This window comes from Sander lucioperca, chromosome 22 (genome assembly GCF_008315115.2).
Source record: "Sander lucioperca isolate FBNREF2018 chromosome 22, SLUC_FBN_1.2, whole genome shotgun sequence".
In the NCBI taxonomy this organism is placed as follows: Eukaryota; Metazoa; Chordata; class Actinopteri; order Perciformes; family Percidae; genus Sander; species Sander lucioperca.
This window is the reverse complement of record NC_050194.1, coordinates 27,419,098-27,480,045: the sequence shown is the minus strand read 5'-3', so window position 1 is coordinate 27,480,045 and position 60,948 is coordinate 27,419,098. Positions and strand designations below refer to the sequence as shown.

The window sequence follows — 60,948 nt, the reverse complement described above, 5'->3', positions numbered from 1 at the left end:
TTCATCTAAGCTAACTAATGTTACCTGTAAATGGTTTACCTAATTGTTGGATCACAACTGAGCATCTTCCAGGAGTCCTTGACAGAACTTACCCTACAGGACCTTCCTACTCATGAAGACTGTGGTGGAAACTTTTCTCGTTTGCAGCAGGTGTAGCTTTTTGTCAAAGACTAAACCAAGTTAGGTTTTTGTATTTTATTATAAACTTGCAAGAATATAGGAGTACACAATTTCACAAAAGGCACAGCAACCCAGTGTGGAAAAGTGTATTCAACGAATGAGAAAAAGCACACAGTTTATATGCATCTTCAGTGAGATAGAAAGACATGCCCCCTGCCTAAACATGACTCTACATTTCTTACAATCAAACATAGTAGACATTTAGGAGCCACTCAATTCTTCCCCTCTGTACCACTATCCAGGGACACATTAAGTTCCCAGACTTTGTTTATGGTTACCACTTTAAACCTTATCTGCTAACACTAAAACAGAAGGCTAAACCAAAACCTCAAGAAGAAAATAGCTTCAAGTGTCTCCAATGTTTACGATTTCAGCTGATCCACATAGGAATCTTCTAAGTTAAACACAAAATGTAGAAGAATATAATTCAAATCATGTTTAAAGGTATTTTTTGCCATTACATTCCACTCTTTTGGTTACAAACTAATCACAATAAACAAATTACTTTTATGAATAGGACTAGCACTTGACAAACTGTAGGAAACAAATCTTCACCACTGTTTCGTGTGTGTGTGTGTGTGTGTGTGTGTGTGAGAGAGAGTGAGTGTGTGTGTGTGTATAGTCCCTTTCTTGGCTGTTCTGAGCCTTTCACAATGCGTCAGATGTGTCAGATCAGGAAGGTCTCTCGCTCCCCCCCTCCTTCTCTCAGTCCGTCTGCTGGCCGTTGTCCCGTACCTCCAGATAGGCGTCATCAGTTCATCACAGAATGTTCATTGAGGCTTTGGGTAGGGCATGTGGTTTGCTGCTGGCTCTTTGGTTTGCACAGTACATCTCCAGATACTGAAAGTCACAACCAGACGGCTAGCACTGGTCCACCATCCCTTTCCCTCTGGGCCCAGAACTGTAGCCAGACTACAAACCTTTATCGTGTCTAGCTGTGCTGTGGTCTGAGGTGCTGTGGTGTTGGTTGTTGTTCTTCTGGGTTGTTTGTCACCGGTCCTGCAGCTGGTAGGGGGGGGTGAGATAGACCCGATCTCTGACACATCCGAGGCTCTGTGTGGCACAAAACAGAACTCTAAGAAGCATTATTTGTTCTTTTATCAATATTTATCACTTGGAAAAAATTCTACTTATTTTAGTGAACATCAATAATTCTAAAACAGCATTTCTTTCCCTCATTCTGGTTTAACTCTATAAAATCCATACAAATTGTGCTGAAAAGGAAACTCTGGTTTTTGGAAACTGTTCTCCTTTAGGCCTCAGTTTATCTTAAGGGTTGTGTTCTTGCAAATAGTGCAAGTCAATCAAAACAAAAAAAATTAAAACAAAAAAAAAATCTTTAGAGTAGTTTTGTGAACTACACAACACTTTATTTATTAGACACCTTATTTATTACTACTATATCCCTACTGTTCGAGGCATGAAAAAAATAATGACTCAATAAGCAGCATATATAAATAATCTGTTTAGTGGTTTAGCCATTAACACTGTCCTGTGTTACACAGCAAAACCTGTATAAAAGCAACAAAAAAATTCAATAAATAATTTCTTTAAAAGGAAAAGAAATCACCAAAATAAAATATTTTCAACACCAATATCAATTAATAATTTAGTTTTAAACAATTTGTGATATAGCAACTCATATTTCTTCTCTTATCTCTGGGTGTGTTCTTGCATTCTTTCCCTGAATCACTACCTCTTTCATCAATATGTTAAAATATTCTTTGTTTTTGTCTATTAGCTTTAAATCCTCCCTCTTAATCTTTGATTTTCCTCTAAATCTTGTCGTAACATTCTTAATTTTCCTGTACTTAATGAACCATTATCTCGAAAATAATTTTTTTTTGTCCAGTATGGCAAACACTCAATGCAGTCCAGTCCATATCTCCCCATCATCGCTCCCAACACCTTGGGCTCAAGTGACTTGGTGTTTTCGTTAGCCATACAAAAGTTGCAGTAGTTCTACTTTTTTCTACGATATAGCCGTCGCTACAAAGCTTTGTTTAATTTCTTGGATATTTCACAGACTGTCCTTTTTGACCAGTTCACAGACTTGGTCTGACTTATCTTTCTCTTTTTTTTTATTGACCAGTTCACAGCCTGGTCTTGTATGGATAATCTATTGTCACACCCGTGTTGGAGAGATAATATTCAGAAATATGTCCGTTATCTGCAAAATGCCATCAAAATAATCATAATCTAATTTATATTATTGTTTAACCAGAACCCTCAAAACAACTAAATGAAAAGAAACAAAAAGGTACCAAATTACTCAATTCCCAAATGTCAGTATTTGTCTCAATTATTTCAATCAATAGTGATAATGATTTTACAATTTCTCTTCGCTTATTTGTTTAGAAAGTTATTCAAAATATTGAATTCAAAGTCCAATTAAATTCATTTGATTTTGATCTTAACCCTGCTGCTTGAGATTGCTTCCCGTTCATATATAATAATAATAATAATAATAATAACTCATTGCTGGTGAATTAACAATTACCAACTTGAACTTCAATATCACACATAGAATAGGCCCGCCAAGGTACCCACCATTCAGTTTATAATCTATATAGATTATAAACTGAATAGTCCGCATTCATCATGTTTTCAAGCCTAATTACATGTCCTTTTAAAGCTTGGCTCCAAAACGTACATACATTGCTCTTGGGTCAAACTTGTACAGTACTCCAGATAGCGCTAGTCCATAGCCGCTGAGTGCGCCAGCCCTGGTCCCTCCGTCGGCCCCAGCATCAGACGATGAGTCACCCCGCCGACCTCCAGCACCGACAACGGAACAGGTCCAGCCGCGGAGCGCCCTGTGTGGATGTCGCACCATCCCCCCCGTCCAGCTCCCGACAGAAAACGTCCGTATCCTTGGCTGTAGTAAAGGTCAGCACTCTCCTCTGTGGGTCACTCTCAGGGTGGCTGGATCAATAAGGAAGTTGAGATGCCTTTAGCTTGTGGCTTGCGCTGTGCTCCTATAAATTCTTGGCACCGCTGAACAGTGAATGCACTGTAGTCAGGCTTAAAGCGTGGTGTTGCTTCGGAATAACGAATTGGACCTTTCTGCTGTGTTTGTCTCACCCCCTGAAGGATTGCTTGGCGGTCCATATATCTCAAACACCTGAAAATCAAAGTACGTTTCGTTGTACCCTTGCCATAGAGTCTGTGCGCTCTGTCAATCTCGACGATAGCCCTGTTTTGTAAGAAGGGGATCCACACTGGTAACTGATTTTGCAGGAACCCAACTGGGTCATCTTTTTCGCTGCCCTCTTTTAGTCCAGTGATGCGTACATTGTTGCGTCATGATCTGTCCTCCATTTCAGCTAGCTTAAACTCAAATTTCTTCTGGTCATCAACACAGGCTTTCACCGTGTTTCTCATCTGCCTGTTGTCTCCCTGCATCTTGTCCAGTCGTTGCACCAGATCCCATACCGTAGCTCCCTGTCTTGCAAGCTCTGTCCTGATGTGTTGCAGCGAGGTATCAATTTCTGCTAACGCTTCCCTCACTGCGTTGCGGACCACTGATTCAAGCCCATTTTGTTGTTTTTCTAAGACCTTGACCATCATGTTTAGGTCTGCCCTAGCATCAGTAGCCGTGTTAGCCGCTGCCACCATGTTGGTAACTCTCTGTGTCCGGGTAAACGGCAACGAGACCTGCTTTTTTGCTCCTGCTGGCATTCCACTGAGTCACTGAGTTAACAAATAAAAACTATTGACGTTTAAGAAGAAGGAATAGATCTGGTTTTTCAATGAAAATACGGAGGTGGGGACGTCTGGTTAGGTGAACATGTAAACGGCAGGGTGGTCTCGCGTTCCCACAACTTTATTTCGAAAGTTTACTTTTTCATTAACCCTAATAGTCTGAAACAACATTGTGTACTTCATTAACTTAATATAAGCTGGCACGATGTCAATCCAGGAAAAATGTTAAAAAGAGCACCGAAGGAGAAGCCTCAGCCGCATGCAACAGCACATGCGTAGCTAGCATCGCTAGCTTACTGGAAGACCACAGAGCTAGCATCTCCGCCGATTTCAAAACCACTTTTGCGGCCTTAGAGGCGAAATTGGACCGCACCCAGGCTGTGGTGACGGAGCACGGTCAACGGATTGACTCTTTGGAGTCTGGAGCTGAACTGCAGGACCAACGGATTCAGGCTCTGGAGGACAGGTGTGTGGCATTAGCCGAGAGTAACACTAGGCTAAAGGTGAACATCAGATCTCAAAAGCCGCAGCCGCAGAAACATCAGGATAATTGGACTCCTGGAATCTATTGAATGTCCGCGGCCACAACCTTTTTTGCAGACCTCCTCGTCGAATTGCTCAGCCAACAGACCCTCTCAACGCCTGAACTGGATCGAGCGCACCGGGCGCTCACTGCTAAGCTGCAATCGGGGTCGCAGCCGCGGCCGGTAATTATTCGTCACCACCGGTTCCAGATAAAGGAGATGATTGTACGGGAGGCCCGCAAGAGACGAGGTGATCTCCAATACCAAGGGTCGCCGTTACACATTTACGAAGATTACACACCGGAGGTCCTCGAGCAAAGTGCTAAGTACCGTGCGCCATGTCAACGCTATACAACCTGGGCCTCAGACCGTCTCTCCAGTGGATGACACTCCATAACTTCTGAGGGGCGAAACATTGAAGATGCTGGACCAGACACACAGTAAACTGAGTCTGTAATGCACTCGGACACTTTATGTTGTTAAGTCTGCCTTCTTTTTTCCTTTAATCATTAATGGTAATGGGTGGATGTTTTTGTTCTGCTGCTGTTTTTTCTTGCTGCGGGGTAATGTTTACAATCTCGGAGGTGGTGATTGACATATCATATTTCAGGTACCGTAGTTCAGCTACCTGCACCATACTCTGCAGAATAACTTTATTTGGATTTTTGGATTGGATTGGATTTACATACATTTTTGGACGAGTTTATTGTTGGATCCTCTACTGTGTAACAAGTTGCCAGTTAACAATAGTTGGATTTCCCTATGCTCCAGGCCCCTCTCAATTTTTCTGACTTCTTAGTCTTATAATTGTATTTGACATACAGCCACACAGCTACGGGATATTCCTGGAGCATACTCTGCCACTCGCTGATATAGCACAGTGCACACAATGGTTGGCATTTTATCTTTATCTTTTATTTTGGTTATTGGGGTTTTAAACAGAGATGTGGGTATTGAGATAAAAAGAAAAGGAGACTTGATATGGAAAGGGAAGTGCGGATGGTTAGGGTAAGTATGGAAGAGTTGATGTGGGCAGGGAGAAGAGCTTGGGTGGGGCAAGGGGTGGACCTAGATTTTTGCTGGACATTGATCTGGGTGGGAGGAATGAAACAAGGTGGGAGAGCCAGTGTTTTGCATGTTGGGAAACCTTTGTTTATATGTTTACTATTTGTGAGGACTGTTTCAATTATTTTTTTCATAGTAAAGTATGTTGTTTTTGCACAGCTAATTCATTTATTTTCTCTCTTTTTGTTGCTCACAACCTAGGATGTCTCTGATACATTGCAATTGTGTTCTGCGCCATGGCTGGCGTGACTAAAAAGGGGGCAAATGGTGGGCAGGCAGTGAAGATTATTTCACTAAACACTGGTGGGTTGAACGCTTCAGTGAAATGTACTAAGATCATGACGCATGTCAAAAACTTGAACTGAACAGGCCCTGGATCGGACAGATCTTCCACTCCAAATTTTATTTGAAAACGAGGGGTACAGCAATATTGTTAAGCTCTAGGATTGACTTTGTACCTGATACTATAATTACAGATTCGAATGGCCACTATGTTATTGTCTGTGGCACACTTTACCAAAAAACAATTATATTAGCATCTGTTTATGCCCCCAATTGGGACGATGATTCTTTCATGAAATCGTTTCTGTCTTTTATTCCAAACTTGAACTCTCACTTACTGGTGCTAGGAGGGAATATGAACTGCGTCATGGATCCAGTACTAGACAGATCTAATCCGAAACCTGTCCTGCTCTCGAAAATGGCAGCGGCGCTCTCTGCCTTCATGGCTCCTCCAGTACTACTGTCAGAAATTTAGGAGTTATTTTTGATCAGGATCTATCCTTTAACGCCCATCTAAAACAAACCTCTAGAACAGCCTTTTTTCACCTTCGTAACATTGCCAAAATTAGGAACATCCTGTCTCAAAACGATGCAGAAAAACTAGTCCATGCATTCGTTACTTCCAGGCTGGACTACTGTAATTCCTTATTATCAGGATGCTCAAATAAGTCCCTTAAGACTCTCCAGCTGATCCAGAATGCTGCAGCGCGTGTTCTGACAAGAACTAAGAAAAGAGATCACATTTCTCCTGTATTAGCTTCTCTCCATTGGCTTCCTGTAAAATCCAGGATTGAATTTAAAATCCTTCTTCTGACCTATAAAGCTCTAAATGGTCAAGCTCCTTCATATCTTGAGGACCTCTTAGTACCTTATTGTCCCACTAGAGCACTACGCTCCCAGAATGCAGAGCTACTTGTGGTTCCTAGAGTCTCTAAAAGTAGAATGGGAGGCAGAGCCTTCAGCTATCAGGCCCCTCTCCTGTGGAACCAGCTCCCAATCTGGGTTCGGGGGGCAGACACCATCGCCACATTTAAGACTAAACTGAAAACTCTCCTCTTTGATAAAGCTTATAGTTAGGGAGTGAGGAGTTGCAGTGAACGCCTAGACCGGCGGGGCAGGGTGTATAGCTGCAGACACAGCACCCCTGCTTTTCTCTGCTTCTCTTTACAGTCATCAGATTTACCTATCGTATAATCAATAATATAGTGCCTCTCCTAGTTATGCTGTTAAAATTCTAGACTGCCGAGGAAGTTCCTTCTTATGACACGCTCTTTTCTTTTGTTTCCTTTTATGCACATCCTGTCTCAGAAGTGCTTGTTACTCACCTAGCTCTGGGGAGTTTACTCCCCGGAGTCCTTATGTTTCTTCTTCGCACAGAACATCGCCTCGGATTAGGGCGACACCAAGACCTGGGTCTTCGGTGCAGCTGTGGCTATGGACCTGCTACACCCTGCTACGCTCTGCGATTCCCTGCAATGTCCGGCTACGTCCTGCTGCGTCCACCGCGTCCACCCATGCTCTGCTGTGCCACGCTACATCCTGTACCGTCATAACCCCAACCGTCAGACACCGCCCACCAAGAGTCTGGGTCTGCCGAGGTTTCTTCCTAAAAGGGAGTTTTTCCTCGCCACTGTCGCAATAGCCACTGCTAATGCTTGCTCTTGGGGGAACTATTGGAATTGTTGGGGCTTTATAGAGTGTGGTCTAGACCTACTCTATCTGTAAAGTGTCTCGAGATAACTCTTGTTATGATTTGATACTATAAATAAAATTGAATTGAATTGAATTGAATGGCTATGTTGACCCCTGGAGGCTCTCATATCCATCTGCCAGTCAATACTCTTTTTTTTCTCCCATGTGCACCGCACATACTCGCGTATAGATTACTTTATAATAGACAGGGCATTTATCCCATCAATTTCCTCCACCCAGTACTCACCGATAACGATATCGGACCACTCAACTGTTATTCTGGACCTCCATTTCGACCACAAGCCAAAGGGATTCAAATTTTGGCGCCTGGATCCTCTTTTGTTAGCTGAGGTGGACTTTTGCAAGTATTTATCAGAGACTATTAAACTTTTCCTAGACACCAATCAGAACAACGAGACTTCACCTTCCCTTCTCTGGGAAACCCTTAAGGCTTTTGTTAGAGGCAAAATTATATCATTCACATCTTATGTAAATAGAGCCTGTAAGGCTCGACGAGTAGAACTAGAAAAAGCTATCGCGGACTTGGACAACTCACTCTCTACCAACCAATTACCTGACTTACATGAAGAGAGAATGGTGCTTCACACTGAGCTCGACCACCTCTTGACAGAGGAAGCTGAACAAAACCTCCTTTGTGCGCGGGGATATATGTATGAGCATGGCCCACCAACTGAAGGCCAAGATGGCCTCAAATCAAATTACACAGATAAAAGACGAAACGGGCTCCCTTACATCTGACCCAGAAACGATTAATGGTACTTTCAGGAAGTTCTACTCCCAGTTATATAAGTCAGAATGTTCTTAAGATGAAGTTGTCTCAGTTGTCTCAGTTTTTTGAAAAATTGGCCACGCCCAAAATATCTGATAGCGATCGTGAGATGTTAAACGCTCCCTTGCAGCTTTCAGAAATTAAAGAGGCAATACAGTTAATGAACAACGGTAAATCCCCGGGACCCGATGGGTGCCCGGTTGAATTTTATAAGAAATTCTCAGACCAACTGGCCTCATTATTATTGGAAATGTTCAATCACTCGTACCGCCTGGGCTCCTTGCCGCCCACCCTCACACAGGCTGCTATTTCTTTGATCTATAAAACAGGCAAAGACCCCCTGAATTGTACATCATACCACCCGATCTCGCTCTTATCTGTAGACCTTAAAATACTCGCAAAGGCTCTGGCCTGCAGAATGGAGTCGGTCATGCCCTCAGTTATATCAGAGGACCAGATGGGATTTATAAGGGGGAGGCATTCGTTCGCTAATGTCAGAAGACTTCTCAGCATCATTCACACCCCGCATTCTCCTTCAGAACCGGAGTTTGTTATATCTCTCGACGCAGAGAAGGCTTTTGATAGGGTGGAGTGGGCCTACCTGTTCTCCTCCCTCCAACAGTTTGGTTTTGGGTCAGGTTTAATTTCTTGGATTCGGTTACTCTACTCCTCCTCCTGCACATCAGTTTGTATTAACACCCAGTGCTCTGGGTCCTTTCCTCTCTTCCACGGGACCCGACAGGGATGTCCGCTTTCTCCACTCTTATTTGCGGTCGCTATTGAGCCACTTTCATTTGCTTTGAAGGCAGAGGAAGGAATCAAGGGGATTCAGAGATGGGGCACAGACCACAAGGTCTCGTTATATGCCGACGACCTCCTTTTGTACATCCGTGACCCTCAGTCCAGCATCCCACGTGTTCTCTCGGTTCTGAAATCCTTTAGCGAGTTCTCGGGTTATAAATTAAACATCTCGAAAAGCGAGTGCTATGCTATTAACCAATTAGATGTGGAGCTACCCCCGTCTTCAGTCCCCTTTAGACTATCTAATTCAGGATTCAAATATTTAGGCATTGCAATCACAAGATCCGTCAGGACATTATGAGAGCAGAACTTTACTGCTTTAATGACAACAATTACGTCCGATTTGCAGAGGTGGAGCCGTCTACCGCTATCCCTGGCCGGAAGAGTACAGACTGTTAAGATGAATGTACTTCCTAGATACCTATATATTTTCCAATGTCTGCCTATCCTCTCTCCCAGGTCATTCTTCACTGCCATAGAAAGTATTATTTCTTCGTTTATTTGGGCTGGCAATCACGGCAGAGCCGGTAGATCACTATTGCAGAGGAGCAGATCCCTTGGGGGTCTTGGCCTGCCTAGACCTTATTGGTTATTACTGGGCTGCAAATGCTCATAAGATTATGCTTTGGTTTACCTCAGCTCGGAGCAACTGGTGTCAAATAGAGGCCAAGTCATCCTCCTCTTCTTCGCTCCAGGCCCTGATTTGCAGTAGCCTTCCTTTTTCCCCGTCGCTTTATACATCGAATCCTATAGTAACTGGCACTCTGAAAATCTGGGCACGAATTAGGCGCAACTCTGGCTGGCTCACCCTCCCTCAGACAACCCCTATTTGCGATAACCATTTATTCCTTCCTGCTCAAATTGACCCTAGATTCACGCTTTTTGCTAGGAGTGGCCTCCGATATTTCAGAGATATGTATGTTAACGGCTGTTTTGTTAGCTTTGAGCAATTGCGCAAAACTTAACTTCAGCGGCTCTAATTTTCTAAGATACTTTCAGTTACGGGATTTCGCTTGGACCCACTCCTCTCAATTCCCTCAAATCCCACCCCCAAGTGGCATAGATCTAATTATTAAGGCTGAGACTCTATCCAAGGGCCATATATCTTACTTCTATAACCTACTTTCTCCATCTTTTGATTCTGTTGTTAACAAAATTAGGACCAGCTGGGAGAACGAACTGCAGATTTCCCTGTCTGATGACTTTTGGGAAAAAGCCCTGCGAGCAGTCAATTCTTCCTCCAGCTGTGCTAGACTTAGTCTTATTCAATTTAAAGTGGTACATAGGATTCACTTTAGCAAGGCCAGGCTTGCCAAGATTTATCCGGGTCGCCACGCAATAGATGTTCTCAGACCCCTTGTGATTTGACCCATACGTTCTGGTCATGCCCCAAATTGTTCAACTTCTGGCAGCTATATTTTGACGCAGTCTCGAAGGTTTTGGCGTTGAGGATCTGTTCCTCCCCCCATATAGCGATCTTTGGCAGACCTCCGGACGGACTCAAATATATATGATATGGGATGAACCCACAAAAGGACATTTGTTTTGAAGAATTGTTAATTCTGAAAACACAAAATGGAGACTTATATTGTACTATGTTGCAAATATTGTTTGAATGCTGTATCCAATAAAATATATGGGAAAAAAAAAAAAAAAAAAATACGGAGGTGGGTGAAGAGCTTTAGTCCTGGGCAGCCATTGCGGTCGTCTCCGTTTTTCACCGTAAACGGGGTATTATTTGCAAAAAGATTTGTTCTTAAGTGTTAAAACATGTTCTTGGTTAGATTTCCCATGTCATGTGTGGTGAGGGACAAACAATTGGAGTGACTGCTTATGCATAACAGCCAATAAATAAGGTATGCTCAGGCTGAATGTGATGTTTCAAGTGTTTTTTTTTTAGGCATGGGAGAGACGCAAGGAAATCATGGGAGGAGAGAGGAACCGAGGAAATGTGTTTTAGAAGGATGAGACGTTCTTTCCTCTGAAGCGTTCATGAATTTGTCAGCTTTATGGGCGGAGTTAGCAACTCCTGCAGTTGCACGGCTTCCAGGAAGGCTACTCTCTGTACCTCCTCGATGATCCCTCCTTGATGCTCACCCTCACTCCTTGTGGCAGGAATAAGAGCTTTGAGACGGCCTTCACAGAGGAGGGACAGAACAAATTCCGGTTAAGCCGAGGACGAGGAGTGGAGGAGCTATCAAAGAGTAATGAGATGCAGCCCTAGTGTGCTGTGAATAGAGCTCCAGCAGTTGACGTCACCCAATCCCAGCATGCACCAATCAATGTCAAAACGCCGCCATTTTGGCAGGAAAGTGGAGAGCCGAGCGCAGAGTCGGAGCTGAGCCAGAGTCGTTACGAGTTAGCTACGATACTAGCTAGTTGTTCCTATTGTAATTTGCTGCCTTTTTCAATAAACGCCTTGATTCAACATGGTGGACAGCTGCTGTGCGCCGGGATGCCAGAACCATTGGGGAAAAGATAAAGGGAGAGCATTTTATAGGATTCCGAAAGATCCCGAGAGAAGAAGTAAATGGATTCCTGCCATAAAACGTGCAAGAAGCAACTGCGGTCAAGCCAGCCGACACTCAGATCTCCGTGGTCAAATCAACAACACAGCTGACATATGGGAGCAGCACTCACCCAGTCCAGCTGTGCAATTACAGTTGGCTCCTAACACAGCCCCCATCATTCCTGACAACCACCCATGGCTTCAACTGAGGATCATTCAGTCTCTGAGAATGACTTACTTGTAATAAAGATGTAATGGCATTTTTGTGATTTAAAAAAGTGCACTGATATAATGTATGTTAACCAACGTTAGTAGCTAACCGTTGGCGAATGTTACAGACTAGCTAGCTATACAAGTTATAACACTGACTGCATTAACGTTACACTTTAACTTACCCTTCCAGTGACGACAAAGCAATTTTTAGCCGGTGGACTCCAAAGCTGAATATTCATCACGAATCCAGCTGATTGCGTCCATTTATATCCCTCCAGGCTTTTGTAGGCTTTCAAAGACTCTCCAGAGTAGGACGAAGGAAAGTTGATTAGATTGTTGTAAATATCTGGATACTGAAGGTCAGAGAAGCTTTCCGTTTCACTTGTAAAGGTCGTAAAAATAACTCCGGGAGCATTATATGGATCACCAATGTTTAATCGATCAAGTTTTGCTTTATAGCTGCCTATGTCTTTTGAATTAAAGTGCACAGTGAACTCGGACGGGTTGAAATCTGTGCTGGCGCCGTTCATTTTTGCCACTACTTTCCTGTCAAAATGGCGGCGTAAACAGTCAAGTCACGTGACGCCCAGAGCTCTATAGGCAATTTGAGTGTGTAAAACTGCTTGAAGTGGCTTGTTTGCCGTGTTGGGTGTATCTATAAATTGCCTCCATATTTTGTGACAAATTATTGTGTTAGCGCTTAACTCTACACTTGTCCCTCTTTTAGTGCATTTTAACCCCATCTAATTTATTCTGTTTTATTTTTTTGAGTTTTTGATGGTTCATGTAGTGGCTATACATCCTCTTCTTGATACTGTGATACTAATAAACTATATTTTTTGTACAGCAGTATCTGGTCCCCGTTAATTCTGGGTCTTTGGTTACACAAATAAGACAGAAGTGCTAATAACTGTATGTTACTATAACTTTCACTGCTGTTGATGCACGGGGCAGCCATGTTGGATTTTGAGTTCGGGGTACTGCGAGGGTGTCTGAGTTCCGAGCTCGGAAATTCCGAGGTCAGGGGGCGTGTTTTTGACTTTGACCTTAGAAAATCCGACTTCAGAGTACAAATGGAACGCACTATATGAAAAAGCTTGCTGGGATACTGTATCAACTGTTTAGTCAGGCCTACAGCAGCGACTTGCATCATTCAGAAATAGGTTCTAGTTATTTGCTGGAGTATAGTGTTAATATCATAGTTTACAGAGAGTTGGGCTGGGGAATCAGTAGTCTTGCATTGTCAGACCTTCCTCCACAGCACTGCGGAGGAGGATCTGGCTAGTCCACATATCGTTCTGGGATGGGAGAAAAACGTGCTCTGGTTTATTGACATTTCTTTAAACCAATCACAATCGTCTTGGGCGGCCCTAAGCTCTGCACAGGGCAACGGTGCCTCTGCAAAATAGCCTCAGGAAGGAACTTGTTTTGGTGGAACATGTGTACGTTCAAAAGTTGTTTTAGTCGTGCAACAGAAAACTCAGATTGGACAGATAGTCTAGCTAGCTGTCTGGATTTACCCTGCAGAGATCTGAGGAGCAGTTAACCATAGTCCTCACAAATCCACCAGAGTTTAAAATGGCAATACAAAGGAAGCGTTAGGTAACGGACATCCGGTTGAAAAAAAGGACATATGGCGGAATTTCTGGTGGCAACGGGGCAATCACGGAAGAGAATAGGGAATAAGTGAATCAGAGCAGATTTTTCAGAGGCTGAATTGTGTTTGTTACCACAATTAATTTGACACTATGTGGCTCTAATCACACCTTATTGTCTGTGTTTTTCTTTCCATCAGCTTTATTGAAAAAAAAACATACATTTTTGACACATACTCAATATAATGATCCAGAGGGACTTTAAATCAATGAAGACAAATTACAAAATGATGGTAAATAAACTTCAGTAGTACAAAACTAAATACATTATTATTAAACAGGGGTGTCAAACTCATTTTAGTTCATGGGCCACATACAGCCTAATTTGATCTCAAGTGGGCCAGACCAGTAAACCACTCCAGAGAGATGTTGGAAAAAGCAAGTTGCTGCATTGTAGGAAAAAAACAATGTTACCAAAACAAGAAAGAGGGGATACATTATGAGAAAAAAAATCAACAGAATTAACGGAAAAAGAGGTAGAGAGAGACATACAAAACCCTTCTCACCTGCACACAGCTGACCAATCACTGTGTGAAGTGTGTTTGAATGATAGTGGATTGTCAGGTTCGGAAAGTTGTCAGTCAGTGGGTTACTGTGGCTCTGGGTCCCACATCTACTCTGTATATTTTGTGTGAAGGACATTAAGCCAGTATTAATAGATAACAAGCAAACAGCAAAGCAGGTTCATCAGTCACAGATTCCTAACTGCTTTTCTAATACCTTTTTGTCTTCATGCAAAGCCATTATATTATAAAGCCAGAAATTCCACATGAAAGGAATCTTCACTGTGCATTCAAGTCAATGGACAAAGGGACAAATGCTGTAAGATATTTCGTTCATGAGGACAATACTGTATTTAAAGATGGACAACGCGTCTCCACTTCCTCCCACTGTACAAAAGTGAAGCCAAAACATCCCGGATACCGGAGCTGCCATCTTGTAATTTTGGGGCCAGAGTCTGCGCAGTAGAGATCGGGCGGTGGAGCCGTGCTATCAAAGTCCCGCCCATACAACCGCACGACCAATCGCTGGACTAGACCAATGGTGTGGATCAGAGGCCCAATTTGGAAAATGTTGTCCCCCTTTCCATAATTCCTGATAGCGGGCCTGCTGATTGCACAAACTTTAACCAGCGTATCTGCCGTGTGTAACTGTGGCTTGACAGTGCGCAACATCACTCCAGTTAGAGACTGTAGATGGAACCGTACTACGACCAGACGTTAATGCCATAACCGCTGGTTTGAACATTAGCATGCTAATGATATCATGTATATCATATCATGTTGTAGAATAAAGTTCTTCTAATTGTTTAACATGTTTGCAAATGTATGTTTATGTTCATGCAGCCATAACAGCATGGTGCTATCACAGGAATCCATGTCCTCAAATAGAAATTATAGAAAAGCATCATAAACCACCAAACAGAATTCAGCGAGTTTCACTTTTCTCCAGATGCACATTTAGCAGGCTGCAGTAGAAAGGGTCTTGGGTCTGTGTATGAGTGATGGCTTCCTTGCCCTGTCTCTTCTCAGAGTTTTTAAGTGGAGTCAGGGTGATTAATCAGCAACATTTAGGATATGATGTCTGGAGGTTGGCAAGTATGCTGATCAACCATACGTATTCATCACCGAGCGTTACTATTGACTTGGCTTTTAATGTATAAATGCTTTAAAATTGAGAATTCAGCTGCTGAACTTTTTAAACAAAATTCCATAACATGTACTAAAACTAAATCTCACTCCAAACTACATTGAAATGTTGGCAGCCCTGAAATATAGGCTAGCACGGACAGGATTAAAGGGCATTTGTATGTTGCTGGTCCTACTATCTGCTATTTGAAACTATAGAAAAATTTAGAAGCCTAAAATAATACTGTTAACAAATTAATCATGGTAATGCTACATTAAATTGCAGTCATTGCAAACATGTGAAACTGCTATAATTGATAGGCTATCACAATGATCTATGAGGCAAAATGAGTATCGAAATGGTCTACAGGGGTGTCGGACTGAAGGGCCCAAAAAGATGCTAGAATGAATAGCTGTAGATGCGGGGAGGGGCCCATAGAGAATGCCTTTTTACAGGGCCCAGGATTTTGTGCTATGCCCCTGATGGTCTATAACCAAGGTTTTCAAAGTGGAGGCACATTTTTCAAAGCTTTGTCTGAGGGGAGGCCCACAGTATCAGACATTGAAAACCCCTGGTCTATAAGGTTGCTCAGACTAAATTAGATCTAGATCTAGAAACTAGATCTGAAAGTAAAGTTGCTTTCTGTTAGCTAATCACAAATTAGTGGTAGGTAAATACAAAGGTAATTACAAATGAGTACATTTCATACAGGCTATATTTGTAGGGTTTATTGTATTGTGTCCAGGCCTGGTATTGAATCTTCTTGCATTTAGTTAGGTTACTATTGCATTAACGTGTGAGAAAGGTGAATATAGCAGGTATTTACAAAGTCTGGCATTTCTATTGCATAATTTCTACAATGGAACAGTCAGCTACTTATACTAATATTTAGCCTATTTCTTGAGTGGTTCTAATCATGTGTAAAAGTACACTTAGCATATAGCCTACTGATTTATAGGCTAGACTGCAAGTGAATCTTAACCGTAATTCGTCAATTGTGGCTATACCTTAATCTAACATTAATATTGCTGTATCATACTTCATACCTCAAGCTAGGTCTGTTCTTGCACCAAATAAATAGGCTGAATTAGAGACAGAAAGCAGTGCAGAGGATGATGGAGGTGAAAAGAACTTTGAATGTGGTGTAGATGAAGAAGTGAAGGAAGGAGGAGGAGAAAGTGAGGCTAGACTGTAAAGTAACCTAAATATGACATATGCCACATGTGGCTGAATGTTTTTCTGTGCTACGCCCCTGCTTCTGGGAACACAAAACAACAGAATTTCTGCTTAATCCTCAATGTTTTGTTGAAGTTGCTTCATATGTGCCACACCCTGTCAGCATAGCACAAAGGTCCTTAAAGTTCCCTGAGAAAAAAAACAAAACAAGAAATATTAGCATCTGCAATTCCATAACACCTGAACAAAGTCCATCTGCTGATGAAGATCATGCAACGTGATCAAAAGACCAGAGCAGCTACAATAAGGACCTTGTGACATACTATATCCTGCCTATGGTTGAACAGACTCATGATCAATTGAATAGTCAACTCTATGGTAGTGTCTCTGTCCAAATGGATATAATGGCAGCCGTTATAATGCTCAACCAAAACATAAAGAGGCAGAGAGAATGAGGGAGGCAAGCAGAGACACATAGATTTAACGGACACCTTTAAATGGAATTACCCACTGGTTCTAATATAGCTGGTGTGACAATGTTACAATGTAGGGCGATGAAGTAACAATGTGTGAGCTTCACATACTCCATTAGTAAGTTTGTGTGCATGTGTGAATGAGACAGAGGGAGAGAAAGACAGACACATAAAGATTGAGAGAGAGATGATGTAGGCCTATTATAGGTAGGACTATATAGAGCTGAAAAATAAAGAATTTCATCGGCGATAAACGAAGGCATTTCAGCTTAGCCTACATGTAACGCCTTCAATAGGAAGTGGCATGTATCCGCCATTGCTGCTCATTGCTTCTTCTTCCACCTAGGACACAACTCACACACACACTCACACACACACTCACTCACACACACACACACACACAGGCAACGAATGACGTAGGGCTCATGCTGCAAAAACACCGTCAGGTTCTTATGGGCCGCTCGTAAAACACAATATATATTTTCGCTTCAGTGAAAGTTGCTTTATCTGTGTTTTTGCGTAAAAATGCCCTTCACGGCACTAGTTTAGTGTTTGACAGGCAATACATATTCATCCGCTTCTACATGAGTGTCAAAAGCACATTAGTACCCGGATGGACTGTCATGGCCGCCGTCGCTGTGGATCCACAGAGAGAAGAGAAGGAAGGCAAATGTTTCTGCTGGATGTTTTTTCAACCTTAACCTCCTTTTTATAATGTCGGACGTTGACGGGACGCCGCCTGAACTTCCATCGAGTTCATAGTAAGAAGTAACATATTTTTCTGTAACTTTAAATATCTTCGCGTGGGTGGGGGCTTTATTTTGATGTAAAATAACTGGTTATTGAACTCCACAGACACTAACATTATCGCGAAGTAGCTCAAATGTTTTCCGTGTTTCGAGATATAAATTGCCACAGTGAAATCAAATATCGCAGCGTACATTGTGGAGTCCTTTGTTGCTGTCTGTCTACAGCCTTTAATTCTTCCACTGATGCAGCGTTCCCTCGCGTTTCCTAAACTTACGCGACTATGGAGCAAGTGACTCGAACAAGTAAACATTAAATTAAAAAAAAAGGATGTCGAATTGTATGGTTAAGGATGAGATTAACATTTTTGCAACACGTTGTTGTCCCTGTGCTGTGTTACTGAGGCTGAGTGGAATTGCAGTTATGAGACGATGCAACTTTTTCTCTCATCTCCATGCTTCATTTATCTATCCCCTTTAGATGGTGTTGGCCTAAACTAGCCTACTTGTCTGCAGTCCAGGTGTTCACTAAAGTCCTACTCAGTTTCATTATACTATTAGTTGCATATATCCAGTTTTATTAGATATTAAAAGCTAAGTAGGCTTATCTCCTGTATAGTTATAGCTACATATAATTTCCATCATGTTTTTCAAGTAGACCTATGTTATTGATATACATTATTTAAGTCAGCCTAAGTGTTTGTGAAGACACTGTTAGCAGAAATTGCATTTTCTTAGACTGAAGTAGCTGGTGCAGATAAGTCATGAAATCATGGCAGCCATTTTTTTCCCCAACATGGCTTCCTCCCTGGGTTTACAGCTGACTGAGAGTATGAAGTTGAAGGCTAATCCCGGTTCCCTGACCTTTCATTAATACTTTATAAGTGTAATGTTGAATTGGGATGAAAATGCCTGTAATCAACATCCTGCGTGTTTCAAGAGCACACCCTGTTGCACTTTGCGTATGTGATTTGGCCTATTTGCCTCTATATCAGGTACATATGGCACACAGGAAATAATTTGCTTGTAAAAGTTACTCTGTGGGGTTATAAAACATAAAAAAAACAATGCATACTTAAATGACTGCTCCACACATAGTATATTTTTGAAATGTCCATTAACTTATCTGTTTGAACAATTGATTAATTGCTTGGTCAATACAATTTCCAAATATAGAAGAAAAAGAAAAGTGCGGAGGAAAATGCCTGTTCCAATTTCCCAAAGCCGAGGTGATGTCTTCACCCTGCTTGTTTTTTGTCTAACATTCCAAAAGCCAGAGATATTAAATGGGAACACCAGTTTTCCACATCAAAGTCAGTTTCCAGATGTTGGGAGTACTACTGTATAGATGTAAACGGGTCAAAGACGAATAAGGATTTAAAATTTGAAAATAAATGAAAGTGTCAAAAAATGCCAACTCAAGCAATTTTTATTTTTATTAGAGTGTTCTATATACATCTCAACAACAGGAATTTAATTTAGAAATGCAATTTAATTTTTTTTTTATGAATCATGTGATTTATTTCATGAAAAATGTCCTTCCTGGGTAACTGGAATGGATTTAAAAAATATTTAAATGTCTACCTTTTTAGCATATAAATGTTTAGGCATATCCATAGTTACAGCTAATCAAACGCATACTGTTCAAAAAAACTAAGTTTTTAACACAATTAATGATATATTTGGGTATTTATAATTAAATGGGCTCATTGTTTGATTTTGGTCACACAATATTCCATGCCAAAAACAGAAAAAATGATGAAAGATGTCTTAAAATGCTTTACAGTAAAGGTAATCAGGTTATTATTGTATACTCAACTGAGGAAAACATGATTGTGTAATATACCATGAAAATCTGAGTTTAAACACTTGACTGTGTCATTGTTACTCAGGATGACATCCTGTTAGCCAGGAATGACATAATGCAAAAATGCCATAAAAGATTAAAGAAATACATATTATTTTATTAATATAATCTAGCATTATCAACACAATGCTTGAAAAGTGACAAATACTAATAAAAAAACTATTTTCATTAACATGTCCAATCTGGGTAACAGAAGATCTTCGTTATCCAGGAAGGACAAAAACATGATTTTCCCACCAAAACTCTGTCAACATGGCATACTCAGCTAAAATATATCTTAGCCTTTAAAACATTAATGCCATATTTCACATGAAATAAGCATTTTTTTAAAATATCAAAACATCAAATATGTTTTATTAGCGTTGTGCATAAAGACACATGATTTTTGGACATAGTTCACCAGTGACCGAAAAAGCAAAATAAAAACTTTTTTAAGAGAGAATTACTAAACTCTCCAGATGTTTTGGGGTCCTCCAAAATCTTCTTTATGATGTAATATCATATTTCATGACTATGCAATTGCATTATGGGTAATTTATGGATTTTAAGGTCTGTTACCCAGGAAGGACATTAGGTAAATCCAAAAGTAAGGACTGAAGTATTTCTTGATTAACATTTTAGATAAGGGTAGGATTGTTACTATATTTGTAGGTATCACTGCAAACATCGACACAATTATGCCAAAGTAGATAATTAATGCTCTTATTATTTTTGACATTTTTGTCACATTTTTATACTTAGATTTTAAGCCCGGACGTTACCCAGGAGGGACAGTTTGGTACTTCTGAGCTCAATAGCTCTTTGAATTTTATTTTTTTGCAATAAATACCTATTACAGTGAGTAAAGAGGGGAGAGTTGAGTAAAATAATGTAGTTTTTTAAAATGTATATTTATCTTTTGCATTATGAATATGCTTTGGACACCATAATTGACATGCCGCGTCTTTGACCCAAACACGTTGTATAAAGCATTTAGTGTCTCCAGAGGGAGCTGTGTGAAGTCTGACACAATGTCCAGGTGATGTTACTGGAGTCACCATCGGTTGGGTTTGAAGACTACACGTTTGACCGTTTATAGCTCATCATCTCTGCTGCGGGCCAGAAGCTCCATGCTACGCTAGCTGCTACTTGCATAATGCGCCCGAATCTCTGACCGAACTGTCAGCAGTCTGTTGCATTGTGGGTAATGTAGGTGCAAGGTTTTGACAAGGAAGAAGAAATGTGTGGAATAGAAAAGACTATTACCTGTTTAAATAATGAATTGTACTGCAATTAAGTAATCAAATTTGATTGTTAGAGAAGATTGTTTTGTAGATAATAGCCTAACTTTAAATGAGTAATCAATTATCAAATTTGTTGCTGATTTAATTTTCTGTCAGTTGACTTTGCCATTAATCATTTCAGCTCCACATGTAACACTGCGTTAGCTCTGCCCTTACTATGGCCTTCACAGCACTGGGTCAGTATTCATGTAATTGTACAGCTTCTCTCACTTGTGAAAGTGATCTTGTAAAGGGTGTTTTCCTGTTTTTGCTCTAACACTACTATGGTTATAAATATGATTGGTACAAAGTAGGTTTAACTGATCTCTAGGCCTGTAACAATTATTATATAGTTGTCTAATTGTCAATTTTTTTTTTACGTATTGGTGGTTTCTTTGTTTAACCGCAATTAATTGTTAACCGTAGCCAAGGTCTTAAGGGATATGAATGTTGATGGTAACTAATGATTTTGTTTAGTTGGACTGTTGAGCTTAAGCTATGCTAGTTGTTGGCACTTGACCCTATACACGTTCATAGCAACAAAAATGACAAGGGGGGGGGTGTACAGTTATAATAGTTTTTTTTTATGCATTGTGTGTATTTTTAAGTCCTAACAAACGGTGTCCATTTCCTTCTTCAAAGCTAATTATTCCTTTCAATGAAAGTATTTTAAATCATGCATTGTTTACATCCATGTTTACTAGTTTCCTTTTTTCTTCTTTCCTGTCATTGCTGGCACATTGCTGTGTCTCTTGGCTGTTAATGCCGCCTTTACATCAGATTAAGTGCAAAACTATTGGCAGGAAGTGTATCGCATCACCCACATGCACGTGTGCGACTGTGCGTGCACAAGACAAATATAAAAAAAAGTCCCTCTCATAAAAGACTGCTCTATAACACTAGAAGTCAAAAACTCCAGTGGGTACCTTAAGTCTTGATCGCCTGAGCTGTTTCAATAGCCAATATCGCACCGAGTTTCAAAAGGACAAAAAGAGTTGTTTTCTGCCGTCGGATGTAAAAGCACTACGTTTAATGGAAATGTATAAAGGTGAAACATGTCACCAAAGTGTGTGTGTCATACAGCTATAAATTTAATACATCTTCAGAAGAATAAAACAGACATAGAACTAGAAAAAAGGACGCGAACAGACAAATTACAGACGGAACAACAAACGAGGGCGCAGCAGAGCTTACTGTCTGCTGAAACATCTGAGATTTCTTTTTGCAATTTGTGTGTGTGTGTGTGTGTGTTTGTGTGTGTGTGTGTGTGTGTGTGTGTGTACGTGTACTATGTCACTCAATAACATGGTATAAACGGCAGTTCACATGGCATGACGTTCAGCAGAGCCATTGCTTACTGGTTTCTGTTGATAGACACTTTCATATTCATAACATTGAACAGTAACATGGAACTAATATGTCAACATTGATACTTTGGTGTTAAATCACCATACAAGCTGTGTGACAAAACAAGAGTTTATTCTCATGTTTTGTTCAACGAGGTGTTCTCCACAAATATTTTCATTTAAACCACTCACACAATTAGTAGTATTTAAAGAGAAAACTGTACAGTTTATATAATATTACACTTGAAGTTGTAATATCATGCTGCTTTTGTCTTGCAGGCACCGGGGCCACACTACATGCTCCTCTTCTTCAGACACGACATGCATTAATGTTTATGGTTTGGCCTAAAGGAGTACAGGTAATAACTGCTTATTAAACTTATGTTTGCCATTTATTCTTACTTAGCAATAAAGCTATAATTTCAGTGTGGGCCTTACAATCTGAAAATAACGTTTTATAAATTGAGTAACCTGACCAAGTGGGTGTTGTTGTGGCACTACCACCCTTTCAAATTATAAGATAATATGTAATATTGCTGCATTAAAAATGTCTAAAAACGACTATACCTATGTTTTATATTTTGTTTAGTTGCAGTGTTTCCCACACATAGACTAATGTGTGGCGCCTGCTTTAGGAAGTTAACAAGTCGCAAGTTTGCGGTAAAATGCAGTTGGGTTGTCGAGGTCAAAACACTATATAGCAGCTGTGAATCAAATAAACGTATAATAAATAATGTTATGTCATTTTTACTCTTACACTGAATGTTTGCTGCTTCAATCCAGATGAGTAGCCTATTGAAAAGTATTTTCCGCGACTGGAAAAGGCCCGTGTTGAGGATGAGGACCAGCCTGAACCGGAGGTATCAGTCTGAAACAGAGTTCAACAGTCCGACCAGTGGAATTAGTTATGTTATTAATTTGTTTACAATATTTTCAGGCTTCAGCCAGTGAAAGACAGGGTGAGGGAGAGAAAGAGATAGATTTGTTAGGCATTAAAGAAAGAGTAGGAGAGTAGGACAGCATCCAGTAGTCCTCCTCAGTTTTTGATACTTGATTGTTACGAAAATAAGTACCCCCCACCCCGTGACACGGGGTGACCAGATGATACTTTCAAGAGTGATTGTAAATCATAAAATGTCAAAGAATTATATTCCGTAACAACAACAACACATCATTTTTTCTGCCACACATATTTTTTTCATTAATTACATGCCACTTTGCAGCACAGTAATACAGAAGAGACTAGGGCTGCACGATATGAGGAAAAGATCTAATTGCGATTACTTTGACTGATGTTGTGATTGCGATATGATTCACGATATTGGAGGGAATGATCGTTTTTGTATCATTATTCTCATTTTCATTGAAAATGATTAACATTGAAAGAAATTAAGATGAGTATAGTGTGATTTTTGCGAGGATCTGTACCAAACAAAGATTTTTTTCTTTAGTCTGTAGGATAGGATTTGTAGGGACATCTCTGCAGCACCACAATACTTCATTCAGAAAGATTTGACACATATTTTGCCATTAACAAATATTGCGCCCCCCTGCGATTTGGATATTGCACTAGTCCATATTGCGATTTCGATACAATTGTGATTAATTGTGCAGCCCTAGTAGAGACCTAATTTATTGATGTATTTCAATGTTGATCCAGCATACTACGATGTGCTACGTTGACCAGTGGCTCATGCTAATGCTTGGTGGCTAAACAGTACGGCAACATTATAAGGTTACAGCGGCCTTCAACGCGCTTAAAGTTATTTTTAGTATGATTGTTTTGACCACAGTTAACAGCGCTGGGCTAACCCATGATTAAATTCGCCACATAACATCAGCTGTATGGGTAGTCGACTAATCTAATGCTAAATTGGCCAGCTGGCGCACCTCAGTCCGTCTGTCTCATTCACCGCCCCTAGGAGACTTTGTCGGAATGAGAGCGGACCACAGCCCTGCGGACACAGCCATAGTTAGCCCCCAGCCAGTGCACAGCAACCCCGGACCCAGCCAGCACAAACCCAAGCGCCGTGCTAACGAGGCTATAACAGAAAGCATTATTGATCCGTCGGGGAACAGGCCATATCATACCCCAGGCGCCGCAGCAACCAGCGGAACGTGTTCTGTAGATTATCGGGAATAAGAGGGACATTGTTTATGAAAAGTGATGTTTATGTTGAATTTTTTTACCAGTAATTTCTTCAATGCTGTCATCGCCGCAAACTAAATTCCATTTTCCTCCATTGTCTTGGGGTAGAAATCTCAAGAGATGGATATCTCAAAGCCTGCATGGCTACAAATCACTAGACGTTTTTTCTTTCATTTTGGCAAAATGACCCTATAACATACGTAAAGATGGCGATTGTGGTTGTAGGATCGGGCTTGGCAATCCAATAATATCTCTTATGAACTTTAAGTGGAGTTAGATAAATTGGTTGGTTTTTTTTGGCATGATGTGTAGGATGTCTACATAGTGAAAATTACAACGTACACAAAAAGGTTGTGGAGGGGAGGCTGAATGACAGAAACACCTCTCTGTATAATACTGTACGAATACAGTTCACCAGCACCACAAACTACATCCTCCAAAATGATCATACAGTTGTCTGACCACCTTTCTAAAGCAATTTGAAGAAAAACTGAACATTATAATCTTGATGAAGGTACAATGTTGGATTAGACTTGGCTAGGTAGACCTAATAAACAGAGTTGCCAGCATGTTAGGGATAGACCGATTATCGGCCCTGGCTGATTATCGGGGTGTTTTTTTTGGCAGTTTGCAGATTATCTGTATCAGCGTTTTATTTGCCTGATAACTGATAAAGTTAATTTATTAAAAAGTGTTCTACTTTGGCTCGGCTACAGCTCTGTGTCTGTCCCTCTGCTTCAGTTTCACTCACCGTTGAGTCTGACTTAATGTCTCCCCCCCCCCCACAACACTAACTGACTATTATTTTGAAAGTTTCTAATTTATTAAATACTTGCTTAAATAATTTAAAAAGTTTATTGTTGGAGTTTGTAACATTTCAGAATCTTAATTTTGACTTCAAAGATTTTCATTTTCACTGTAAATGCATATCGGTTCCAAATATCGGTTATCAGTTTTATTAACTACTAATTAGGGATGGGTGATATGGCCTAAAATCAATTTTGCGCTATACATTGCAGCCTCTTGCGATAACGATATATATCACGATATAAAAATTATAATAGAACCATTTCAGAACAGGTTACATAGACCCTAAGGAAAGCCAAACTGCTAAATGTATTTTTTTTTTTTTTAAGAGAAAGAAACGTAGTGTGTAGTTTATTAACATTTATTGTGCAAAACTGTAATTATACAACATAATGTTGCAGATAAATAAAATTCAAGTACACTAGTTGCAGAGACTTTAAGAAAGCAAAAGCTTAAAGTATTGGGTTTCTTTCCTTTAGTGCAAACCATTCTAAAAGGCACTACACTGAGTTAGTTCAAGTCCTTGGTTCTTAAATGCCACCCAAGATGCAGAGAACAGGAAAAACTGGTTTCTTTTTAGTTAAGGAACAGACACTGTACTGAAAATACTTTCAGTATTAGGCAAAGATGCACAGATAATTTAAATAAAAACATATTTCAAACATAAAGTTTCTTACCTGCAGCCTAATGTAACAAGGGTTGGGTACCGTTTGAATTTTTACGATTCCGATGCTGAACCGGTACTTTTAAAACGATTCCGATTCCTAAACCGATTGTTGAAAAATCACATCAAAGAAGTTTGCGTAGGAACCGGATCCATAGTTTCGGTACCCAACCCTAAATGGAACGCATTTGGTTTTAAACATTTTGTTCTCTTAATGAAGTGAAAACTGGTGTCTTGTTAATAAAGGAACAGATACTGTGAATTAGGGAAATACTTTCATTATTAGGCATGCCTATTTTAAATAAAGAAAATTCTTCCAAGTGTAGTGCACAGATAATGCACTTCAAATGAAAACATAATAAAGTGCAAAATGAAAGCACAATAATTTATAACAATTTAAAGAAGATACTTCCAGTATAAGGCTCGTATACGTCAACTAAAGAAAAGGTTTCTTTACAATAGTGCCATGCCATTGACAGTAAAAAGTGCAAAACAGTGACAGAGCACACTTGTGTGTACACACACACACACACACACACACACACACACACACACACACACACACACACACACACACACACAGTGGTGTAGTCTACGTGATACGCAAGTATACGCAGTATACCCACTAAGAACGCTCCAGGATTTCCATATACCCACTTAAAAATGCTCAATGACATGTAATAAAATACTTTCCATTATAACGTTTAATATATTTTGAATTGCCATCTGTGTTTTCCTTCGCATAGGCTAAATAAAGGTATTTCCACTGTAAATGGGTGCATTAAAGTGTATGAGAATGAAGGCAATTAAGTCTTTGATGCTCAAAATTTCCCAGGGGGAGGACACCCAGACGCCCCACTTTAATATGTCCATTCTGGTCCATATATTTATATAGTACAGTATACCCGCTAAAATACATTAAACTACACCACTGCACACACGCAGACACACACATACGGCCCGTATGTTCAGCGGGGAAGTACGGCGTCTGCAAACACCGGCTGCCAAGTTTCCCATCGTCTGTTATATAGTGAATTGTCAGGCTGATGAAAGGCTCCGTGGTACGGCTCGACCACAGGTCCGTCGTAGCGGCTTAAATCCGAACCAAGTCCAAATAATGGATGTTGCACCGGTCTTTTCCACCATCTCCTCCATTTCGCTTTCAGCCATGTTCACTCAAGATGACGATGATGCGTTGCAGCCGGTTGCAGCTCGTGGCTCTAAATTTCGCGGGTAGATTGCGTCAACATGCAGTATCGCAATAGTGCAATATAATTAAAATCTCTATCGTAGGCCAATTTTGTATCGTTTCTATTGCATATCGTTTCTATCGCCCATTACTACTACTAATAATCGGTATCGGACTTGAAAAACCAGTGTCGGTCGAACCCCACAGTATATTGGTTCAAAACCATTACATTTATCAAATGCAATTATTGATATGAACATCACTCTGTTGGGAACTACAGAAACTCTGTCCACTCGCATTGTTACAGAGTTCAAAGTGGAGCTTTATCCCTCACAAACAATCTTCTGCCCATTACTGACACTGGCTACAGCAAATCCTTTAACCAACTGACAAGTTCAAATTTGGCCTGTCATTCAGTTACTCTGGCTTTCATTAACGCCGGCGTCATTTTAAATGTAGAATATGTGGCAGAGCTGTTGTACTGGATTGCATTAGATTGTATAGGTGAAGCTAATACCGTGGCCAGTCTGTACTTGTCTTCACAGTCCTGATCAGAGGGCCAATCAAACAAAGGGAAACATCTGTGTGGGTGGGCCATGGGCTAATAGGGGCTTTAGGTCAGGCCATACATTCCATTTGTCCTTGTCTCCTTGATACTCTATCTGTATCTCATACAGTTGGACATTGTTTAAGCTCTTCTTTATTTGTTTACTCTTCGCTGGTTAGCTTTGACTAGAGCTGGGCGATATGGAGAGAATCAAATATCACAATATTTTTGACCAAATACATCAATGCCGATATTCCCGCTATATTGTAGGGTTGACTTTTAGTGCTTTCACGAAAAATGTACACAATGAGATTTTAAATAATCACCCATAATGTGGATATAATGACTAAGTGGGTAAAGGCAAAAAGACAGAACAGCTAGAATTTTATTTTATATCATTTTACATTTATATATAATATATTTATATCGATGTCAATATAATATCGATATGTTGCCCAGCCCTAGCTTTGACTATATGGTGCTGTTGCGTATTACAGTGCGATATAAACAGGAACAGTTGTCAGGTCATGGACCAAATGAGCGCCATGCTGGGTTGATCTAAGTCATTCTTAGATGATCTTGTGGACACCTTTTGAAGAAGTGTGTGTGTGTTTTTGTTTTTAACGTGGTGGTTCTTCAGGGTTGTTGGTTCTTCACTCTTTTTTTTATTTCTACTTAATTTTTACGTTATATTTAATTAAACACAGACACAAACTATAATAATCTTACACTCAGCAGCAATTGAGCAAGTTTCCAGGAAAGCTTCCGGCTCGAAAGTGATCAGAAGTCTAGGTCAAAGAGACAGCAATATGCTGTCAATTTAATGTCATTAAGTTAATTTGCATGCAAACAGGAAGAAGAGACTCTAGCGTGTTCTGATTGGTGGGATTTGTTTCTCTGATTCAGCCTGCAGTGAGCAGGCAGCATACTTGCCAAGCGATGTGTGTCACCTGTGCTACACTGACAACGTTGGTATGCAGACTAGAGGGATTCCGTTTGACTAAATGTCTCTCGATATCTTTATTTTGGCTTTTTGGTGTGCTGCAGATAACAGTGTTTTCTCCAAGTGTGAGGGTCATAAGTGGGGGCAGAGTGGTTTCAACGTTTTTCATTCTTATAATACAGTATACTACCGTAGTGCCTGTTCAGCGTGCGGCCGTTCAGAGCATGTTCGCTTTCGGTCTTTAACCTGTTAACATCCACCGGGTCGCCCTGCACCGTGTTCCTGGGTATGTTTGTTTTCTTCAGGTTGCTGCCTACACAATGCAACTATCCCCACCTTTTTCTGTTTAGTTTTCACCCCGGGATAGCCCCCGACGTCCAGCAAGCACTCCTACTGTGGAGCGTCAATACACTGCGTCATCTCTCTGAGCAGCCATCTTAGAACAAGCTGTCATTGGCTATCGACACGTCAATCATGGCAATTGTAGCCAATCACATTCCCTTTCCAACGGTGTATACTGTAGCATGATAGGAACATCCAATGGGAGCCAGTCCAAATGAATGCGCAACAGAGCTAAGTCCCGCCTCCCAGAGCCAGCAGGCACATACATGTGATTTATGAGAAAAGATATGTTCAACAGTGTTTGAATGAATGTAAAAAGGTTTTGTCATTTTAAGTCTTTATTATGTTTTGTTCTAATAGCATAGAAGTGAGTAAAAGCATTTAGCAAAATTTGGTCACTTGGAGAGGTTTTGGCACACCAGTGACACCTGTAATACCAAATACTGAAAACTCCCTAGCTCCCAATAGGTTAGGACTAGAATTCTGAAACTTTATAGAGGTCTTGTTGACAAGGTGTAGAAGGTACAGTGGTGCTCATAAGTTTATGAACCCATGCTAAAGTTGACTAAAAAGAGGAATAAAAAATAATCTTTTGGAAATCAATCTTTATGCCTTAATTAAAAAAAAAATAGGAAAAATCCAACCTTTAAGGACACCGATTTTGTTTGTGAATGAATAATGTATCGTAAATAAATAAATGTTCTTCCTTAAAATACAGGGGGTTTATGTAAGTACACCCCTATGTTAAATTCCCATAGAGACAGGCAGTTTTTTATTTTTAAAGGCCAGTTCATGGATCCAATTCACCATACCTAGAGATTGGCATGGGGTACTTTCCATAAGATCATCTCTCAATGCAAATCAAACCAGCTATTAGGCTAACTGAAATACAACCATGCCAATCTCTAGGTATGGTGAAGGGTATGTGATGATGTGGGGCTATTTTAATTCCAAAGGCCAAGGGAACTTTATCAGGATGCATAGTATCCTGGATCCATGAAATAACTGGCCTTTAAAAATAAAAGTCTGCCCGCCTCTATGGGAATTTAACATAGGGGTGTACTTACTTATGCCCAATGTGTTTTAAGGAAGAACATTTATTTATTTACGATACATTATTCCTTCACAAAGAAAATTGGTGTTCTCAAAGGTTGGATTTTTCCAAAGTTTTTTTAATTAAGCATTAAGATCAATTTCCAAAAGATTATTTTTTATTCCTCTTTTTAGTCAACTTTAGCATGGGTTCATAAACATATGAGTATGTGTTGTGTTCTGCATAGTGTGGCACAAAGTATGTTTTTAGTTTTTATTAATTTTTTTTTTTTTTTTCAAAAATTACGTTTTTTTTTTAGACTGCGACCAAAATAACTATTTTGAACCATGTTTGAACTGCTGTAGTGTATGTTGTGTTTTGTATGTTGTATCACATGCTAATCAAGTACATTTACAGAAACTAGAAGAATGTAGGTTTCAAATGATGCCTCATACATGCATTTTGGCCTTGCAGTTCTTCTGTTATAAGCTTTTCCCTTTGGGAAAGGGAAATAGACGAAAATCAAGCAAAAAGAGGTGGATTTAAACAGGATAATGTTTTGTAAAGTGTTTTGAATTTCCTTGTTGCTAAAATGTGCTATAGGACTAAAATTGCCTTGCCCTACAACCTCAGCCTGTCAGTCAGTCAACAGGGCATAGTGAACACAGTGGTGCCTGCCTGTCACAGAGGAAGTCTAACGTTAACCATACCGCAAACGCTTTCGCCCTGCCTTATATACGCTGTCTGCGTGTTTAGAAAAGTGTAATGACACTTGCAACCGCTTTACCGACATTGTCGTGACTCACTGACTTTAACAAACTGTGTGTGTGTGTGTGTGTGTGTGTGTGTGTGTGTGTGTGTGTGTGTGTGTGTGTGTGTGTGTGTGTGTGTGTGTGTGTGTGTGTGTGTGTGTGTGTGTGTGTCTTGCTCTCTGTCAACATGTGCAGAGAGGACAGAGATGCTCGCGTTGATGCAGGTACCGAAATTTGCCACATTTTATTTAACATGAATCAGTCCTCGGTAGTACTGACGTTATTCGGTCTGTATCCCAAAAAGTACCCAACCATAGTTGCCCGTTCGGAGTGGGATGATTGCTTGGCCCCCAGATGTGCTGCTTGCAGCATTGCAGAGAACCGCTCATCGTATCGACTTAACACTGCACTCCCTTGATTCCTGAGCAATACACCTGCCAAGTGTAAAGTCATTTGGATGAAACAATATGCAACTCAGCGGAATACTACTTGCTGTGTTTCTACCTCAGTGGAAAACATTGTACTACTACATTTACCTGACAGAGAAATGTTACTGGTTACGTTGCAGAATCATATGATGCATTATTATTCATTAAACTATCCAGCATTATATTAGAGTTGAAAGCTCCACCTTGAACAGATGTTAAATGTAATTACATTGTGCTGAAAATGCCTCTCTTTCACTATTCACTTAAACATTTATATGCAGGGCTTGTACTGTGCAGTATTAATAGTTTACAAAAATCTTTGAGTACTTCTTCTACCACTGTCAATACCAACATTCCCGGTTAGAGAAAGGCAAGGCAAGTTTATTTATATAGCACCTTATCATACACAGAGGCAAAGTTCAAAGTTCTTTTACATGCAAAACAACAACAAAAATTAGTACACAATGAGAAAAAACGAATGACAACAACTGTTAAAGAGAATAGTCTAATTTAGTTTTGAAAATGGCTACAGTTGGGGCATGTCTTAGTTCTAAAGGTCGCTGATTCCAGCAGTGGGCAGCATAATAGCAAAAGCTGTTTCAACACACTTGGATTAAACTCTGGGCACCACTTACTGACCAACTCCTGCAGATCTGAAAGACTGACCCGGCTTGTACTTAGCAAACATATCTGCAATGTTTGGCCCGGACCATTAAAAGAGCTATCAATCTGTCAATCCTTTCCGTGTCCGGGCCGGGTGAGGTTTCCCGTGTTGAGTCAAATTAAGCCGCAGGCTCCACTCCTTAAAGACAATAAGTTTGGCCTTGACATCAGATCGGTCAGAAACCCACTTAGCGGAGGTATTAATTGCTAAATAGGTGTATTAACTGCTGTTAAAAAGGTATTTATAGCAGTCACGTTATTAGTGTTATTAGTTAGTATGGCAAACTTTTTGTAATTTGTACAGTACTAGTTGCCTTAGTTGGTTGGATTGGTTAGATTTAGTCGTGAGGAGTGAGATTGGTTAGGGTATGAATACCAGGGTAAGCCAATCAGATGCAGAGTAGGATGGGTCATGGGAAAACAAGTATCGCAACCACTTCACGTTTTGGCCCTGCTGCTGCGGTTGCTTAGTTTTATTCAGTTTATTAATATTGAATATGCATTTACAAATTGCACTAAATTGACACTTCACTTCATTGAGTACTCAGCAATACACCCACCAAGTGTGAGGTAGATCGGATCAACGCTTCTTGAAATTTGTGATTGACACTCACAGACAGACATTTCTTGCTTTATATTAAGATATACTTATTATAGGTAACTGTACAATTATTAACGACTTAATGACTTAATTTCATTTTCAGAGTTTCCGTTTTTATTTCTTGTTTCCCTCACCTGCGTCCTCTGATAACAGCTGACAGTAAATTTATGTTTTCACAGCGCTGTGCCGGCTCAAAAAAACTGAAGAAACAACAACAATGCCAAAGCAAAAGCTCTCCGTCCCCCCCCCCCCCCCCCCATCCTTTTGAAATCTTATTTTTTCTTAGGTTTTCTTTTTTCACAGTTAAGATAACTTTTAATTTTTCTTTTAAACCTATTTCTTTGAATATAGCAAAATAATTTCCTCAACAGTGTAATGGTGTTTTTATTATGCCAAAGTGTATTTGAACATATATGCAAACAAAAAGTGCATAATGCTGTAATGATTTTCAATATAAAACTTGGTTAAATGATTTTTGTGTGTTTTAGTACTTTTTGAACATTTTCAGCACATTTTACCAAAACCGCGATGATCATTTGCCACTATAATCGTTATATGAAATTTTCGATGACAATGACACGGTTTAAATGATGTACCTTTTTTTTTTTTTTTTTTTTTTTTTTTTTACAGTTTCATCCCTAGTTATTAAGTGTGTAAGGTTGTTACTCAGCTCTGCCACTGGTAGCACCTGATACATTTCTCATTGTGGGAGCACAGGCTTTGCCTTCTTCCAATACATTGAGCTACTTTTGAGATCTACAAATCTAAGCCCATGTTGCTTAAAAGTCATAAGTGAGCTGATTAATTGTTAACTCGTTATTGCCCATCATTCCGGACCTCTGTCCTTGAAAAAAAAATGAGATGTGGACTGAGTAATAAGTTTGAGAACCCCTGGTGTACAGGGTTGGTATACAGGCTTTATCCCCAGAACTGGAATGTTTAGTGGAGCTTAAGCCACTCAGGTCCTGCTGTATTCCACATCATGCACAATTTGCTTAGTTGATTATGGCCTACACAATAGTCACCTTCTACATATACAGCATTTAAAGCTGCAGTAGGTAGAAAGCAAAAAAAAACACTACAGAAGTTTAAGTGGAGTAAGACCTCTTCCCGCAGGTCTGTCTCCGCTCACTGCAGAACAGCCAATAGGAATGCTCTCTCTCTGAATGACCTGTGATTAGCCAAAGTCCCCCATCATGCTAGATTTTCTGAAGCCTGAAAACAGAACCAAGAGGAGGTGCAGAGTTTTAGTTTTCTCTCAGAACACTTTAATAACAATATGATGAAAAATTATAGTGGAATTATTGCCCAACAATGGCAAAATATACTGCCTACTAGGGATGTAACGATCATCGTGAATCGCTTAAAAATCAATATAAATGTGTAATAAAAAATGAATCGCGGTGTAATTTTGAAACGGCCTAGGGCGTAATCCACTTGTGATTTCACTTGTTTGACTTCAGGTCTTCTTAGTTTGTTTATTTGAAGATATTTTTTTCTGTTTTAGTTATTTGGTGTGGGATTTGTTTTAAAAATCAAATTATTTTTTTAACTTAATTTTTGTTAATCGAGAATAAAATACAATTTCTGTTGCAATTTTGCACACATGTTTTGCACAGTTTATATAAAAGGTCATTTGTCTGCAGCTCATTCTGTTAAAATTGTTGTGAGAAAATCGTATTGTACTTAAAATTGTGAATCGTATTGAATCGGGTGTATCGTTACATCCCTACTGCCTACCACAGCTTCAACGTATGAAATAGCACATGCTCTGTTTTTTATGAATGTTAATGTTTTTTATTTTATAAAAGTATATACAGTTATTGTGATGTTAGTAGAGAGTCTTTATTTCAAGGTGGCCCACCTCCACTCTTAAATGCTGCAGCAAAACCTCTGTGGTTTGTTTAAGTGGGCATGAAACCATGATACACCTGATCACCAATGGCCCTGTATCTATTTAGAACAGGGATTATCATGCCCATTGGACAGGTGCACTGTTGTACATAGATACTAGATTTAGTTGTTCTGCTATACAGCAATGTTAAATGCATTTAGAGTAAGTGGGATGCTTCTGAATGTGCTAATAAAAACTTTGTTTACGTCTCTTACAGATTTACAACTATGGAAGAAGACCTCACAATACCTCATGATCCTGCCAAAAACTGCAACATATCAGTAATAGGGGAAGAAAAGGTAAAAGACTTTGTGTATAAGCATTTCAGAGAAGTGACGGATGGGTCACCCTTCAATAATGCTGAAGAATCCTCCATTAAAGAACATGGGAGTTCCATCACGAAAGATAAACAAACTCACAATAAATCCCATTGTAAAATTCAGCAGGGGGCTGTTTTCTCTGGAAAGATTCTGAGTTTTGGATGCTCTGTGTGTAAAGATGATTCCACATATAGCCCCAATGATCTCTTCAAACATTTTCGAGCGGCCCATAATGGAACCCTTCCTACATACCCTTGTGACCTGTGCGGTTTTTTCACAAACGAGTTCCCTGCTCTTCAACGTCATCGGATTGAGCACAGGAATACTCTGGTTACATGTGAGCTCTGCAACAATGATGTTCAGTACTCCCTGCTTCTGCTTACCAGACACTACATCATGTGTCACAGTCTAAATGGACAGTTTAACTGTGACTGGTGTGAGTTCACAACTGTGGATGCAGGAACATTCGTCCAGCACATCCATCATCATAATGAGAGTCATTGGAAGTGCTCAAAATGCAGACATATCAGCTTGAACGAAGAAGATCACCAGAAGCATATGAAAGCTCACTCTGGAACATTCCCTTTCACTTGTCAGGTCTGTGGATATGGTGCATCAAGAGGCGAGTATCTTAAACAACACACAGCAGCTGTTCACAAAGAGGAGGTTGAGAGAAGGAATGCATGGAAGGCTATAGATGACAGCAGCTTTTCAGCAAATTCATCGGCAAGCCTCAAACTTTTGCTGAAAAAGAGTGGTGAATCACAGGAGGCTCAGAGGATATCAAAACTGAACTGTCTTTCTGGGAGTTTACCGAACCAAAATGGCAGACTAATGAAAACAGAGATATCGTTCGAGGAGACCCACCACTTTGTGGATGGGACTGTTGCAAAAAAGGAAAACAAAAATTGGAGCAAAAGCTCTCATAATACAGAGCACTCAATGCCAGTAGTGTTACAGGAATATGACAACTCTGCAAGTTCTGATGCTACAAGTCACACCAATCCTAATGGACTGACTGTTTTGATGGTTAAGAACAAAATCTCTCTTCCCCCCAACTGTACAACCAAAGTGATGGGATTCAAGATGGTTGATGGCAAAAAACATTTAGTTCTCAAAGTAATACCAACAGCAAAGCAAGATTCATCCACTCAAAACCATACATTTGTTGAAGATGTGGGATCCTCGGCACCAAATCCTGTGTTGGAAAAAAGTAAAGTCTCTCATGAGAATGGGGAATGCTCACATAGCAAGAACTTACCATCACATTGTTCTGCTCTTTCACCAAAAAGTGGATCTTGTACACAGATGACTCAAGACGATATTATGGCAGTAAAAGTGAAGCTTGAGGAGGAAGAAACCTCTGTTTGCAACCTTGATTCCACCCCACCTCGAGACAATGTTGGCGAGAAAACTAATCCTTTACTAGGTAGGTCTTCGACTTGTGCGGATACGCTATATCCCATGACAAATGAGATTGCTCATGGGGATGACCAGAGTCACCCAAGTCAAACAACCTGGTCCCAGAGAAGTAAGTTTGATAATAACTCTGTCTCTGCAACATTTAACTCTAATGCAACCTGCCATAGTGGTTCTCAAATCAGTAATACTTCAATGTGTGCTGGTAAGGTCACTGCTCAGGACACATTGCATTCCAAACAAGTCTCCAAAGACACTATTGAAAACTGTGGGGCTGCAGATGAGTTATTGATGACTGATACAGTAACTGACAAACTCATTGATGAACACAAAGGGAACTCCCCCTTTAACACTATAGAAAATGATGACCAATCTTCTCAGAGTACTCCAAAAAAAACAGATCAGGTTAAAACTGACATTGAACATAAAAACAAGCAAAATTTAAAAAAGCTTTCGACTAATCCAGCACCTCCGTCAGAGTCATCCCTATCCACTTCAGGTAGCCGCAGAGAAAGTGCCATGGGATCAGAAAACTGCACACAAAATTCACCAAACCAAGAAGTATTTACTTTTCACAATTATTCCAAGGAAACATTTGGCACCTCCCCTAACACTACCCAGAACTTTGATAATATGTCTGAACATTCAGTAGACAAAGAAAGTGTTTGTGAATCATCCCAGTTTAGCTTGACATTGGCAGAGTCTCCAGAACCATTCACGGAAAGTGGCAATGGAGAAGACTCAAATCAAGAAAAGGTGTCAGATAGTGACATTGAGGTTGATGCGTGCATCACTAGTGTTGATGATCCTGCCACTGAGGATGAGAATCCTGAGTCAGTGCTCCAAGACTTTAATATTATCAAAATTGAGGAGGAGAGCATTCCTATATCTAACAAACGGTCAGAAACAAAGATTGGTTCAACTTCTTTGGGGAGTTTTGTGGAGGAACATTCAGATGCAATCATTAACCAACAACTTAATAAGGAAAGAGTTGGATCTTCAAGTGCAAGCAATGATTCTTCAAAACAAACAAAAACAACTCTACGAATTCTTCAACTGCCAGAGGGAAAGCAGTCAGTAGTCCTGAGAACTACTGAGAATCAATTTGCCATGCCGGTTCAGCTCAAGGCCACTCCAGGTTTTAAACTGATAACCAATTCTGGAAATCCTCAGATCAATGTGTCTTATATGAAGTCAGGGTTAGAAAGATCAAGTAACCCTACTGGAGTAACCCTTACTCCAAACAGCAGGAGGATGGGTGTAGCTGCACCAAAGGCAGGAGCTGCTGAAAAAGGGACAACCCTTCTCTCTGCTGTTCAATCAGGTGTTAGCACCACCTCAAACCACTACCTTATCAACAGCCAAGGTTTTAAGGGTCCTGTACTCTTCTCAAGCACACCACATAATGCACCTACAGACAAAACGGCAAAGACACAGCCAACTTGCTATTTGGTACAGCGGTCTGTTCCATTTGTTCAAACCCCCAGTGCTCCTGGCCTCAGTCTGGCAAATACACAACTCCCACTGAACTCACGGCCAGTTCTGGCCGTGCCTGTGAGCTCTGCAGACAAACCCAGCACCCTGCAGACTGGTCGCCAGGCATTCTTGCTCCGATACATATCTCCACCCAAATCAGGCTTGAAATTGAACAACCAAGACGCAAAGACTGGGACTCAGTGTAGCCGAACCAGTGAAGGTACTGGGAACAAAGTCATTTTTAAAATTGTCACTCCTACTGGTAGCCTTCTTACAAGTGGTGCTCCCACCTCAAGTAGTCAACCTTTGTTTTTGGCCACCAGACCTCAAACCCAGTGTTTTCTGGTGTCATCAAACAAAACTAATGCAAATTCCTCCAATGGAGTAAAGCAATTGATCACCATACAAAATAATGCACAGAAAGATGTCAAGGAATCTTGCATGTCACCATCTCAGATGAATGTAAAGGTACAATCGTGTGAAGCAGAGAAACCTATCCTAGCCCCAAGGCCGATTCGGCCTCCAAGCCAAAGGAAAAGGCGCAGGAAACCATTATTTGACGAGCTTCCATCGACGGTGCATAAAGCTAGAAGACTCTCAAATAAAGTACTGACTGAGAAAGAGACTACTGTGTTATGGAAGCCTGTATCCAAAGAAGTTGAAAGAACACTAAGGCTTGCCCCATTCAGTTCTCTACAGCAGGTCAAATGCCCTCGTAGATACCAACCTGTAGTGGTGCTCAATCATCCAGATGCTGACATTCCCGAAGTGGCCAATGTCATGAAGGTAGTTAACCGGTACAAAGGTGCTGTTACTAAGGTCTCTCTGTCTCAGAAAACTATCCAAGCTCTCTCTGAGCTCGGTACTCTATGGAAGAATTCCTCGACCAAAGGTGCATCGTCTCACAGCGATGATCCAAGACCCCGGCCAGTTCAGAGTTCTGTCCGAGAGCGATTCCTCCTGAAACTGAAGTTGAGGAAAAAAAGCAAAAAAAAGTATGAGGTGGTGAAAAAACTGTCAGGTTGCAGTCAAGAGCCTGTGGTGTTTGACTGCTGGTTTTGTGGTCGGCTCTTCAACAGCCAAGAAGATTGGATTGGCCATGGCCAGCGACACCTCATGGAGGCAACTAGAGACTGGAATAAACTGTTCTGAAAGTTTTCCATCTACTTTGAAATGAAAGATATTCTGTCCCAGAGGTGGAACAAATGGTTTTAAGTTGTATATTTTTTAATGACCTTCCACTCTGTTTGTTCAAATTCTGTTCCTGTAAATACATATTCCTCAGTAAATTGTAGTTTATCTTTTCATAGGTGCATTTTCTGGTAAATGATGTACTGCAAGCATGATTTATATCATGCATGCACAGGTCAAATCGAACTGTGAAAATGGTACACTGTAATTAAGAGCTGTGGTAAGAGCACTAGCTTAAAGAAAGGGGACAATATCAGCAAAGTTGTAAGTAGAGCTGGATTAAATTACTCAGGTGATTTCATATTAATCTGGTTTGTCATTTTTGCTCATTAATTTCAAAAAAACAGAGGCCTAGTTTAAGGGACTTTTCTATATTATTTTATTATCCTGGGCCTGCACATGAGGACAGGAAACTATTTGTATAGCTTAACTCTAAAGCTTGTAGATAAATTCCTTTTTGTTTTGCGCTTTTGAAAATGTTCTGGTCCAAATTATTCCATTTTGTATGTTTTAATTGAAGGGGATATCATTTCACTCCATTTTATCTTCAGGATTAGTTTACAGTTTCCTTGTCAGGATTTTGTCAACCTGTATCATGCGCTTGTCATAACTAGAGAAGATATTTTTCACAGTAATCTCTTAAATCTGCCAAGTGTTGCAAATAGACAGATAGTTTTATAAATTACTTTTGCTGAAAAGAGAAATCCTATATCTGTTAACCATGCTCCCTGTCAGTACTTGAGAAATACAGATCAGCCCATTTTGCACCCTATGCAGTTTCCATGCAACAATATTGTCAGCAGATCAGACTGTTTACTCATGCTCATGTTGTGAATCATATGAATCCAATGTGATTTCCGAGTTTACTGTAGATCTTAAAGGTCCCATGAATTTGCTTTCAGATTGTTACCTTTTTTTGTGAATCGCAATGTTTGTTCATTGAAGAAGATTATGATGCAGGATGGTAACTTCAAGAGAAACATAATATGAAAATCTGCCAGAAACAACATAGAAATGTTAGTCAGGGCTTGAGTGTAAGATTTGACATCCACTTTGAAACCTTTACAATGCCAAAGTTGACAAATGGCTGCATTCTTTTAATCATTTATAGTTGTAGTATAACACGTCAATAATAAGTAATATCAACTAGGGCTGCAACCAACAATTAAATTCCCGATCAATGAATCTGTCAATTATCTTCTCGGAACGTCAATCGTTTGGTCTATTAAATGTCAGAATATAGTAAAAAAAAATTCTATTTTCTTAAGACCAAGGTAACATCATCGGATGTCTGACATGTTTTGTCTGACTAACACTCCCAAACCCGAAGATGTTCAGACTTTTTCTCACATAATACGAGGAAGCAGCAAAACATCTCAATTTTAGAAACTGGAACGAGGCAATGTTTGGCGTTTTTTTAAATTTAACTGTTAGTTGATTGTCAAAATTGTTGCTGATTATTTTTCTGTTGATCGACTTATCAATAAATCGACTAATCGCTTCAGCTCTAGGTCCAATATTTACTGTAAATTCTGTTAGAATAATGGCCCAAGTCTCAAACAATAATATAACAAATTTCCAATTGCTTTTGGTTGAACTTTTTTTTTTTATTGTTTACTCAACCCTTCCTGCAGATATTTTATATTAAAAGCCTTTCAGGAAAGAATGGGAGTATGCCCTTTAAGCCGCTGGAAGGCTTAGGCAATGATGTCGAACCCTGTCTTCCTACACAACAACTAATTGTAGGCACTTGGACCCTTACCACAACCCTTTGGGGAATGGAAACATTGAACCTGCTGATTAGAATAAGGACAAAGGTAATTTTTATGATGCGAGGGGTTGGCTGGATCACCCCAGAAGTAAAAAATGCGACAGCGGGAAGTTCTTAAACTTTACGCAAATAGACGAGGGGGTATATAAAAACATAAAACGGCATGTTTCGATAGTAATTTGCTTATAACAAAGTGCAGACACCCCAGATAAAAACAGACATTTTCATACCTTTTTTTTTTAAACTTCTCTTGATTCAATAAAAAGTTTCTTGTTGGTATCCAATACATTCAGAGGTTATTGGATAGTTATTGTCACATTTGTTTTTATGCTCTGTAGACCTTTTAGGTGTTGTAGGAGCTCTGAACTTAATCCATGTGTTTGCATCAGCTTTCACCTGTTATTGCATTAATGTTGTACTATATATCGGCTCACTGGCGTCATCAAGTCCAGTATGTTGTACATACATATGTTACATTGCCCCTTTTTTTAATGGCAACAGGACATGGGCTTTGCGTTCCTTCATGGGTTTTAATGATTGTATTACATGATAATCGAACTGTGGCGTTTTATTCCGTTCAATATGCAAGTGACTGAACAATGCAAGCCATGCTAATGTTTTTATACTTTCAAAATGGTTCTAAATGAAGTTCTGAGCTCAGCAGGTCCCGCGTTTAACCAGCATTTGCTAAATGTTAATTTGAATAAACCGCTCCAATCAGCAGGACATTTTGTTGTACATTCGGTGAATTTCCATGAGATCATTTCCTGTAAAACTCCTACAAATGTAGCATGAGTAGTAACTACATTCCACTCATTTTTGTGACTTACCAATGAAACCAAACGAGCATTCAGCCTTTAAGGCTCTGACACACCAACTCAACGGCCGACCGTCGGCAGAAAAGGCAGTCGGACTGATCAGTCGGCTCCCAGAGGTCAAAAGTGCCTCAGAACACACCGAAGCGACGGCGACTTGAGCTGACGTTCTGCGCGAGACGTAAAACGTCTCCATAACAGCAGGCGGCGCTAATCTGTATTGTCGCCCAAAAAATGAAAACCAGAAATGACGGAACATCTCACAGAGCACGCTGTCGTCAGTCATTGTTTTCATCAGAGAGTGTCTATAGTAGTCAAGAAGGATCGTTGTTGTCAGTACTCGCTGAACGGAAAAAAATACGATGGCTCGTAACAAGAAGATACTGGCGTTGTCAGCTCCGGTTTTCTCGTGCACTGATTCACTAGTCAAGGGCTAGCACTCCACCAATCAGATTGGTCATTGAGTCCGACTGCTCAAATGAACGCCAACGGCTCCTCCGACTGACGACGGCACGGAACACACCGAACCGACTCGAGTCACCGACCTCGCCAGACTGTCCAGCGGCCGTTAATCGGGTTGGTGTGTTGGTGGTTGGCACCTATACTTGCTTCATGAGGTGTTCTCTTCTTATAGGAAATGTTCAACATGTGGGATATATTCTTACTCCCTTTTTTTTCTAGAGAGTGAGATGAGAAGATTGACATGTCCGTGTTAAGTACAGAGCTGGAGCCTGGGTTGGGGTTAGCCTAGCTTAGCATAAAGACAGGAAGCAGAGACTGTTGTCTGTCAAAGTGTCGATCAGTGAGCTTTAGAGATGTTGGTTGCTGTGGACAAAGCCAGGCTAGCCTTTTCCCCCTGCCTCCAATCTTTATGCTAACCACATGTGATTGATATCTGTCTTCTCATCTTACTCTTGTAAAGAAAGCAAATTAGCTTATTTTACAAAATGTCGAACTTTTCCTTAATTCAAACCAGCCTAGCCAGCTGCAGAAAGCTAACTTCCTTGGTCATAATGTCCCTTTTCCAAAACAAACTTTTTTGTTTTGTTCCCTTTTAGATGTAATAACATCCCAACCCAGTAAAAAAGCTATTTCAAATCTGCTGTTCTTTACAATTCTCGAATTAACAAATGTCGAATTAACGTTTTTGTTTGTAGGGAAAATAATCACAACTTGACGTTCAACATGCAAAATGTCAAAACATCACAAGGATAACTGTTATAACTTTGTTTAAATGATTAAAGTTATCTCCTATCCTAAAATATTCATGTGGCTGGTGTTTCTCTCTTCAAAGTGGTTTGGGCTACAACAACAAAATATTGCCTACGAATGCAATACTTAGAGGTAGAATAACAGGATGTAAAGTAGCTAAAGGTTTTTAATAGTTTTACTTTTGTCATTACAATCTTTATGTTGAGATTCAGGTTTTTGATGATTGGTTTGTCATTCTTGAAACTTGAATTGAACTCATGTCTGTATTATGATATATAACAATTTTGGGTTTTGGGATTAGATTAATAAAATCGCCTACTAAGTTTGACACAATTAAGTGTTCAGTACATGTTCATTTCATTACTTTAACAATAAGATTGTATTTATGACTTTTTCCGCCTAGCTTTTTCATTGATGTTGTATCCTCCCCCCCCTCCATTCCAATTGCGATTCTTCCTTTTGATTCCGGTTCTCATCGATTTCGATTCTTTGAGGAGTGGAGTTGAAACAGGTCACATGTATATTTCACAGATAAGAGGAACATTTTATTTTGATTCAATAGTGATTTATAGTTTTACTGGGTTTTTTCCAACGTAAAATAAACACACAACACAAGCGCCTGGAAGCATGGTGGTCGCTAGGAAACCCAAACATTTGCATGTTAAATGTGGAACAATGATCAGATTCAAAACCAAATTTTCCAAACGATTCCAATAAATAAAAAATAAAAAAAGATTCCATTGGAATCGTAATTTTTGAAACAGTTCCAAGTTGGAACCGGTTCTCGATGCCCAATCCGAATACAGACAGCTTGAAATGATCCCAGCCAAATGGATGCAAACACCAAATCAATTTAAGAGCTTATTTCAGTTAGTTTCAGATGGCTTTATGTTTGTTTGTGACTGGTTTCATATATACGATGGACACGCACAGTGTGAAAGCAACCCTGTTTCCTCTGTCTTGTCTGCTTCTTCATTGCTCTCGGGCCCAAAAAAACAATTTGGTTTTATCATCACATTTTAAAAAAGGTTTTGTTGATGGGATTTCTGACTGTACAAATGAGTTCTGCACTGTGATAAAAACCACTCATTATATAGGGGATACACTACTAGATCAGTTTATTTCATATTTCAGTTGTATGAGCCTAAAATGTGAACAATACGTGAAATACATTTGAGTTTATACATAAAGAGACGTGCTACAGTTTAGCCTCCCTGCTGCACCCCTTAAGCTGTTAGTGATGATGTTTTACTCTACCACAAACTAGATTGTAGATTTCAACCCTAACATGCCTGTTCATGACCAGCAGGCTGTTGAAATATTCACCGAGTCTTTCCTCATGCAAAGTGCCTCAAACGTCCTTTGGCAGGTTGACAATGTGTACTGTATTGTTTTTGTTCAACTTAGTGTTTCACTCTCCTATAATAAATGTACATACCTTATGGAAACATTGTGTTTTTTTGTTATCAGAAATAGTGGCACACCTGTTAGCGATAACAGTTTATTAATAATAACATGCTTTATATAGCACAGCAGGGTGTTCCTGGTTGTGTTCCTGGTTCAGAATGGACCTTTCTTTGGGGGGAGGGGGGACTACACACGGCAGTAAGCATGATCTGTCCGCGTACAGTAAAGACAATGAGTCTGTTACCTTATTTGACAGAAGTCTATGCATTGACCTGTTATTTCTGACAATTTGATAAACAAAAAAGTATATTATGCTAAAACCCCAATCAATAAAAAAAAGAAGTAATATGAATATTTAAATAAATTACCGAGTGAGTCCGGTACAGCCTGCCTCTCCTGCTGATTTATTTAAATATTAAAATTTATAGGACTTCAAGTTCATGTTCTGCTTGTTTAACGGTTGGTAAATTGTTCTTAAACATATTTAGAGAGGATTTGAATTGCAATTTTTATTCACAAGAATTGAGAATCATTTTGGTGCTGGTGATTAAAACCTCTTTTGGGAGCGGGGGCGGGGGGGGGGGGAGGGGCAGGAAAAACCCTGCACAGAGGTGAAATAATGAAGTGGCCTGTCCCTCCACTGTATGTCTAAAGGTGGTGATGCTGAAAAGATCCACACGAGGGCAGCACAAGACAAAATGTTGCAGGATCTGAATTATATCCAGTATATATATATATATATATATATTCTTATATCCAGAATGATCTTTCACTTTCTACCATAACTTGTGTTTTATGTGGGCCTAAACCAGAAAAAAAAAAAAAAAAGTATTTTTGTTGGCGTACTGTAAATAATTCTGACATGAACTCTCCTTAGAGTTATGAATAAGTTGCCGCACATCATTAGTATGATTTCATTATAAGAAATCAAACATTTCACCCTCGGGTTGTCCTCGGGTCAAATTTGACCCGTTTTCAACGTTTTTTTTTTATATCAGAAATAGGGGTTTCTTTCAACCAAATTGCCCAAAAACAACATGGATGCATTGTAAAATTAATGATTACTTTCATTGAATTTTGGGTGTTTTATTCAGTTGTATAGCATTTGAAAAAAAAAGTTGAGTGGTTTCAAAACAGTATCCTGACCATAGACTGTATATATTATTAATATATACAGTCTATGATCCTGACTGAACAAACCCGCTCAACGCTGCTTTGAGTTTTGGCGATTGGCGACTGGGCTACTTCCTAGGGCCCTGCAGTCCAATGTCCAAGTGTTCTGAATCTTATACAGGCACACAGATGCCATTTACACATGCTCTGCATTTTGTTGATTTGAAAACCATTGATAATGGCAGTTTATGTCATAATTTCAATTAGAAAAAGTGTCAGTGTCCTGCACCCTTTTACAGAAACATGAATGTTGATTTAGAATTTCTCTGAAATTTGTCTGAAATATTTCAACTTTTTCCCAGAGCAAATTCCCACATGGTGTACTACTACATACTAATTCCATACAGTATGTACTCAGTGGTGGAATGTAACTAAGTACATTTACTCAAGTACTGTACTTAAGTACATATATGTTAAGGTACTTTACTTGAGTCTTATCTTTTCATGCCACTTTCTACTTCTACTCTGCTACAAAAATCTGATGTTCTATTATAAATGAAACTAGCCAACAATATAACGGCCTACAAGTCCAGCTGAAATGATTAGACCATTTAACACACAACTGGTTGGATCCTTTACACTTTCTACAATGGGAGGAGAGTTCTGCATTGAGTACTTTTTACTTTTAATACTTTAAGTACGTTTTCCTGATAAAACCTACATACTTTTACTTAACTAACATTTTCAATGCAGGACTTTTACTTATAACGGAGTATTTTTACAGTGTGGTATTCGTACTTTTACTTAAGTAAAGAATCTGATTACTTTCTTCCGCCACTGTATGTACTACACACTTATCATCAAAGTATACTGTGTAGCTGTTGGTATACAAGGAAATCAACATCAATTCATAATAACAGGAAATAATACAATATGATTTACGTTTTACATCAATCAAACTTTGACTTGGGAAAGCTACCTGCATTGTGTGCATCAACAGCACACTTGTACTTTAACATGTATTTATACTGCTGATACACCATATATGCATAGAAACTACAAAGTGTATTTAGGAAAGAAATCGCAAATACAGTACAGGGTTTCCGCGGGGTTTTAAAAAGTCTAAAATTTAAAAATCAAAACTTTAGGCCTTAAAGAGTCTTCAATTCACTGAAGTATTGTGTTCTTGGTCTTAAAGTGCTCATATTCTGCTTTTTGGCTTTTCCCCTTTCCTTTATTGTGTTATATATCTTTTTTGTTCAAGTTATAGGTTTACAAAGTGAAAAAGCCCAAAGTCCCCCCCAAAGAGACTTACCATCTCCAACAGAAAACACTGTTCACAAACTGCTCCAAACAGCTCTATTGTAGTCCAGCCTTTACTTCAGAGACAACCGTGGTCACTTTGTAACACACGTTATAATGCTCACCTAGCTGCTAGCGTGGCACGCCCTCATACTCTGCTTCTGACTGGCTAGTAGTCCTTACCTAGGTATTGTCAGGGCCCTCATACTCTGCTTCTGACTGGCTAGTAGTCCTTACCTAGGTACTGTCAGGGCACGCCCTCATACTCTGCTTCTGACTGGCTAGTAGTCCTTACCTAGGTACTGAGCATGTGCGACTCCCAACAAAGATGGAACAGAAGTGTGATGTCTCACTCTGTAGCTAAAACAGAGAGCTCAACACACAGGGTGAAAAGAGGAGCTGCAGCAATGTGCAGTACAACAAAAATATGGTGTTTTTTGAAAATTACACCATGTAAACCTATTCTGATATAACCTCTAAATACAATTATGAACCTGAAAATGAGCAGAATATGAGCACTTTAAATAATTTCAAACCGGTCTTAATTTTCCTAAATCCATGCTCTTTTTTTTATTTATTCCGTGGTGTTGTAGTTCTGTCTTTCACTAGTCTAACTATAATTTTGCTGTATTAAGACTACAATTGAGACCAACATGCAACTTATATTGCAGCCAATCAGCTTTCATGTTATTTACGCGAGTCTCTTTCGGATTGTACCACAGATATTAAACAGATTTTATTCTTCAGCTATGGGGAAGTGCAAGTTTAGCGATACTTGGCTTGAAAAAAATTAATTTAGGGCTCAGTTGATGTTGTGATAAAGGTCCTAAATGTCATTCATAATGGTCTTAAAAAGTTTTCAAATTTAACTTGGTGAAACCTGCAGAAACTGCAGTATAATGTGACTGAATAAAAATGCACTTGAAAATCAACTAATCATCACAGCATTAAAATCAATTTCAAGGTAATATTTAATGACAGTAATGCATGAAATGAAATAATTATCAACCTCAAGCACAGAATACAAACTGTATAGTTGTTTAGCAGTGATGTGATTTGTGTAACCGCTGATGACTGGGTGTGGTGTAAATGCTCACGCTTACATTATCATGCATCATACATTGGCTTTATTATATTTAAGTATCATTGTTTATATTTATATTATATGTAGTGCTTTCCGAATGAAAATGTTGGTGACTGTCCTTAAAAAATAATGAATATATACAAAATGAGATAAAAAATAAATGAATAAAATAAATATATAATTATTCAATATGCCCACTTAAATTCAAAATATTTGATTGTGTTATAAATATGTAACTAAAGAATCAGTGCAAATATAATGTGTATAAAAATAGGGTCTTATAGAAACAGCCAAAATGTGTCCAGAGGGAAGGCTATGCAGCAGAAAGGCTGGACATTTGTGCAGTAAATTTGCAATAATTAGGTATGTATGTTGTTATGTAAAACTAAATGCAAAGCGTGAATCTTTAACTCTGCGTATTAAGGATGTCATGTAGGCAGGTGCAAGCAGTAGGCCACCGCAGCAGGAAGACGGCCAGGTCTGCAGGCTTCTGTAGGGCTTCAAAATAGGTCATGTTCACATCAGGGACGTCGGCATCATTTTCCTGACTTCTCAGCTGCTGAAGTGGTACAGGCCAGTGGCCCGTGGCTGCGGAGGAGAGCACTGTGTGGGGGATGGGATGGATGGAGGAGATGCTGCGACACAAACACAGGAGCTGAATTTAAGTGATGAACAGGCCATGGGTTGTAATGCAGGGGCGATTCCAGCATTTTGTAAGTGGTGTGGAAAATGGGGGACCAATAATCAGTCGGGGGGGTGTACATTTTATCAGAATCCAGCATAGAAAATCTGCTTAGAAATATAAGAAATATTGGATAAGATAGAACAACACGATGTAATTCTGCTAAATAAAACACATTAATTATTACTTTAACTTCTTTTCATATTAAACATATTGTTTATTAAGCCCAGTTCAGACCAAAGTACAGGTACAGATCCATTTGTCCGACACGACTAAAGTGTGGTGTCGCGACGTCATACATCCATGGTTGATGCTCCATGCCCCTGACCGGCAGCTGATTGGACGAACGCCTGACATGGGTTTGGCTTCTCGAGAATTTCAACAGAGTGTCATGGCGGCTCGTTGAGAATACAATCTAGTATTCTAGTTCACCAAAACGTGTTTCTGAAAACATTTTAAGCGAGAAATGAGCCATACAGTTGCTGAATCTGTCTTTATTTCAGATCGACAAAGATCAGCTTAAAAGATTTTCGTCTACTTCTACTGGACAGTCGCGTCGCGTTCAACGGATCATTTGCATAAAGATGGACATCGGCCAGCTTTTGGATGCGCAGCATTTTTTCAAATGCAGCGCCGCCTTCCCAGAATACTTTGCGGGCGCGTTGAAGTCGCTTGACGTCACCCATAGGAATAGAGTGGAGCGTGGCGCGACAGAAGCGTCGCACGGTCAAATGGATCTGTACCGTGAGACTCGATCAGCTGAGTCTCAGCGTCACCATCAGCTGGTTTGAGCCGAGCTGAGACGGGCCGGTTCAGACCGCTGAAACTTTTCCCCGTCTCGGCGCAAATCTTTGGTCTGAACTGGGCTTTAGAATACAGTACACATTTTCTATGAGCTCAGTCTGCTACTTTTTAAAAAACAATTCCAGTGCTGGTGCCATTGTATCAGAATTTTGGATAGTCGTCATGGAAACAATAATGGCGCTTACCCACTGCTAGTACCAGCTCTACTCGGCTTGGCTCGACTCGGCCGCGGTGCCCCGTCCTCCTTTTTCCATTGCAGCTTTAGTACCTGTCGGTACACGATCCGTTCTGCCTGCACGATCCGTTTTGCGTTTCTGCTGTCTCAGCTAGCAGTTAGCCGAATTAGCTGTTAGCTAAACTAACGTTAGCTTGCCTGTGGAGGCTAACGGCAGACCACTACAATCAGCTAGCAGTTAGCCCAATGAGCCGTTAGCTAAACTAACGTTAACTTGCCTATGGAGGCTAACGGCACACCGCTGCAATCAGCTAGCGATTAGCCCAATTAGCTGTTAGCTAAACTAATGTTAGCTTGGCTGTCGACCGGAAGCGTGGAACAGATCGTGCAGTGTCGTAAATCGTCGTACAACAGCGCATGCGCGAACATTTTGCGCATGTGCAGAACGGATCGTGCAGGTAGAACGGATCGTGTACCGACAGTACCACCTCACGCGTGAGGCGAGCGTTGCTGGGCGTCATAGCAACACAGCAGGAAACTAGCCAACAATATAACGGCCTACAAGTCCAGCTGACATGATTAGACCATTAAACACACAACTGTTTGGATCCTTTACACTTTCTACAATGGGAGGTTTTTCCTGCATTGAGTAATCTTACTCATAAAGTGCTCATATTATGCTTTTTGGCTTTTTCCCTTTCCTCTATTGTGTTATATATCTTTTTGTGCATGTTAAAGGTTTACAAAGTGAAAAAGCCCAAAGTCCACCCCAAAGGGACTTACCATCGCCAACAGAAAACACTGTTCACAAACTGCTCCAAACAGCTCTATTGTAGTCCAGCCTTTACTTCAGAGACAAACGTGGTCACTTTGGAACACACGTTATAATGCTCACCTAGCTGCTAGCATGGCACGCCCTCATACTCTGCTTCTGATTAGCTAGCAGTACTTACTGAGCATGTGCGACTCCCAACAAAGATGGAACAGAAGTGAGATGTCTCACTCTGTAGCTAAAACAGAGAGCTCAACACACAGGGTGAAAAGAGGAGCTGCAGCAATGTGCAGTACAACAAAAATATGGTGTTTTTTGAAAATTAAACCACATTAACCTGTTCTGGTACAACCTCTAAATACAATTATGAACCTGAAAATGAGCATAATATGAGCACTTTAATACTTTAAGTACATTTTACTGATGATACTGACATACTTGTATTTAAGTAACATTTTCAATGCAGGACTTTTACTTGTAACAGGGTATTTTGTACAGTCTGTTCCGTTGAACACTGTGCACACTTGATTTACTGTATATCAGTAGAATATGTGTTGGCCCAGACCTCCACACAGTAACTGAAATAAGGTCAAATAAGTATGTGAGTAACATTTAAAGCGCCCCCATATTTCAATATGCACTTTGCTTTGTTACAAAATTACATGACGTATGGACATGTTTGTCTTATAAGCTGTGTGAGGTTTCTAACAGAGTTTATGACTCATTATTACACAGTAACACCCTTTTACTATTAACTACATATATAGATATTGTGACTTTTTTAATTCAAAAATGTGATTTTGGTTTTACTCAAATTTAGTTATTTATCTTCAAAGTTATTTGCAACAATGCACCTCTCCAGCTGACCTCACCTTGTGAAGCTTCACATTAAGCTTCAAACAGTCAGTAGGGAGTTGGGTTGGGAACCGGAGGGTTGCTGGTTCAAGTCCCCATACGGACCAAAGTATGGTGGTGAACTGGTAGCTGGAGAGGTGCCAGTTCACCTCCTGGGCACTGCCAAGGTGCTCTTGAGCAAGGCACCGAACCCCCAACTGCTCGGGGCGCCTTTCCATGGGCAGCTCCCTCACTCTGACATCTCTCCATTTCCCCTTGCGGGATTAATAAAGTATACATTATTATTATTATTATTATTATTATTATTATTATGAACTAATACCGTATTGCAAAATCAATTAACCAATGGTATGTTAAGAATTTATTAACAATAATAATGAAATCAAATAATAAATCCAACCTGCTCCCTCTGAGCCTTTGAATCTTTCCTAACTATTCAGGGTTAGTGTTTAATCGGACTAAATTGTGAATAATAAAATCATTAGCAAAATTAAATATCAATTCAATGTGTACACACAATTAGAGAGAAAAAAAAAGGCTTTGTGCACATAGAAAAAGTTTTATTTCACTGCTGAAAAATGGGAGTGAAAACAAAAGTGTTTGTTTTATTTTCAATATTAGTGTTGCTATTCACACAGTAGAACTAAAGGTTGTGATAGGCCTATACTTTGATAGAAATGATAAAAATCAATTTAAAAACTTTAATGTGTTATGTATATGACCAGGGACCAAGACCAAGACTATCTCTACTCTTCATTAAATAAAAAACATTTTTTTACGTTTACACCTTAACAGGGCAACGTCTCCTGGGAGATACAACTCATCGGATCCAAAATATACGCAATATGACTAATGCAGTGTATCACAGTAAATGTTTATTTGTAGTGCAGACCACACACAGTGCTCATATTGGTACTCCCTTTGTCTTACAAGGTGTCACTTGGTTTCTTTACACAGTTGACAAAATCCACAATAGAAGTGAGAACTAAAAAACAAAATGCCAGATTGAAATGGTTTCATGTTTGGACAGCATCCTTCAGTGTCATTTCCCCACTAACAGGTGATCCCTGCCTCGGGCCTGGGAAGATGCTTCAAGCTGTCGCAACACTGGGACACGACACATCACACGTACACAGTCATCACCGTCAGGCTGAAGGTTAGTGTCGTGATCACCACACCTATACGCCTACATCACACTGGGATATGCTGACATATAAGTGAACATCTGTGTTTAACCTACAATAGATAACAGAGGGATATGACTCATCCCTTTTTTTTTAATCAACACTAGTTCCAGTATGAAGGCCTGATTATGGCCTAAAAGTAGAATAAAATGTTAGGATGAGTGAAATTCACAAGACTTGCACTTTCAATTGTTCCAAATGTGCCGCTAAATACCATGAACCAGAGGTGTTTCATAAAGAAGGCTCAGAAAAGCAGGGCTTACGGGGCATTCAGACCAAAAAAGCCATCTGTTGACCGGTGGTGGTGGGGGGGGGGTTGTCATGATTGGCCACCGCAGCTTGACGTTGAGTCGGTCTCAACTTTTCGCTGCAGGCTCGTTGCGATTTTATGCGTGTCCCCCCCTGTGGCACCCCCCACTGCAGCCTGAACACACTACCCCCATTCAAAATGAATGGAAAGACCTGCGTTTTTGCTGGATCGTCAGACGGCCGACGCAGGCTGTCTGAACACGGCCTTAAGGCCCTGACACACCAACCCCATAATCGGCCGTCTGACAGTCTGGCGAGGTCGGTGACTCGAGTCTGTTCGGTGTGTTCCGTGCCGTTGTCAGTTGGAGGAGCCGTCGGCCTTCATTTGGGCCGATTTGACTTGTTGAATCGGAAGGCGGGCAATCGGACTCAATGACCAATCTGATTGGTGGAGTGCTAACCCGGAAATGACGAGCGGGATGAGCGTGACTAGAGTCTCTCAAAATCTGATGAAAATCTTTTAACCTGACCTTTGTTGATCTGAAATGAAGACTCGCTTAAAATGTTTTCAGAAACACGTTTCGGTGAACTATTTTCGTAAAATATGAGATTGTATTCCGAACGAGCCGCCATTATGGTCTGGCTTTGAAATTCCGGAGAAACCAGACTCACATGACGCGTTCGTCCAATCAGCTGATTAACAGATTAGTGGCGCCTGCTGTTATGGAGACGTATCACGGCTCGCGAACGCACAGAACGTACGCTCAAGTCAGCCTCGCTTCGGTTTGTTCTGAGGCACTTTCTTGACCAACTCGGGGAGGCAGTCAGTCCGACTGCCTTTCCTGCCGAAGGTCGGCCGTCGGGTTGGTGTGTCAGAGCCTTCACTGTGAAAAGCCTGGTTTGAGTGATCCTAGCATACTGAAAGAGGGTTAAGCTTGACAAAATAAATGTAACTCTCAGCAGCGCTTTCTGGAACTGTGTCTCACTCTGTGGCCTTACGTCTGTGTCTCGTTTCTTAATGCATGATGGGACATTTTGAGCACAGAAAAATACTTTTGCTATTGAAATTATATTTGCAGATACATTATCACAAAACATAATTAAATTTGAGCATTCCAAGATAAATGCGTGTCTGCTGTGAAAGTGCAACGCGTAACCTGGCAAATGAGTAAAAGTGAGCAACAGAGGTTTTTATTTTGCGCATAATGTGGATAATAGCACAAAATAGATTTGTTTGCTAAAATTAAATATTTCTTCACGTGCTTTTAATTTCTCTACGAAGTATAATTAATGTGCTCGAAAAATAAATTTCTGTGCTTAACAAGTCCCACTATGTGCTCAAAAATGGGACACAAACCGCGCAGTGCTGTGGAGGAAGGTCTGGCAAAGCAAGACTGGTCACACTCCAATCACAGCCATTCTCACATCGAGGCGGTCCTTTTAAATATGACTCCCTCCTCACTGATCCCTGACACTGACGCTTCCCCACTCACTGCTGCGGCGGGCAAAGCTTTGCCTCCACCAGCCCAGCCTCCACCTTCCTAGTTCAGAGTCCTAACATTACTCAAAGTTTAAAAAATGCTTTTCATTGTCTTTCTTTTGGCTCACTATTTTATACCGATGGGGCTTTTCTGCATGACGCTGCCTGTTTCAGCTTAGCATGCTGCTTGGCTGATTCAGGGAGCACTATCAAGAGCCAAGCCATCAGCGCCAAGCATAACTGTATTTCCATTTGTTATAATAATAAATGGTTAAATCTATGACGAGAGTGTTCCTGACTGAAATTCATATACAAACCTTTAGGGGAAGTCACATGCTGGAACTTTATGCTAGGCTGGGCTAATGGCCTCCTGGCTGTAGCTCCATACACATACATCATCTCGCTCAGATGACAGAGAGCAAATAAGTGAATTTCAGCAGAAGATGGTTTTAGTCTGACTAATCAATTGTAACACTGGAGCAGCCTGAAAACTAGCCTTACCCGAAATAGGCTGGTCTGGATGGCTGGGTTTCCATAGTAACTTAGGTCAGACTTATTCAAAATGGTTTTAAGAAAAAGAAAATAATGATTTGTACTGAAGTAAGCCTGGCTCAACTGCAGTCCTGCATTAGGAAACACCTCTCTGGAGAAAACATGAACGTTTCTGGAACGACTTGAAAAAGTTGCTGATGATCTTTTAAAACCTGAGTTCAAGTTTGTATGATGCTACAAACCATATGATCTCTCAAAACTCATTGACGAGTTGTGTAGTTTCTCATCACAGTGAAAGCTGGCACATCATTTTGGCACGATACAAAGTTTGTGCTTTGAAGCACACTGCAGTTGTTTTGGAATAATCCTCTCACCAGGTGAGTTACTATAGTACTGTACATACTAGTGCAATATTTGTCAGACAAGAGTCTATAGGACTCTTTTTGGCAGCATACATAAAGTGTCCCGCATAGAAAATCTTCAAAGGCTTTATAAATTAATCTTCATCAAGATACTCATAAATGTAAAATTCCTCAAGGGTGAATCTATAATAATGAATACATGTAACACAAAAACACCACATTTGTATGTACCTACTCATGCACTGTTGCACACATAAAAACACACATGCTCACACTGATTCAAAAGTGTTTTCACATGTGTAACCACTCACATTTAAAATGATAGTGTCTAGCAATGCCAATAGAAACATAATAGCATTGACAAATATAGATCTTTTTGAAACGATCAATCCAAGTATTTAAAGGTGCAATCAGAGATATTTTACTGCTTCTTTGAATGATATTGAATATCATCGGAGGTTTGCAGATGTTGATGATCAATTCCAGTCAATCTTTCTCAATGGCTGCTGAGATTTCAACCCCTTAAACTATTCATAATGCACTCGGCACAGTAGTTTCTCCAAAACCTCAGTGAACACTGGAGCTTTAGATTCTTCCACTTGTTGGTTGATGAATGTTTGAGATCTGTAAAGAATATTAGTATATTTTGCTTTTGTTTTTAATGGATGATAAACAAATTATAAATATGGCCTATGAGTGGAAACTGTAAAACACTGAGGTCACATTAGTTTTAAGCAGAACGTACATGGTATCCGGCTGCGTTGTGTCACGGCTCGGTCGTTTAATGTAGGCTGCATAAGACATGTTTCAGAGACAGAGCGCCTGTTCTTCAGCAGCCACATCGATAATATAGTTTAGAGTTGTTTTGCCAACATTTTGCGTGTTTTACAAGCATAAAGGCAGGCGGCTGCGGCTCAGAGCGGTCTTCCTTTAACCACATGTCCGCATGTCATTGTGTCCTTGAGTGAGGAACAACTCCACTGACTTCAAAAAGAAGTGCGTTTCTATAGAAGTCTATGAGGAAATGACCCTACTTCTCACTTGATTTATTACCTCAATAAACATTTTCATAAATAAAATCTGAAAATAAATAAATAAATGATTTGACCATTTTTAAAATAGACGATAAAGCAGGGGATACTTCAGGACCTGTCAATCAGGACAGAGGATTAGCAATGCTAAGGGACTGTTCGGTATTTATGGAATGGACCACCGGAGGAAAATAGGGGAGGGTCATGTCTTTTTATTCTTTTATTATTTTCACAGTGAGTGACCGTTGCCCTAGTCCGTGCGGTGTGTCCCGCACTGTCACCACGCGTCAGCCTTCATCAGCCTTTTTTAGGCAGATTCGGCGTCAGCCATCAGCTAAACAGCTGGTTTATCTCGGCTGAAGGTTGCCTTGGTGCGTCACGGCCTTAACATTTCCCCCTGAGATCATTCATTTTAAATGTCAATACAGCTGATGTTACAGCACAGCTGCTTGGTCACAGCTTGCTTGGTAATGACTGCTGGTCAACATAGTATTTAAAAGCCAGTTTAACTTTCAGGGGTCAATGCGATCTTTGGGTCTATTTAGACTGGACTGTCCTCGAGTCCCTTCTGGATCAGGTCTCTTATTTTAGACAAGTCATTTTAGCCCACTGAGTTTAGGTACGTTTTGCCCTGGTCTGTTTGGGATCAGGTCCATAGTTTTAAATCTGTGTAGACCCTTTAGATTGGAGTATTCCTTGCAGCTGACCTGCATGCCTGTGGACTGTAGGAGGAATGGGGAACAACTGACACAAACATGGAGAGAACATTCAAACTCCACACAAATAGGCTCTAACTGGAACCGTTGGAGTTTGAACTCAGGGCCTTCTTGCTGTGACCTTGCAAACTACTGAGCCAGTGCGCCCCTACGGAGCCATACAATACTGATTGCAACTTTAAACAGCATGGAACAGAATATTAATTCAACAATAATTGAACCTCTCTTTATAAAAACTGATAAGTAACCCACTTTAAGATAACCATGTCATAAAGGGTTCTGAGATATCACGATACGAGGCCTCACTGAAAACTCAACCTGTGGTTTAAGGGCAAAGCTGAAGGCATTGAGACCCAAACACTTACGGAGTAATTGGATTACAGGGTTGCTGGAAGGTCTGGTGAGTACAGGTACAAGTATGAGAAAACTATACGGTGGTTTCATTCTTCCAAGGGCCAGTCCGTATGTTTCCTGGGGCGTCTGAACCAAACAGGCTGTCTTCCTGCAGGCTCATGTTCCGGCCGATGGTACCTCGCCGGCTGAAAGTGCCGTGCTGCCGAGGCAGAGTATTTCTTGGGAAACCTTTCTGCTCCACCTCTACGCAGAGATTATCCTTTTCTTTATCTGTTGTCTTTGACATGCAGCTGTACGTGTTGGGGTCTTGCTGAAATTGCGAGGTAAAGGGATCCGGTTTCTCACAGCAGCTTGTAGTTGAAGAGTGATCTGCTGAGCTGTACATGTGCCACTGGCAGGTGTGGGCCCCATGAGCAGGCAGGAGGAGGCTGTGACAGGAAGAAATGCTGTCATGCATGCTGTGTGCGTGGCTGTGACAGGACGTCATTGAGTCTTGTACGCTGTGGCAGGAGTTCTGGTGTTGCAAACTGTGGCAGGAAGCCAGCTGCTTATCCAAGTGAGGGCTGGGGCAGGGGAGCTGGAGGTCTGGCTGTGGGCTAACGGAAACCAGTGGTGAACCTTCAAGGTGGTGCACTGCATGAGGGCTGTCCAGGTGGGAGCTGTGCACACTCCCATCCATACTGACGGAAGCCATGTGAGAACGGTAGTCCTGGAGGCATGGACGCGGGCGGTTGAAGGAGCGTGACTTTGTTCTGTCATTAAGGCAGCTCTGTAGAGGCAGAGCGGGACGAGGGAGCTCGTCAGAAAGCGACTGTGGACGAGGTGAGGACACTGGTTCAGCGAGAGGTGAGATAGGGTTGGCGGTAACAGGACTCATCACGGCCACACAGCATGGACCTGTGTGATTGGGTGCGGGGCTCTGGGAATGTGGTGTCATTTTGTGGTAAGAACTCTGCACGATGTGAGGAGAGAGTAGAGGATGCTTGCCTGAGCATGGGGAGCTCAGGTGGCAGTGTGGCTGATGGAGCTCCTGCCTCTGGCTCTGTCCGTCCCCATTCCCGTCCTCTGACTTGGACTTGGACGGGCAACAGGCCCACCAGCGGTGCCATACATCATCACGTTTGGCACAGTGCTGGATGAGAAGGAAGAGTCCCAAAGTGACACAAAAAGCCCCATACAGGCAGCTGAATATCATATCCAGGAAATGCCCCATTGATACCGCCAATGCTCCTAAAGCCCAGGTAGACAGGTACAGAAAGAGGGTGAAGGCTGTGGCTCGAAGCTGAGATTTAAATGAGTGCTCATTGGCCAGCACCGACACACCTGTTGCAAATGGCGGACAGTCTCCACTAGGCCCAGAAACTCCTCCAGTGTCGGTGTGGCAATGATGGTTTGACTCACTAAATGATAACTGCTGCTGCTCCTCACTCAGAACTCGCAGCTCATACTTCTTCTCTGGGTGGCGTTTAAGTTGGATGTAAGTGCACAAGAAGTATACAGACATGACTAAGACCAGAAGACCCATGGGGGCATAGAAACCTCCCAAGCTTGGTTCCCATGCCATCCAGCAACTGAAAAAGACAGTGACATAAAGGTGTGTTATTTACTAAAAATGAATGAAAACATGATTGTGCAGAAATAATGAGTACTTACTACAAAGCGTCATCCCTGCTGCCATAGTTATCCATACCAAATGCTGCCGTAACTCCAACAATCATGAGAGGCACTCCATCACTTACAAGATAAAATCTGCAAAAAATGTTTAAAATGATAAAGTATAAATGCTGGCAGGGTAACAGGTGGGTCAGAGAAAAATCCATTTAAATCAAATTATTCAAATTTATATTTCTATCATTTTTATTTTTAACTATTGAATGTGAAATCCGGTAGATATATCCATGGTGCTCAGATGATAATTCCTAATGGTTTTGGTGATCCCCTGACTTTTCATCCAGCACCATTGACATTTTTTTTTTCCAATATGGTGACATCTTTTGGATGAGTTGCCATGAAATTGGTTCTGACATTTATATTTCCTTCAGGATGAATTGTAATAACTTTGGTGGGGCTCTGACTTTTCTTCTAGCGCCATCGTCAGGGCAAAATTTGTCCAATACTTTAGTTTATGACCAAATATCAGCAAAACTAATGACATTACCATCAGCCTCAGCTGTACAATGTGTTTAGTACTAACTCGCAAAGTTAGCAAGCTAACCGCCAAAGATTAGCATGTAACTTTGTTATTGTGAGCATTTTGCCATGTTACTGAGCAAAATCCTAGTAAGTGCTGGCAATAATTTTTTTTTCTGATTCTAATTCTGAGCCCTAGAGGTGTTGGTAGGCATATTATTACTTTGGACCTGCTCAGGTTAGCCGTTTTTCCCTGTTTTCAGTCTTTATGCTAAGCTAGGCTAGCCACATCGAATCAATTTAATTTTATTTATTTATTTATTTAATGTCAAATCATAACAGAAGTTATCTCAGGGACAATTTAAAGATTTACAGAGTAGGTCTAGACCACACTCTGTAATTTACAAAGCAAGTGATTGGTGTGACAGTGGCGAGGAAAAACTTCCTTTTAACAGGCAGAAACCTTGGACCGAAACTGACTCTTGGTGGGCGGTGAGACGCTGTGAGAGAGACATATACAGCTATACAGAATCCCGACACTGACCCAAGTTCTGTACTTAACACAGAGACATAAGATTGTTATTTATCGTTCTCACCTCACTCTCAGAAAGACGGCTAATAAGCATTCCAAAACGATGAACTATTCGAGCTCAATTTTGTAATACGTTTTTATCAGAATTTGAAAACGGTGAGCTTTGCTTAAATTTTGGGTAGTAAACAAGCTGATTCTATTAACAGTGGGGGTGATTCACTGGCACAAGATGCACCAACTAAAACCAATTAGTGATGCAAAACTTTTATGGGAGAAACTCAGTTGTAAGATTTGTTCAACTTCAAATTCTTTCAAATTCAAACTCCTAATTTGACTTTATATGCTAAGCAAGTAGTGCAGCATCAAGTAGCTGAGAATTATTGTTAAAGACTTTCTGCAAGTCTGCAAGGGCGCTCAATAATGAACTGTAGGGGCCTTTGGGTTAACACTCCAAAATGTACTTTCTCTAAATCAGCCGAAAATCATGTAAAAAAGAGACTGAGGTCCAAGGGCACACGCATCACTGCTATATTCCATCATGATGGTTTTGAAAAGCAGTTTACTGCTTGCTGACAGTCAGATCCCAGTAAAGCAATCAGGTCAGTCAATTCAAACATTGACCAGCCCTGTTGTGCACTTAAAAACCTGCTTATAGCTCACAGCTTACCTGAGGATGGTTGGTTTGGTGCGAGTCTGGGCTGGCCCATTCCTCTTCTGGGGCCGAAGTGGATCTTTGGACACATCCTTACAGATGTTTCTAGCAGTAAATGTCAGCCACAGCATGGTAGACAAAGACGCATAGTGGAGCACAATGCCAACCTAACAGATAAAGTTGTAAACAAAGATTATTAAAAGCAATATGAGTTCATTGTCCAAATTTGCATGGGGGTGTATTAGTGTTTTGTACATGAATTTGATATAAAGGGGTATTAACCATACCATAAATTGCGCAAAGACAGAGAGCAACTGTTGCTGGCTGCTGCTCGTACGGCGCCGGAACTGGACCTGCTAACTGTAGCTCCCTGAAACTTTGCTAAATTTTTGTTTTAATTTGTTGTCTTTTTGCCTTTGTTAACGGAGCACGTATTGCCTATGATAGAGATCCACTCATCAACATCGAAGAATGAAGAGCAGGGATTGGATTAGGTGCAGCGGACCTTGAGACGGTGACTGCCCACAGCATCTTCCGACCACCCAGCCAGACTAGCTGGACCAAGCGCCACCAAGGCGGTGTGACCGCCCTGGGAAGAGAGGGAAGAGAGCCGGGATAAGAGCTAGGCTCGCCCAGATTGGACCTAGGGCTGTTCCACTACCCAGCCTGCACCTGGCTGATGTCAGGTCACAGGAGAGTGGAATGGATGAACTAGTACTCGGGCTGGTCCAGCAATGGGAGATAGGAGACTGTTGTGCCCACATCTGGCAGAGACAGGGCTCCATCGTGGCATCCTGGAACGCCGTGTTCTGCACCAACAGAGTGCAGGAGCCCGGTGGGACGAGGAGCGGCAGACTCTGTTTGCGTCAGTGAGGTTTGGTACTCAAAGGTAGTGAAAGTTGATGGACAATGTTTCCCTGATGTCAAATTTTTTATGTTAAACCTGGAGTTCGGAGATTTTGTCTCCCCTCCTCTGGCAGTGAGTGTAATTACACACTTGTTGAAAAGCAGTGGGATTCATAAAAACACTACGGCACTGTGGTCTCTCCCCCCTTCCTTGGGTGTTTTGCACCTCATTTCGATATGTGCTTATAAAGTCTGTGTGAAATGTCTATAAAGTTAGTTAACTAGTCCCTCTTCAGTCATATATTTTAGGAGTAGAGGTGTTTTGACATGAATTTGGATTTATTAAGCTCTAGTGTGTCCCTATTAGACAGGTAGGTCCACCATGTATAAACCAGGCCCCCAGGAAGTGCGCCAGGCATTTGCAGAAGCAAAAGAAGTGGAATTGCAACTCCCGGCCTATCAAGTGATGCCCTCTGGCCCAAAAAGACTTTTCCCCATAGACTTACATGGCGTAAATAAGTGGATGAATTTCTTCAAGCGTGACAACCCTAAACCAAATGTCTCGTCTATCAGAATTTAATTCATTCTGTCTGAT

The 60,948-nt window shown here is 40.5% G+C and overlaps 2 protein-coding genes across 2 annotated transcripts in view; one reads left to right on the top strand and one right to left on the bottom strand.

Moving 5' to 3' along the window:
• Positions 1-17,075: 17,075 nt before the first annotated feature.
• Positions 17,076-41,148, top strand: si:ch211-214e3.5 (zinc finger protein 518A). The gene is made up of 4 exons (XM_035997253.1): positions 17,076-17,455; positions 22,195-22,277; positions 33,151-33,155; positions 34,143-41,148. Exon 4 carries the CDS (start codon positions 34,155-34,157, stop codon positions 38,292-38,294), a length of 4,140 nt encoding a protein of 1,379 aa, XP_035853146.1. The 5' UTR covers positions 17,076-17,455; positions 22,195-22,277; positions 33,151-33,155; positions 34,143-34,154; the 3' UTR covers positions 38,295-41,148.
• A 14,242-nt stretch (positions 41,149-55,390) lies between these two features.
• Positions 55,391-60,948, bottom strand: part of adgra1a (adhesion G protein-coupled receptor A1a) — a 22,312-nt gene continuing 16,754 nt past the window's right edge. Inside the window, exons 5-7 of the mRNA XM_031323863.2 lie at positions 59,523-59,674; positions 57,847-57,942; positions 55,391-57,764 (exon numbers count right to left, since the gene is read on the bottom strand). Coding sequence (XP_031179723.1) covers positions 56,267-57,764; positions 57,847-57,942; positions 59,523-59,674 — 1,746 coding nt within the window. The 3' untranslated portion in view covers positions 55,391-56,266. The remainder of the gene's footprint in view (positions 57,765-57,846; positions 57,943-59,522; positions 59,675-60,948) is intronic.

Bases quoted from the DNA above. Each gene is read 5' to 3' on its own strand.
- si:ch211-214e3.5 (XM_035997253.1), top strand. From the start codon at position 34,155: ATGGAAGAAGACCTCACAATACCTCATGATCCTGCCAAAAACTGCAAC.